Source organism: Lactuca sativa, chromosome 8 (assembly GCF_002870075.4).
Source record: "Lactuca sativa cultivar Salinas chromosome 8, Lsat_Salinas_v11, whole genome shotgun sequence".
NCBI classification, from domain to species: domain Eukaryota; kingdom Viridiplantae; phylum Streptophyta; class Magnoliopsida; order Asterales; family Asteraceae; genus Lactuca; species Lactuca sativa.
In genome coordinates, this window is record NC_056630.2 from 125778508 (window position 1) to 125850596 (window position 72089).

General features: G+C 37.9%; 4 protein-coding genes across 5 annotated transcripts; 3 read left to right on the top strand and 1 right to left on the bottom strand.

Moving 5' to 3' along the window:
- The first annotated feature begins 41435 nt into the window (after positions 1 to 41435).
- LOC111889230 (uncharacterized) lies at positions 41436 to 42122 on the top strand. The gene has a single exon (XM_023885365.2). It carries the CDS (start codon positions 41436 to 41438, stop codon positions 42120 to 42122), a length of 687 nt encoding a protein of 228 aa, XP_023741133.2.
- A 397-nt stretch (positions 42123 to 42519) lies between these two features.
- On the top strand, positions 42520 to 46023 carry LOC111889252 (triacylglycerol lipase SDP1). 2 transcript variants are annotated; one of them, XM_023885387.3, is made up of 4 exons: positions 42520 to 42987; positions 43082 to 44771; positions 44844 to 44987; positions 45171 to 46023. In XM_023885387.3, the coding sequence occupies exons 2-4, from the start codon at positions 43338 to 43340 to the stop codon at positions 45975 to 45977; spliced, it is 2385 nt and encodes a 794-aa protein (XP_023741155.1). In that variant the 5' UTR covers positions 42520 to 42987; positions 43082 to 43337; the 3' UTR covers positions 45978 to 46023. The 2 variants fall into 2 exon arrangements, with proteins under 2 accessions (XP_023741155.1, XP_023741156.1); XM_023885388.3 differs by having other exon boundaries at positions 42520 to 42936.
- A 3186-nt stretch (positions 46024 to 49209) lies between these two features.
- On the top strand, positions 49210 to 50898 carry LOC111889243 (protein EARLY RESPONSIVE TO DEHYDRATION 15). The gene is made up of 3 exons (XM_023885379.3): positions 49210 to 49366; positions 50072 to 50490; positions 50587 to 50898. Exons 2-3 carry the CDS (start codon positions 50133 to 50135, stop codon positions 50634 to 50636), a joined length of 408 nt encoding a protein of 135 aa, XP_023741147.1. The 5' UTR covers positions 49210 to 49366; positions 50072 to 50132; the 3' UTR covers positions 50637 to 50898.
- Positions 50899 to 56111: 5213 nt separating this feature from the next.
- Positions 56112 to 58621, bottom strand: LOC111889236 (GTP-binding protein BRASSINAZOLE INSENSITIVE PALE GREEN 2, chloroplastic). The gene is made up of 4 exons (XM_023885371.2): positions 58389 to 58621; positions 57015 to 58315; positions 56675 to 56842; positions 56112 to 56597 (listed from the first exon to the last, which is right to left on the bottom strand). The coding sequence occupies exons 1-4, from the start codon at positions 58507 to 58509 to the stop codon at positions 56280 to 56282; spliced, it is 1908 nt and encodes a 635-aa protein (XP_023741139.1). The 5' UTR covers positions 58510 to 58621; the 3' UTR covers positions 56112 to 56279.
- Between the last annotated feature and the right edge of the window lie 13468 nt (positions 58622 to 72089).

Here is a 72089-nt window from a genome sequence, read left to right on the forward strand (position 1 = left end):
ATAATAATAATAATAATAAATGAATATTTCCAAGTACCGCATTCATTTGAAACTCACGCTACAACTCAAAAGTTTTCTAATTTATGTATATTTATTAGTTACAACTCAAGAGTTTTTTAACTTATGATTATTAATTAGTAATCACAAATAATTTTTTATTTTTCTTTCTTTTATAAGTTGTAAAGTTTTGCTCTCTAAAAACATTAATGTATTTGAAGAGATTTGTGATTTAAATATGAAGAGTTAATATAAATATTATAATAGATGTTTTAGTGTTTTTATGTTATTAAAAATTATAGTGTTTATTTTTCATATTTTTTATTATTCGTTGTATATATATATTTTTTAATACAAATGTTATAATAAATGTTTATCTATTTTTATGTTACTAAAAGTTGCAGTTCATATTGTTGTTCATACGTTTTGTTACCCGTTATATTATCATTCATTTGATATATAATTTACACAATTTTAAACGGTTTATAAAATTATCAAATAATTGTATATATCACAACGACTTAAAAATAAAACTATAATGTGTAATAAAACTAATATGTTAATTATATGTTTGCTTTACTACTAACATTTTATTTCAAAGTAGAAATATTAAATAATAATTTGGTAAAAGTTATTATTTTAACTATATAATTTTATTCCCGCGCAACGCGCGGGAATTCGCCTAGTAATATATAATATTAATAAGGTGTTCTCATTGCATGACACTTGTCAATATGAGATTAAACCTATTCTTTTATTAGAATAGAGAGAGGAGATGAGTATATGGCTACCTATACGACCATATCTACTTTTATAGCTTTGAAATTAAAGGATAATATTTGTAGATGACGACAGCTCATTCGACCATCCGTTAATTTTAGTTTAAACGTGTTTGCTGCAAATTTAATGGAACATGTGTTTGGATATTTAATGCATGCTGTAAGCACGTTAAACCTTAGAGACGTATTTATTCTTCTATAAGCAAAGTAATATTTTATTAGATATATAATGTAAAAGAATAATAATAATCAATGATGTATCTAAATATATATTCATAAATACAAAATAAAAGACCTTTTCTGGAATAATTGATTATCTTATCTCACATTGTTTGTGAGTTTATATTAGTTTAAATTATCGAAAAAATGGTTATAAAAGATGTATCGGTAATGAGAAAACATAAATATGTTATAAACATAGGGAAAATGACACACACGCTCTATAAAGTTTTTAGGATTGACCATTTTAGTCATTTAAGTTTTTTCGTGGATTTATGAGGGAACCAAGTTGTGGGCTACCTGTCTTTTTAGTCCCCTTTACTTGTTTTAGCCGGTTTAAGGGACATATAGACAAAACTTGGGGCCCACCTCTCTCTCCCTCTCTCACACACACACATGCACAACAAACGATCCTTATACCCTTAAATCCCCAAATCCATTATGCATCTCATTATAACACATACATTATGAATCACATCCTCTATTCTTCTTAAAATCGATCGACAATCTCCATATTTTCTTCACAGTCAACCGACACCCACCTGATGTCTCCATCTGAATCAATTATAGGTCTCTCTCCCCTTTCATCTTCTTTGTTCTGAATACAGACATCAGGTCGGCTTTCATCTTCTTTGTTCTGAGTACAGACATCGGGTCCTTTAGTTTTCAACACAAACGGGTCAATCCGGACCCAAAGCAACGAGAAGATCGAAGCAAGAAGTATATACCATATAAGCACAATAGTCGGGGTCCTATTCTGCTTTCCCATAAGACCTTTAAGAAACGGATAAAGATGAACAATCACCCAAAACGCAAAGAACAACTTCCCAAATAGTGGGCCCCACGATTGGTACCCGATCACCCAAAATTGCTCGTTCCTCTACCACTCCTCAATGCTGACACCGCTCCACCGTAGCTCGAGGATTCCGGTGGTGAAAATGGAGAGAAAAAGAGAAATGAAGAAGAGACTTGCTAAGGTGCTAATCTCCGGCATGACGAACTTTCCGGTGAGGAGGAAGATGGCAAGGAGGGTGCAGTATGCGAGGAGGGGGAGGGAGGTGAAGGGGTAGAAGGTGGTGTTGACATAGGATAACCGCTCGAGCCATTTTAGGTTACCGCCTTTGTAGCCATACCAAACGGGGTTGTGCCGACTGAAAAAGATCTCGACTAAGCCCAGGGCCCACCGGAGGACTTGGTTTAGACGATCCGAGAGATTGATTGGAGTTGATCCTTTGAAAGCGGGTCATTTTGGCATACATTATATCGACCTCCATCCACGGCAACAACAGTGATAATGGGTGGGTGTGGGTTGTGTTGGCACTTGGCAGCCCAAGAGAACACGATGGTGGGTGCTGGTGGCGACTCTTGGTGGTTCCCAGTGGGAGTGGGTGGTCGAGGGTGACAATCCTTGACCGCTCTTGTTCCCCCTTCGTTCCTTAGCAGTAATTCAGTGGGAGGGAGGGAAAAGTTGACTTTCACAAAGTCAGAGAGAGAGAGAGAGAGTCCAAGAGTGGGGAAAATTCAAAGGCAATATAAGAAAATTGGTCAAAAAATGTCAATATGTCAAAGAAGTAACCAGGTGACTCCTTCATTTTGGCCAAAATGATGTAATCGACCCGAAAAACACAACTTCGTTCCCTTATAAGGCCACAAAAATTGTTTAGGGACTAAAAAGATAAACCCTAGAAAGTTCGTAGGGCATTTATGTAATTTTCACTATAAACATACTATAGACTGGGTAACATACTATTAAAACATAAATAAACAATCCCCTAAAAATTAATCATATATCTTAATAAATAAACTTTGATTATTAAGTATTATCACAATTGAATATTACTTTGTCATACCGAGAGTTACAAGGTATATATACATGATTACAATGAGGCCAACATATGGACTATATACAAACTATGTGGGCTACATACAAGATGGGTTGGATATACATACACTAACATCTCCATTATTTTTGTTGGAAGGTATAAAACGAACGTTTAAACTGGAACGAAAGTCAATAAACAGAGTAGACGGGAGTCCCTTGGTAAAAATATCTACATACTGAGTTGTCGAAGAGACATGTAGGACATGTATGTGTCCGAGAGCAACCTCGTCTCTAACAAAATGAATATCGATCTCTATATGCTTGGTCCGTTGGTATTGGACCGGGTTAGAAGACATGTATACCATACTAGCATTGTTACAATAGACTAAGGTTGCTTTTTTGGTGGGACATCTGAGCTCTAGGAGAAGATTGTGAAGCCAAGCCGTTTCGGCTACAACATTGGCCACACCACGATATTCCGCATCTGCACTGGATCGGGAAACGACACCTTGATGCTTGGAGGACCATAAACTGAGGTTGTATCCAAGGAATACACAATATCTTGAAGTGGAACGTCAGGAAGCAAGACACCCCCTAGTCTGCATCAGAGTAAGTTGTGAGGGACGTAGTAGTGGATACATGAATTTGTAGCTTATGATCGAGGGTACCTCGAATGTAGCGAAGAATACACTTCAGAGCATGGAGGTGCTGCTCTTTGGGGTCGTACATGTAAAGACATATCTACTGAACAACAAACACAATATTTGGTCTGGTATATGTCAGGTACTGAAGAGTGCCAGCTAGACTGTGATAGAGAGTCGAGTCCTGAATGGGAGGCCCGGAGGAGTACAGTTTGCGAATTGGTTCAGCAGGTGTGCGACAGGGATTGCAGTTCATCATATGAGCACGCTGGAGATTGTCACTGGTGTATTTCCGCTAAGAAAGAAATAAGCCAGTAGTAGATCGAACTGTAGATATACCCATAAAATAGTTCAGAACTCCGAGATCTGTCATGACAAACTCATTGCTCATTTTTGAAATAACCTGTTGAAACATAGCTATAGATGAAGTGGTGAGAATAATATCATCAACATAAAGTAATAGATATGCCATATCATCAGAAGTCTGAAGAATAAACAAAGATGGGTCAGTGCGACTATGCTAAAAACCAATAGTAGAGGCATGTTAAGCAAATCTATGAAACCAAGCTTTGGGTGCCTATTTGAGACCATATAAAGATTTTTGTAGGTGACATACATGATCTGGAAACTAAGGATCTCTAAATCTGGGAGGTTGGTGCATGTAAACTGTCTCTTAAAGATTGTCGTGAAGAAATGCATTTTTCACGTCCAACTGGTGAATCGGCCAATTGTGTGACACCGCAATGTTGAGAATAGTACGAATAGTTTTTGATTTGACAATCGGGTTGAAAGTCTCTTCATAATCTATACACTGTTGTTGGCTGCGACCATTAGGCATTAGCTACAAGTCGTGCCATGTAGCGAGATAGGGACCCATATTCATGAAACCTGTGGCGAAAGAGCCAGATAGAGCGAACAATATTGACCCCAGTAAGTCATGGGACAAGGGTCCAAGTTCCATTTTCAATAAGATCATTATATTCATCGTGCATAGATTTTTGCCAGTTAGGATCCTGAATAGCCTGTAAGTATGACCGTGTGACAGAGGAGATGGACGATGTGTGGATATTAAGGGGGTCAACGGATTTAAGTAAACTGTTGTGGGATCAAGTAGTCATGTGGTGAGTGGTTACACTTGAAGTGGGTTGTTATGGGATGGAAGGGAGGGGGTCTATGGTAGAGTTGGAGGTGGGAGAGGTTTCGGGAGAGACCGATGTGGTGGGAGTAGGGTCTTAAGATGGAGTTGATGGAGATATGGTAGCTTTGGTGTGGGAATGAAACCGAGATGAAGGAGTTGGATCATAATCATCATCAAGAAAGGTATAAGTGGGAGATTTAGTTGGGGTGACAGATCGGAAAGGGAATGTGTTCTCATCAAATATGAGATGATGAGAAATGATAATTTTGTGGGATGACAATTCAAGGCAACGGTACGCACGATGATGTGAGGGGTAGCCGATGAAGATGCAAGGTGCGGAGCGGGGAGAGAGTTTATGTGGGTATTGAATGTAAGGGAATCATTGGCATCTAAAAACATGAAGGTGAGTGTACGTTGGATGTTGTTTGAGAAGGCGAAAATGTGGAGTTTTGTTTTTGATGTAGGTTGATGGAATTATGTTAAGTAAATGGTAGCCATATGATAGGCTTGTACCCAAAAATGGGTGGGATATGGGCTTGAAAGAGAAGGGTATGAATGGTATTATTTATTGTACGAAGCATTCGTTCCGATTTAACATTTTGAGGTGATGTGTAAGGACATGAGAAGTGAAATTAAATACCGTGTGTGGAAAAATATTCATGAAATTGTGTGTTATTATATTCGCCCCCATTATCACATTGAGGGGATTTTGTAACATCCTCCTGTAGCACGTATCACAATATTGTCTGCTTTGGGCTCCCGACACGAAAACTTCACAGGAGGGCACCCATCCCTGAATTGCTCTCACACGGTCACGTTTAATTGTAGAGATCTTATGGAATCTGCTATCCTCACGGCTTTAAAATGCGTTGTGATAGGGAAGGTATCCACACCCCTTATAAGGAATGCTTAGTTCTCCTTCCCAATCGAAATGGTGATAATACAACCATCACTTCATCCAGTTCTTTGTATTCAACTAAAACTAGCACATGAAACACAAACTCTATATACATCAATCGATATGTTTCCATTATGAAATACGATGACACCTATGTATTGAAGTGTTGATATCTCAATTCCTTGAATACCGCCATAGCATGAGAATAAGGTATACCTGATGATTTTCATTTCTCACACGTGCAACAATGAGATTCTAGGTTTAATATACCATTTTTCATTTGGTTAGTCACCTCATATGCTTTGATCAATCTCGTATACACGGAAACCCGAGGATTTGTTGATCCTCTTATCGATAACCTTCTCAGCGTACTCAGTAATACCTTTTTTTTTGCTTTCAGCTATATTTTTTTTACGTATATCTTGTCATGCACAAAAAGTTATACAACAATTATTATGAAAGTATTATAATATAAATATTTACCTCCAACATTACGTCATTGACACGATTATTGTTGCATAGTTGCTCGAAAGAAATCAATCAACATTATTATTGGTAGTTTTGTACGTCTCTTGATAACGAATTGATTGAAACGACGTTATTTGATGTCATAATATTGTACCAAACCACATGGAAACATGACATTGACCATTTCTCGAAAACGATTTTATCTAGCCGTGTATGATAGTCTTCGTTCAATGCACGACGTAACCTACCTATGCTTTATTTGAAATCAGATTGCTGGTAAGCTTTTGCAGCCTCCCAAAACAAAAATTATGTTCTCTATTGTTTTTCGATATTTGTTCTCATATTCATCAACAAATGGTGACAACAGAGTCCGTGATATGTTTTCGGAAACACATCTTGAATAGTCATTTCAATTGAATTGGCTCTATCTAACATGATAACCAAAAATGGCATGTCCCCAATACATTCTTTGAGTCTTGATAAAAACCATATCCATGACTCCCCACTTTCAGTTTATCCAACACCAAATGCAATAGGAGGATTTGGTTATTACCATCATGCCTACTACTAGGAACATGATGCCTAATTATTTCCCTTTAATATGTGCTCCGTCAATGATAATAATAAGACACAAACTTGTTTGAAATTGTAACACCCATAAAACTCAAGACAATTTAAAACTTTTTAAAACATTTAAAGACCAATAAGTATTACACTTGTATTTCCAAAAATGGTTTATTATCAGAGTTTCCCAGAGACCATAAGTCCAAAACACGAGGATGTGTACGATTACGCCTTTGCCTTGTCAAGACATTTAAAGCACCGGAAATAGTAAACTAAAATCGTAAGCATAAAGCTTAGTGAGTTTCCCCAAAATACCAACACCATACAAATATAACCATATCATATAAAAAATACATAACAAAAAGCATGCATAATAAGCCGTCAGCCTGACTGGTCTGCCTCACATGCCTTCAGTCTATTTGGACCACTCTTCGAGCCTTCGGCATGTCTGGACCGCCTTGCAAGACCTACAGCCAATCCGGACCGCTCGCTGGGCCTTCGGACTGACTAAATTCCTTTACAGGGCATTTAGTTTATCCGGACCGTCCTGGGTATGTTGGCCTTCAGCACAAAGCAGGACCGCCTCAACCCAGCTCCAAATCAACAAACATATGTAATGTACATAAATATCATACACTTGCATATATATATATATATATATATATATATATATATATATAACAATCATACCAATCTAACAGATCATCAATCATAACAACATCCTATAACCAGGATACCGACCTAACCAGGTCACTAACATAGCATCATCCTATATACCAGGATACCGATCTAGCAGATCTGTAACACCGAAATTTTAAAACAATTTTTCGTTTTTAATTTAATAAAAATACTCCAATCATAATTCTCGAAAACATGTATCAATTGTTTTTACATAACATAAGTGCAAATCAAATTCCCAGAATCTCAAACATCTCCACCATAAGTGTGTACTGATCATGCCGACGCCTTTCCAAGATCATCACTGGTACCTGAAACACATAACATGAAAACGGTAAGCAATAATGCTTAGTGAGTTCCCCAAGATACCACGCACAGCACATACGCCCTTCCAGGCCATAGCTCTATGGGATCTTCCGATCCAAGTGTCTCAGGGGATTTCCATCCCATAACTCTGTTGACCTTCCGGTCCATATCGTCATACTCATATCATAACAAATAACATATACAACATACATCACATTGTCATCCTACACATAAGACCTTCCGGTCTTACATAATTACCCCGTCGGGTAAGGCATAGTGAGAAGACTCACCTCGAAGATGTCGAATAATCACTCGTGCTCAATCCTCCGACCTAGCTTCCTCCTATAGCATAAATACATCTCTAATTAATACCTTCCTGACTTAATTTGACTAATGCCCTTAAGCCAACACAAGTCAACTCTGGTCAACATTGGTCAATGGCCACTCCTTTGACCCAACTCGTCGAGTCAGGCACTGACTCGGCGAGTTCAAACGTGAATTTCCAGTCCCCTAAATCCCAACTGACTCACCGAGTCTTTCCCCCAACTCAGCGAGTCACCAACTGTGTGAGTCACGGGACAACTCGGTCCGACTCGTCGAGTCTGCTCATGCACTCGGCGAGTTCATTCCATGCTCAAACTCAAATGGCCTTCTGATGTCAGATCTGTTTCTCTAATCTGTAGATCTGACCTTCCCCATCATGATAATCACGAAAAGGTCACATCTTGGCACCCATGCAACGCCTACAAGGCTTCTTTTGGTGAAATAACCTCTAAAATGGTAACCTAAGTCCACAACTCAAGAGGAAAGGCATAAAGCAAATCATTTGGGACTCTTTGGACCTTCTAAGGTCCAGATCTAGGTACCAATTCTCCATGGGACCTCTCACTCTCCAAATACAAGCTAATCAAGGCATGAAGAAACCCTAGATTTGACTATATCAACAAGAACACGAGAATAAGCTCTGATTAATGCCTCAAATAGCTTCCTATGCCCAAATGAAAGTAGATCCAAGCTCTCCAACTCTCCTAGCTTGACCTTCTTCTTCCTTTCTTGCTAAAACACACAAGGATGATGAACAATGGCCTCTTTTCTCACTCACAAGGACTCTCAGGTGATCTGGTGCTCTCAAGGACGAAGGTAGCCGCAATGAAGGGCTATAAGGTCCTTTAAATAGGGCTCAGACCCATGAAATTAGGGTTTTAGTTGCCAACATGGACTCGTCGAGTCCACTCATTAATCCAATCATCACCACGCGACACTACTCGACGAGTCTAGGCATCAACTCGTCGAGTCTCTCTCTCTCTATCTCTCTCTTAGAATCCAAAATGAATGATAAAAATAATACCTGAAATCCCGGAATGTTACAATTCTCCTCCACTAGAATCAGACTTCGCCCTCGAAGTCTCGCTCTGCAAACAATTCCGGATACTACTCTCGCATCTCTAACTCCGGCTCCTAATTCAGCTCGGACCCCTTCTGATGTTGCCACTGGAACTGAACCAGGGTTACTTCCTTGTTCCTCAGAGCCTTGATCCTCCTATCTCGGATTGCGATCGGCCTCTCAACATAGTTCAGGCTCGCATCCACCTGAATGTCCTCTAATGGAACCACTGCTGACTCATCGACAATACACTTCCTCAACTGAGACACGTGGAAGGTATCATGAATCTGACTCAGCTCGGCAGGTAGCTCCAAACGATACGCTACCCTACCCACCCTCACTAACACCCTGAACGGACCGATATATCGAGGTCCCAACTTGCCTCTCTTCCTGAATCGAATCACACATTTCCAAGGTGATACCTTCAAGAGAACGAAATCAACAACCTGAAACTCGAGCTCTGAGCGACGCCTATCAGCGTAGCTCTTCTGGCGACTCTGGGCCGTCAGCAACCTCTGCTTGACCTGCTGAATCTGCTCAGTCGTCTGGAGTACTATCTCTATACTACCCATCACATGCTGTCCTACCTCTCCCCAACAAATGGGAATCTGACACCTCCTTCCAATCAATAGCTCGAAGGGAGGCATACCAATGCTCGAATGGTGGCTGTTGTTATAGAAAAACTCAGCCAAAGGCAGATACGTATCCCAACTTCCTCTGAAGTCTAATACACATGCCCGAAGCATGTCCTCGAGTGTCTGGATAGTCCGCTCACTCTGACCGTCGGTCTGAGGGTGATAAGCAGTGCTGAAATGCAACCTCGTACCCAACTCCTCATGAAAATTCTTCCAAAACCTGAAGTAAAATGTACATCTTGATCTGACACAATCGAATCGGCACCCCATGCCGAGACACCACCTCCCTCACATATATTTCTACCAACTTTTCGGCAGAAGAACTCTCACTGATAGCAAGAAAGTGAGCACTTTTTGTCAATCGATCCACAATCACCCAAATTGCATCGACACCCCTTGGGGTTCTTGGCAGTTTGGTGATGAAATCCATAGAAATCTGTTCCCACTTCCACTAGGGAACCTCAAGTGGCTGGAACTTGCCATGCGGCCGCTGGTGCTCGGCCTTAACCTGACGACAGGTCAAGCACCTCTCTACAACCCACGCAACATCTCTCTTCATACAAGGCCACCAATAGTCCTTCTTCAAGTCCAAATACATTTTAGTAGCCCCGGGATGGATCGAGAATCTCGATCTATGCGCCTCCTCCATCAAAACGCTGCGTGCCCCGCCAATAAACGGCACCCAGATCCGACCATGAAAAGTCATAAGCCCTTAGCTATTAGTCACAAACTCAGATACCTTCCCAATCACTCGCTCCTTCTTTCGGTTCTCCGGTCTCACAGCCTCTTCCTATACCTCACGAATGGTATCTAACACCAGAGTCATCACGGTTGTTCTCTTACACATACCTCGTATCGGAACACTCTCTGTCCTCCGACTCAGGGCATCGGCTACCACATTTGCCTTACCCGGGTGGTACAGAATCTCACAATCATAGTCCTTCACCACATCTAGCCATCTCCTCTGCCGCATATTCAGGTTGCGCTGATCCATCAAATACTTCAAACTCTTGTGGTCCATGTAAATGGTGCACCGAACCGCGTACAAATAGTGGCGCCAGATCTTGAGGGCGAACACTACCACTCCCAACTCTAGATCATGAGTGGGATACCTCGCCTCATGAGGCTTCATCTGTCTCGATGCATATGCTATCACATGCCCCCTCTGCATAAGCACTGCACCCAACCCTGATATCGATGCATCGCAGTATACCACAAAATCCATAACTCCCTTTGGAAGGGATAACACTGAGGCTTCGCACAACTTTCGGCGAAGAGTCTCAAACGAGGTATGTTACTCTGGACCCCATGAAAAAGCAACATCCTTTCGGGTCAACCTAGTGAGTGGCACTGCAATCTTGGAGAAATCCTGAATGAATCTCCGATAATACCCGGCCAACCCCAGAAAACTCCTGATCTCCGTGGTGGACTTCTGGACTTCCCAACTCATCACCGCCTCAATCTTGGCCGGGTCGACCAATATCCCATTTTGATTAACAACATGCTGTGACAATAGTCAAATTCGGGTCAAGTCTAAGCCGGAAAAGGTCAACGAGTCAAACCGGTCAACTCAATTAAACCTTGTATAATAGGGTTTGTATTATGTAATTTCTGTATAACTCACTATCTTAATGAGAAAACATCACTTGGAAAGTTCGTGTGTTTAAATTTCTTTAACCTTAGTGCTAAACAATGAACAAGAACAATAAAACAATGTTGCATACTCATAGGGAGTGTGTAAGATCCTAAAACATGGCATAATGGGGTTTACGGACCTTGCATTGCGAAGCCGGACACTCACATTCGTCACACACGAAACCGCTCTCAATCGTTTTCACTCTATCTCTTCTTATCGAGAATCTCTCCCAAATCTCTCTAAGTATGTGAAATCTCTCCCAAATATCTCTCTATATGTGAAATCTCTCCAATTATGTCAAATCTCTCTAAGTATGTGAAATCTCTCCTAAATATCTCTCTGTATGTGAAATCTCTCCAAGTATGTCAAATCTCTCCCAAATCTCTCTAAGAATATGAAATCTCTCCCAAATATCTCTTTGTATGTGAAATCTCTCCAAGAATGTCAAATCTCTCCCTAATCTCTCTAAGAAAGTGAAATCTCTCCCAAATATCTCTCTTATGTGAAATCTCTCCAAGTATGTCAAATCTCTCCCAAATCTCTCTAAGTATGTGGAATCTCTCTCAAAATCTCTCTCAACTTTCTATAATCACTCGGGGCATCCCGACCCTCGAATTTGGCGAAAACAGCCCAAAAACGGAAGTCTACGCGAAAAACGGACTTAAGGAGCCGAAACCCCTCTTAGGAACCGAAACCCCTCTTACGAACCGAACCCTCCTGATGAAGAAGAACCGAACCGAACCCTCCTGATGAAGAAGAACCGAACCGAACCTTCCCTTCTGACCACTTTCGCTTCTGACCCTCGCTTCTGAGCTTCGGACCGAACCCTTGGTCTAGGACCCTTCGCATCTCGCCTCTGGTTCGCAACCCACTTCCGACTCGGCACCAGCAAGGACCGAACCTCGGCCTAGGACCGAGATGTCTCGCTGGGAACGCTTTTTCTCCCGGTTTTCGACTAAATTCGCATTTTAGGCCCGTTTTTAATTGTTTTAACATGGGATTTTCACCCAAAACTTTATTTTAACATATAAGGACCCTTAACTATTAATTAATCACATTTTTAAGGATAAAACCTTATCCAAAAGAGAGTGGGTGAAGTACAAAGGTAGAGTGTTGACTTTACTTATTTCTATGACACAAGCAACCACTCACATACCCACTCCATGTCACTATTCACCACCAGCCAATCCTAGTCACTCTATAGGTTCTTTCTCACTATTTACAACTATTCCCACGTTCTTAGGGCTGGAACATCCATCCTCTCTCCTCACACTTTAATCATTCTCTCATTTTTACCAAGAATCACACTCCAAACTCTCTCATCTTTTACTCTCTAATTCAAGAATTTCAAGGCATACTCCAAGACTCTTCTCCTACAATTAGTAAGTATCATCATCTTTCTTATGATTATTACACATCCTCCTACTCAAAATCAAAGATTTGTTACACAAACATCATCACATTCTTGTTAGATCTTCGAATCTTCAAGTGATTCTTCAAGTGTTCTTGGGTTGAACACTTCTCTTCTTCAACACTTACCTACTGAAATCACTCAAGGTGAGTTCATACCCCTACATTTTTATGTTTTCTTAAGTTTTTAGGGGGGGAATACAAGTTAAAACACCAAGAACATAACTAAATTTTTCTAACAGCTTTCATCAGAAAAGTTGGACTCCATTCACGGACTGTTTTGGACAACTTAAACATTTTATTTTTCAAAACTGTTTTAGGTGCGTCTAGTTCCACTTCTTAGCTTTAAAATGACTACTTGCACATCTCCATACGATTTTTCTACAATTTATGGTGATTTTTACAAAACTAACTATCATTTTAAACATCAATCTGGACCAGTCTGCGATTATGGACTTTTTCACACAAGTAAGAGGTCATTAAAAATTATAATAAAAATTATGAACAAACTAGGCTCACTTTCCAAACTCTCAGAAGTTACAGAACTTGATTTGGACATTTTATGATTTTTCTACAAATTTTCTAATAACAGTTACAGAAAATGTTAGAATCAGAAAAGCACTAGCAATTTCATTTCACTTTGTAACATGTTGAGCAAGGTGTATATTATTATGTGTTTTTGTGTTATTGCAATATATGACATTCTTGTGTTAGTATCTAGATATACACCAGTTAACAAATGGATTTTTACTAAATAAAGCATAGATTAAACAAAGGGTTATTATTGAAGTATACCCATTACACACAAACATTTTATTAAAACTATGTTAAGTATAGTTTACGTACTTTGCTTTTACTACCCTTGTTTTGATAAACTATAATAGGTATAGTTTATGATACATTTCCAAATGCATACATTTCAGAAGAGTACATTTATACAAAAGGGAAACTTTCATTATGTTAAGTGTAAATTCGTTAATAACTTTGTGAGACATTCGTTTCGTATAAATCACAAGTCCTGTATTGTAACCAGAGTCTCCTGGAGGGAGAGTGTGATAGTTGTATATAGATCTATATTGGGCTTGACAAACCCACACCAGAGCTGCTTGCAAACAGCTAGACCGGCAGGTCTGTGGTGACAAGTGTCATTTCAGTTCTACGACGCCCGAAGAACGTCGTTTTCAGGCCACCTAGGTCATAGTATGGTTATAATAACTCACAGAAAGTATTAACAAACTTAAGAATTTACGAGAAATTCACTAATATCATACGCATTTATATTTAAATAAACTCACATTATTTCTGTAAATAAGGAAGATTACTCATCCGTTTCAGTCTTTGGATACAAGACTACAGTATTCATTTTAAGGAAAATATCGGATTTTTCTAGAACAACTATACAATTACGAGACAAGCTTTTTTTATAATTATATACAAAAACTTATGAACTCACCAACCATTGTGTTGACACTTTTTTCAAACTACTTGTATTCTCAGGAAATCGCTAAACAGGTAACAAAGTACTTTTGAGGATGGGGCGTTGAGGCGTCAAACTTATCATATTTTGACAACATATTGTAATTGATTTTGAAACATGTAATTCATACAATGATGTAACTCTTTCAATTATATATATGTTGGTTGTGTTTACTTTCATCACTATTGCCATTGTTGTTATGATACTACACATGAAGTCCTCCACCCCCGGACGTTTTCGCCATCCTTGGTTTGGGGGTGTGACACATGCCCCAAGAATTGGACCTCTCGTAACCAAAAATCACACTTGGAGAATTTGGCATAAAGCATCTCCGACCTCAATACCCCGAGGATCTCCCTCAAATTCTTCTCATGTTGCTCTCGGGATCTAGAATACACTAGAATATCATCAATACACACGATTACCAATCGACCCAACATCGGCCGACATACTCTGTTCATGAGATCCATGAACATTGTTGGTGCATTGGTGAGCCCAAACGGCATCACCACAAACTCATAGTGCCCATATAGCGTCTTGAACGCCGTCTTCTGGATATCCTCCTCACGTACCCTCATCCGGTGATATCCGGACCTCAAATCTATCTTCGTAAACCAAGATGCCCCTTGAAGCTGATCGAACAAATCATCCATCCTCGGCAGCGGATAATGGTTCTTGACCGTTAACTTGTTCAGCTCCCGATAGTCGATGCACATCCGACGTGAACCATCCTTTTTCTTGACAAAAAGGATCGACGCTCCCCAAGGCGAGCTACTCGGCCGAATAAACCCTTTCCCCAACAGCTCCTGAAGTTGTGAGGATAATTCCTGCATCTCTGGCGGTGCAAGGGGATAAGGCGCCTTAGCGATAGGCGCTACCCCCAGAACCAAATCAATGCGAAACTCCACCTGCCTCTCGGGAGGTACACCCTGCAACTCCTCGGGAAATACATCCGGGAACTCACGCATTATCGGAACATCATCAACTAAACTTGGCCTTCCTGCGGCCTCCCGAGTATCTATCACATAAGCTACGAACCCCTTCCAGCCCTGCTGCAAACTCTGCCTAGCTCTGGCAGCCGAACAGAATGCTGACCCACTTCGAGTTCCCTCGCCATAGACTGTCAGCACTCCCCTACTAGGATCTCGAATCGTCACCAATTGCTGCTCGCAGTCTATCACAGCCCCAATTCGGCTCAACCAATCCATGCCCACGATGACACATATGTCCCCCATCGCAATCGGGACCAGATCTATCGGAAACCCAACACCGAAAATTTCAAGCACACATCCTCGAATCAAGTCTGTGGCATACACTGCTCGCTCGTTAGCTATAGAAACTCGTAGAGGTCGACTCATCGCCTCTCGCTGGATACTGATGTGTATACTGAATGCTAATGAAACAAATGACCAACTCGCACCCGAGTCAAACAGCACCAAAGCAGGTACGGAATTCACAAGGAAAGTACATACGTATATCATAATATAAACACAAGATCTCATCATAAACAAATAGTAACAGAATACATACCAGCCACAACGTTGGGCGCTGCGCGGACCTCCTCCACTGTCAACTGGAAGGCTCTCCCGCGAGCCTTCGGTGCCTCGGCCTTCACTGGCCGAACCTCAGTAGCGCGCACGACGGTAGGGGCAGATCCCTGCTGTGCTCCTTGTGGTGTCCCCCGCAGCTGCGGACACTCGGCCTTCTGATGGCCCGTCAGGTTGCAATGAAAGCAAACCATGAATCCCATGGGGCAGTCCTTGGCTATATGCCCCTCCTTGACACATTTGTTGCAAGCACCAAATCGACAAACTCCATCATGTCCCTTGTCACACTTTCCGCAAGTGCGACCCTTCTAGCCTCCAGATCTTGAATCGGCGGGCTTTGCCCGCCTGGCTACCGGCTGAGCCTGTGTCGGCCGCCTATCCAAGCCCTAAGACTCGGCCTCCTCCCTAGCTTGAGTCTCCAACTCAATCTCCCTCTTCCAGGAATTTACCTGAAGCTCAGCAAATATCCGGTATGTCGAGCTCGATACGAACTCCCGAATGTCCCTCCTCAGAATGCTCAAGTACCGGCTCATACGCGCCACTTCATACGCCACGTGCTCAGGGCAGAACATCGCCCTCTCATGAAACTTCCTGGTGATCACAGTGACTGAATCAGTACCCTGCTTGAGGCTCAAGAACTCATGGGCCAACCGTTCCCTTTCCACCGGGGGAACGTACTCGTCTTTGAACATAGTGGTGAACCTCTCCCAGGTCACCGCTGAGATCTCTGTAGAAGTAAGATGATCCGTCACAAATTTCCACCAATCCTTCACTCCCAAGCGAAGCTGGTTTAATGCAAACTGAACCCTCAGATGCTCTGGATACGAACAGGTGTAGAAGCATCCCTCAATATCAGATATCCATCTCATCACAGCAATCAGATCCTGCATCCCATCAAACTCTGGTGGCTTCGTGTTGCTGAACTCCCGATACAGCAACGAGTCACCCCCCTGCGGCCTAGCAGCAACGACGGCTGCGGTGGCCGCTAGGGGTGCAAACGAGCCGAGCCAAGCCCGAGCCTGGTCAAGCTTGGCTCGGGCTCGTTTAAGTTATGTGAGGCTCGAGCTCGAGCTCGGCTCGATTCGAGCTTCTTGTACTTAGCTCGGCTCGAGCTCGTAAATAATTATACAAGCTCGACTTGGGCTCGGGCTCAACTCGTTTTTTGTCTGACGTGCCTAAATAAGCTTAAGCTCGACTCGAGCTCGTTAAGAAGCTCGTTTACTAATACCCTAAATCCCTAATACCAAAATATGTTTTTATTTTAATATATAACAATAATAATAAATTATTTTATATAAAGGCTCGTTTAGGCTCGTGAGCCTAATCGAGCTTAGTGACATAGGCTCGAGCTCGATCTCGGCTCGGGCTCGTTTAAAATCAGTTTCGAGTCGAGCTTTTATCGATCCAATCCCGAATAGCTCACGAGTAGCTTGGCTCGTTTGCACCCCTAGTGGTCATGGCAACAACAGCGTCAGTAAGAGCGGCGTACCGTTCATCAAAGGTCTCAATCAGTGTGGTCTTGATAGACCCGAACATCTCTGGTATCTCAGCTCGGATGGCCGCAGCCACCTCATCATGAATCATCTGGCAGAGCTCCTCATCGATCGCACCCCCTCGCTTGTCCCTGGTCTATGGCGTGTCTCAACCATGATGCCTCTAAAATATAACATAAAAAATATCAGGGACTCGCTCGAGTATACTCGCACTCGATAACTTAACCCTACTTGCTCCCTAGTACCCGAAGGATTCTTACTTGGACTGTGCACGGATCTGGTGTCTTCGGTAGTACGGGCCTAATACTACCGCCCACACCGCATCAACATTCACCCCAAGTCCTCCTCCTAGGATCCCAACTCACAAATACTCTACATCTCGCTAGCATAGGCTACCCTTCGATAAGCCTCTCATAAGCTCCTCACTACTACCTACTCGCTCTCAAGCATCTCTTAGTAGCAGAAATCCCCTAGGCTAAGGCATCATAAATTAGGCCACTCTAGTCCTACCATGAATACCTAGCCTACTCTAGCATGCGTAACATATCATATCATATCTCATAACACAGAATGTAAGGGTATTTTAGGAAATCACCTTTCGGGCGCTGCCTGATCGTACACACTGCTTCCTTCTGCTTTCCTCAAATTCTTTTACTTTTTTTTGGAAAAATTGTTTCTTTTATGAAAATGTTCCCCAAATCCTCAGTTTGAGTTCAAATACACCCGAAGGTGAATCCGATTCCCTCAAACCAAGGCTCTGATACCAACTTGTAACACCGAAATTTCAAAACAATTTTTCATTTTTAATTTAATAAAAATACTCCAATCATAATTCTCGAAAACATGTATCAATTGTTTTTACATAACATAAGTGCAAATCAAATTCCTAGAATCTCAAAACATCTCCACCATAATTGTGTATTGATCATGTCGGCGCCTTCCCACAATCATCACCGATAACTGAAACACATAACATGAAAACGGTAAGCAATAATGCTTAAAGAGTTCCCCAAGATACCACGTACAGCACATACGTCCTTCCAGGCCATAGCTCTATGGGATCTTCCGATCCAAGTGTCTCAGGGGATTTCCATCCCATAACTCTGTTGACCTTCCGGTCCATATCATCATACTCATATCATAACAAATAACATGTACAACATACATCACATTTTCATCCTACACATAAGACTATCCGGTCTCACATAATTACCCCGTCGGGTAAGGCATAGTAAGAAGACTCGCCTCGAAGATGTCAAATAATCACTCGCTGTTAGGTGCATTTCATGTACCCATTTTGTAGTTTTATTTCATAAAAGTACATTGCATATAGGCTTAAACTCATGCACTTTGCATGTTTTTCGGGATTTTTCATGAGGCAATTTCATTCAAATACTTTTGTGATATTTCATGGACTTTTGGAGGTAGGATATTGTTGGAGGAGGTAAATAAAAGTCGCGGACAAATTTTCAGGACTTGCGGAGCACCGACGAGCAAGATATCAAAGAAATGAAGATTTTGGCTTTACAGAGATTTACACGGCCGTGTAAATGCAAGCCTTGCGTTTACGCGGGCCGTGTAAACGTAGATTTCTGCGTAGTATATTTTTGTGTTTACGCGGGCCGTGTAAATGACAATGTTAATTTACGTGGGCCGTGTAAACGTAAACGTGGGTTTAAAGCAGTTTTTCACCATTCTTAAAGGGGGGAACCAACTTTTTACTTTGGGGGGTCGACTTTTGGAGTAGAGAAGACAAATTTCTTGAGGATTTTGAAGTTGATTAACACTTGGGAACATTTTATTTCGTTTTGTAAAAACTTTAATTTCATTTTCTAGACTTGTGATCTTGTTCTAGTCATGAGTGCCTAGAACCCTAGATTCTCCAACTTTATGTCTTGACTTCTAGTTGTGCTTTCAATCATACGACTTGATGTTTTCTTTCAATTTTCTATCTAGTGAATTTGATTTTGTTTTAATCGAATGTTTGATTCTAATTGTGATTCTTATTGGCCATTTGAATTAGGGTTAGATCATTCAACTTATCAAATTGCAAAATCCGTAATTGTTTTGTAAATTGGACTAGGTAACAAGCACTAAACTGATTTCTATTGAATGAATTTAGTGTAAATCTTATTCACACATTCTTATGCTCCCGAGCTTATGAGGAGTATTGAGTGTTGTTGGGAACATTCACATAAAGTTTAATGCAATCTTTCAACCTAATTTTAAGAGCTTGTTTAGATTAGATTGGTAAGGTTAGGATTAATCAAAGAGCTTATTTTGGTTAATCAATGTGGTGAATGGGAGGTGCTAGATCTTGTTAGCATTTCCATGTACCAATTTAGATAGAATTGAACAAATATCATTTCATCCTTGGAATCACATTGCTAATTTGTCTTGCATGGAGTTGGAGTCATTACAAATCCTTAATCTACTTCATTAAATCAATCATTTACTTATTGCTTTATTCTATAGTTTAAATCATTGCTTATAAATCCCCCCCCCCCCATTCTGTGACCATTTTTGTACCTTATGCAAAAAGGTATAAACACTTGTCCAGTGTCTCTGTGGATCGACCATACTTACCTTGTATTACATTATTAGCACATAGTAGTAGTGTTTAAGGAGTCATTTGTACCCTTTATTTGTTGGGTTTGACACGCCTAACACTCGCGCTCAATCCTCCGACCTAACTTCCTCCTATAGCATAAATACATCTCTAATTAATACCTACCTAACTTAATTTGACTAATGCCCTTAAGCCAACACAAGTCAACTATGGTCAACATTGGTCAATGGCCACCCCTTTGACCCAACTTGTCGAGTCAAGCACTGACTCGGCGAGTTCAGACGTGAATTTCCAGTCCACTAAATCCCAACTGACTCACCGAGTCTTTCCCCTAACTCAGCGAGTCACCAACTGTGTGAGTCACGGGATAACCCACTCGTCGAGTCTGCTCATGCACTCGGTGAATTCATTCCATGCTCAAACTCAAATGGCCTTCTGAGGTCAGATCTGTTTCTCTAATCTATAGATCTGACCTTCCCCGTCATGATAATCACGAAAAGGTCACATCTTGGCACCCATGCAACGCCTATAAGGCTTCTTTTGGTGAAATAACCTCTAAAATGGTAACCTAAGTCCACAACTCAAGAGGAAAGGCATAAAGTAGAGCATTTGGGACTCTCTGGAACTTCTAAGGTCCAGATCTTGGTACCAATTCCCCATGGGACCTCTCACTCTCCAAATACAAGCTAATCAAGGCATGAAGAAACCCTAGATTTGACTATATCAACAAGAACACGAGAATAAGCTCTGATTAATGCCTCAAATAGCTTCCTCTGCCCAAATGAAAGTAGATCCAAGCTCTCCAACTCTCTTAGCTTGACCTTCTTCTTCCCTTCTTGCTAAAACACACAAGGATGATGAACAATGGCCTCTTTTCTCACTCACAAGGACTCTTAGGTGATCTGGTGCTCTCGAGGACGAAGGTAGCCCCAATGAAGGGCTATAAGGTTTTTAAAATATGGCTCAAACTCAGGAAATTAGGGTTTTAGTCGCAAGCACGGACTCGTCGAGTCCCCTCACCGACTCATCGAGTCCACTCATTAATCCAGTCATCACCACGCGACCCTACTCGACGAGTCTAGGCATCAACTCGTCGAGTATCTCTCTCTTAGACTCCAAAATGAATGATAAAAATAATACCTGAAATCCCGGATGTTACAAGATCATAATAGCATAACAATATCCTGTCTACCAGGATACCACTTAACAGACCATAACAACATACAAGCATACTATAACCAGAATAACAATCTAAAGGGGCAGCAATGGTGTCTTAGACCCTGTTGATATAGTGAGGATAACTCACCTGGTACTTCTGTAGTCCCACAGACAAAACTCCAGCTACTGGTTGACAGATTCACAAGCTGTCAACATCAAACAACACCCAATTAATAATTGGGTTCCAATCCTAAGGTCCAACTCACACTCCAAAGGCCCAATAGTCAACCAATGGGCAAAAGCCCAACACATGGCCCAATTTTCCAAATTGGGCCCAGACCTCTACATCGTCTTTCCTTAAGGCCCATCCAATTATTCTGGTCCAAACTCCTGATATTCCTATGACCCAATAACATATAATCATAAAGACCCAAACTTTAGGCCATCTATGGCCCAATTTTCCAAATTGGTCCTAACCCCTTATATGGGCCTTACCCTAAAGTCCATCAACATATTTTAGTTCATATGATCATTCTTGGATGGTCCATTAATAATCCAATTACCAAAGCCAAATGGAAAGGCCCCACCCAAAGCCCAAGTGAAATTAGGGTTTTACATAAAATGACAATTAGGGTTATGTGTTCCTACTTAACCCATTCAGGACTTAATTCATTAAGTCAACTATTACCTTAAATTAATTTGCCAACGATAATAATTCAATATTTTAAGTTTAATAATTAATTAATATCTTAGATTTATTAAATAATTCTCGTGTGGTCCCAATCAATCCCAAAATTAGGGTTTCATTGGCATTAGGATTTTCCAAACCCTAATTAGGGTTTCCAACCCAATACTAGCCCATTAATCAAATGGTTGGGCTTTTAGATCAATTAGGGCTTTATTGAGCCTATAAGGCCCACTGGAATATCATTAAGCCCATTAGGTTTTTATTGGGCCCATTTGACCATGCAATTCCAAACTAGCCAAAACACAACAAGGCACACCGCCACCCAACACGGTGGCAGGAGGCGGCAGCCACCACCGCAAGGTGGTGGTTTTGAGTTTCACTCCATTATCCCATTTACAATTTTTACAATGAACTTCCAAAAATAAACACACGCACTACACTAAAACAAACATACATGCACCCACCCTTGTGGTGGTCGGCGGTGGCACGTGGCGGCAGCCACCACCTCACTGTGGTGGCGGTGGCTTTTCCGAGAACCCCGATTAAACAAAACACCCAAATCCACACTACAAAAATAGAACACACTCTAGCCACCCACCTGGTGGCTCACGGTGGCGACAACAGCGGATTTGGGATGGCATACACCACCTCACAGTGGTGGCAGCATGGTTTTCTTCTTATCTCCGGCCAAAAGACTCTCCTGCAGCCCCATAACATCACAACACACTAACCCGCACACCACAACACGCCCACAGCCACCTTTCACGGTGGCTAATGGCGACAGAAAGGGGGTAGCACGACGGCAACAACGTTTCGCGATGAAAGCCACCACCTCAAGGTGGTGGCGGCGGTTGTTTCTTGATTCATTACCCGGAAATACTTCACACACGTGAGAGACGACATGATTCTACAGCTCTCAACCACCAACTGTGGCAGCGCTACGATGACGAGATGGAGGAGCAAGGCAGCGGTCTCCAACATCGTTTGAAGGTTTGGTCTCGGCGGTCCAAAACCTCCAACAACAGCACTGTGGCGGCGTCTTGTGACTTACGACCTCGACGGAGGTGGTTGTGGCTTGAACGGAAAAAGGGAAGTGGCACCGGAGATCGGATGAGAGGAGGGTGGCAGCTGGATGGAAGTAGAGGGGTGACGGCTGCATCATAACCAGTTTAGGGTTAGGGTTTGGGAGGGTAGCGGGTTTTATATCCCGACTCCCTTATAACATTTTCCCATAACGATGAAAATAGCCCTTCCATCATATTTTCCCTTCAATTTAGATCCAATTGTTACCAAATGGCCCTTCTTATAAAAAACCCTTTTCAAGTTAGGTCCAGAACTTACCATTTAGTCCCTGCCCCCAAGAATCTTTTCAGTATAAGTCCAAATGATACCAAAACACCCCTGAATTCTAGAATCCTTTGCAAAATAAATCCCAAGATTACACTTTTAACCTCTGGAAGTTCAAATCTTACCATTTGACTTCCCGAAACCAATCCCAGGTAATTATTATTCGATTTTGGGCTATAATAATATAATAAATTAATAAAATTACTTCTCGGGGTCTCGAGTTTATTATTTTAATTATTTCGTTTAAACGGGATGTTATGGAAATGCTCGAACCCAAAAAGTATTTAATATTACTCATTAAAGTGAACACACGTCAAACAATATTAAATATAAAGAAGTCGTGTTATATAAGAATATTATTGCACAACCGATAGCCATGAAAAAGTATTCAAATTTGTTGTCATAACTCGTCTTTATATGTGTATCCGTCCCTGGATTCTTCTGCTCCAAGTTGTAACAATATAAAGGTAGTTTTACGAAAGTTTTCTTCAGGGGTCCCTCTCAACAGATTTAGAGCATATATTTTAACACTTCATGCTTGCCAGTATGAAATACGTACACTAAGATGGTCATTTAAAGCTTGTTTTATCTGTTTCCCCCCGCAACATATTACATGTACTATCAGCTAATATGCCCTTCAATAAGTGACCCAATACCTTTTTGTTGGCTTGTCGGTGATGTGGATGTAGTTGTGTCTTTGAGCAGGTGTGTTTCTCCGATAGTTTGACCACTTGAAATGTATAAGTAGTATTATGTTTTGTTGCCTGTATCTGTCAATCACAGTTATCCATAAAGCAAACAACTTCAAACATGTTTGTTGTGAATTTTTTCACTTTATATTGGAAGCCTTCAGTAACACTTTTGAATCCTAAATCCAACTTAAATTCTTTGCTTTTGAAGAGTTGGTATAACTTCACATAGCATGTATAATTGTGGGCTATGACATATTTACATTTTTGTTGAGCTAATTCGGGCAATGGTAAAGGTTCGGGCATACCTTAATGGGTGGTTTATGTTTCTTCAGAATCAGGAAAATAAAAGGAAACTTTCCATCTTGTGGTTTTTGGGGTTGTAAGGGATTAGCTTCTTCCTATTCACCTTCAGTATCTTCTTCATCAAATTCATTGTAACTCTGAAAAGGTTTAGTTGGCTCTCCATATGCAATTATATTACCATCATCAACTGACATCATTAGTTTTGCCTCATAATTTGCTAACTCATCAACATCAACTGTATGAGAAATGCCAGCAACAACCTTACATTTATACCTAAAATAACCCCCATCTGTAGATCCATTGTAAGAAAGAACATGGTTGGTTTTCATAAGTAATAAATTACAAATTTGGTTACTGCCAGCACCAAAAACCCATTTCCACCAGAATGATTTTCCCCGATAAATTGATGAATACGTTCCAAAACATTATTAACAACAAACTTGTGTCCTTTGGTTCTGTGGCTCCTGTTGCCATTGATGTTCGGTCTGTTGTGTCTATTGGTTGTCTGGTTGTTGTTGCCATTAATGTTCGTTCTGTTGTGTCCATTGGTTGTCTGGCTGCTGTTGCCATTGATGTTCTGTCTGTTGTGTCCATTGGTTGTGTTGTTGTTGCTGCCATTGTTGTTCGGTATGTTGCTTCCATTGGTTCTCTGGCTCATATTGCCATTGGTTTTCAGTCGCTTGTGTCGGTTCCTCTTTTGTCGTTTTTGTCCCACTTCCTAACGCCCCAATATATTTTTTACTTTTACTTTGGTTCTTTGGAACGATTTCCTTACACATCCTTTCATTATGGGTTGTGCTATGGCATCTACTACACCTTCTTATTTTTGGTTCCTCACCTTGAGAGGGAATACGATTGGTGTTTTTTGGTCTACCGGCTTGACGTATTTCTATCACAGGAGGGTTAACAACCATAAGGTCATCCGGAACCTCCCAATCACTAAGTTCTGAAAGAGGGTATACAACATGTTCATACGTTCTTCGATATGTTTCAATTTTATAAGCATCTATAGTCATATGCCCACAGTGATCATTTTTCAGGTGCGTTAAAACCATTATCACATGACCACATGGCGAACCAGTTAGTTGCCAATATTTGCAAGAACAAGTCTTTTCCCTCAAATTCACTATGCCGCCACTTTTGAAGTCATGCACTTGATATGTTGTATTGTCAACCCCGAATACCGGCCATCCTTGAATCCCCTATTTTATTTTTTTTAACCATATCTTCAGCCTACTTCGTAAGTATTGTTGTACTTTTTTCTGTTAAAACAAACATATATTATTATATATGACATTTTTCATATAATTTAAAATTAAACATAATTATACCTGCAGCCATCCGCCGTTTGTAAAACCATTTCTGCATAAGTTCATGAAAGAACTCAAGAAGTGGTAATATAGGAAACTTCCTTGCTTTATTTGATACAACATTCATGGACTCCGCACTATTTGAGGTCATATAATCATACCTCGTAGTAGGGCAATACATTATGGTCCATTTATCACGTGGAATTTAACTGAGATATGTCGCTACATCATCTCTTATATTACGAAGTCTCCCCCAATAGAATTCAAACTCAGTAGTTTTGTAAGCTCTTACCAGCTTCCAAAACAAAATTGTTGTTTTTTTTCCAAAGGTGTGGACTATGTTTCCTATTAGATAAAAACCACACAATCCATGTTGAGGATTTGGAAAAACATTTTGACTACTTACAGCAATTGCGGGTGCTCGATATGTGACCATTGTTAGACCTTCCACATCACCAATGCATTCATGTAGTTTTTCAAGAAACCATGTCCAAGAATCCGTAGTCTCTTTTGGGCAAATTCCATACCCAATAGGCAAAATTTGATTGTTCTCATCCATGACTACTACATGCAAGATGATGCATTTGTACTTTCCCTTCAAATGAGCACCATCCATAATAATAACTTTTCTACAACACTCTCTGAAAGCACCTATCTGCAACAAAAATATAAAAACCATTAATATATCAACAATATATTTTGTTTATAAACATTTAAGAAAATAACAAATATATTTAAAAATATATTACCGCACATCCAATAGCGAAAAAGCAATACTCAAAACGATGCTCCGAATCAGTTTTTATGTATGTCACAGTACCAAGATTATGTTTCTTCAGATTGTGAAAATAAACTGGAAGTTTGGAGAAACTTTCTTTGGGGTCCCCAACACCAATCACAAAGCAAATTCTCTAGCATGTCACGCTTGTGAATAACTCATATTTATGTGTAGCAAAGCATTCATATCTCTAATTATATTATTAGGTTTCCAAACTCTCAAACTTCCTTGACCCATAATGTCATGTATTATGGTTCCCACAACCTCGCTATTTGTTTGCCTATGATTTGGGTGTATAAGTAATGAAGAACATGTATGCTCGTTATTAAACATCTTAATTTCAAACATTTCTGTTCGCCAATGATAGTTTTCTTGCATACAAACAACCTGGTACCAAGATTTTGAAGATCTTTCAACCTTTATCGGAAACTTTTCTCTAACAGCTTTGAATTTAACAGCAAATGCTAGCTCCTTTTTGGGGTTATAGGTTTTATTGACAAATAATTTATCATTCAGACCTAAACTGTGAAATGGCCAAGGTTCAAGAATAGGTTTTAGACAATCAGGAATAGAAGGAATACAATACCATTGATTAAAATCAGTTTTCATTGCGTGTACTCATTATCCGACCACCCTTCATTTGATTTTCTCCTCACATCTTCGATAATCAATTTCAGGAACTTCTCCAAACTCGAACAAATTTTGACGTTGTAATTCATTCATGACCACTTTTGCTTCTTTATCATTATCTGATACAAAATATCATTATTAGACACGTACAATTTATCAGTAACCGAAACTTTTTTTTTCATAACCCACTGGCGCTTCATTTCCTCTTCCCCTTGAATGGTTTCCATCACATTGGTTTTCTCTACGACCTCTATTAGTTTTTGCTGGATTAAACTGGTTGTTAACTGCTTGTTCTTCAACTTCTTCACCTACCACCGTTAAATACAAATGCACCGTCTTCTTTGATTCATACATTACATGTCTTAATTGAAATACATCAGTTTCATCTCCAAGCTCCATGACATACCCTAACTTCGGGTATTTAAAAGACAAACATATATGACTATTTAACACACTTGCCTCACTTCTAACCATTTGTAATAACATTTCATGGTCAATGTTAGGAGGAAGATTTAAACCATAGTTCTTCTCATTATTTCTAACGTAAACCTCATCTCTATTAACTAACTGTCACGATCCTCCCGTGCACAAAATAATAAAACTCATTTTACAAATCACTCTTCACAAACACAACGAAAAAACAACTTCTACTGGTAATTGAAACTCACGAACTCACAAAAAAACCACTTAAATACGTCTATAACTTCTATAACTGATCTGCAGAGGTGTTGTGACATCCCCAAAATCTCGGCCAGAAAAGACCGATTTTCATTTATGCTTTTAAATATTTTCAGAGTAAATCCTTTTGATTTGAAAGAGTTGCGGAATTTGTTCCCAAAAACAAAACATGATAAAACATTGTTTACCGAAGCATTTCATAAAAGAAATGTATTTTCATTATAATCAAAACTCGGGGTGTCATGTTCCGATACAGACCAATAAGCATAAACGAATACATTACAAGTCATATAACAAATATAAACATATGCATACTTGTAAACAAAACAACTTGATGGTTCATCCATCTCATGCCCTTCCGCCACTACCTGTAATACAATTTAAAACTGAGTGGGTCAGGCTTGGGAGCCTGGTGAGCATATAGGGTTTTCAACCCACAATAAATATCATATTTAATTTTCACCAACCAACAATAACCCAATTACCCATTCCCGTTATTCTCACTTAAATGTCCCTAAAACAACTAACATAAGGGACCTAGTCTAAGAATATTTCATCGGGGCGACAACACATGCTTCGGGGGTACCTCAGCAATATAAGTCAAATAAGGCAACCATGAGGGGGATGGAGTACAGCGAATGAACACCCAAGTTCATTAACACCTACAGGTGGCGAACCTGCTAATGTTTCCACAAGACTGTCTAGAATAGCCAGTGGTCGTCATCTAAACTCCGCTAGATGACTCAATCAAACAACAACGAGGCCTCTCATCTGTTTATTACACACCAACTGTCTACCCATGTTCTACCCAACATATTAGTAGATAAAAATATGCATTTGTATACATAGTTTAAAGAAAACCTGTATAGCATGCTTTAATCAACACATATATCACATAACAGATGAGGCACACACACACATAACACGTATCTCATAAAGAAATAAGCAGATCTATAAGATAGAAGAGAGTAAATACTCATTCACACATAACACAACCAAATATATACACATAGCACGTATTTTTATATAAAATACTTCGTATTATTGTATTAGAAGAAATAACTACACACTCACTTGATCAGAAGACGATCGGACAGCACTACGGCTTATAGAAGTAGTATTCCTCAGCAGATCTGGAAGATCTCCTCGAAAATTGAACTTCTCGCGGGCAGAGCTTCGACTCGGGAACCACACTTTTCGGGATCTTCGGGATCTCGGGACTTGCCTCGGGGCTAGAGTATGATACCGGGACTTCGGGATAGCTTCGGCACGAAAAACGATGCAAAAGACTAGAGAGAAGAGAAGAAAATGAACAACAAAGAAGGCTGTCTTCGGATCCTTTATATAGAGGCTGGAGCCTCAGAGTACGCGGGGCGTACAGGCGTACGCAGCGCGTACGCGTCCGAAATCGTCATTGCATGCGTCATCCGAAGTGTCGACACTATGCTGAGTACGCGGTAGCGTAACCTCGTACGCGGGGCGTACTCCGGATCACACCGGTGACTCGGCTTCGGATAATGCTTCCGATTTTGAATTAAAAATAAATATAAAATGATTAATAAACTTCGGAAATTCATAACTTCTTCATACGAACTCCGTTTTCAACGTTCTTTATATCCACGCGAAGGTGAGACCATGCTCTACGACTTTCGTTTAGACTCCGTCGGCTAATTTTGACTTTATTTTTATTAATTATTTTTAATAGGCCGGGACAGAAACTTTCGTTATAAATTCATAACTTCTTCGTTTGACGTCCGTTCTCGCCTAACTTTTTTATCGTTTCAATACCAACAATGAGATCTTCGATTCTCATTTAGATTGCTTCGGCTAACAACCGCTCGATCTCAAATCGAGTAAAACAGGCTGTATATCGCTAAGCCGGAACTTCGATAAATCATAACTTCCTCATACGAAGTCAGATTTGGGCGTTCTATATATATTCGGAAACCTCGTTTCAATTACTACAACATTAACCAAAGATATTAAGTTTATTTTACACTTAAATTTTGACGCTTATTTTTATTCTTAATTAATCAAACCACATAATTAAGCAATTAAGCACAAAACACATAATACTCAAATAATACACTTTTATTATTTCAAAACGGGTTACAAAGGTTAACCTAGACTATTATATTGCTAGAAGTGGCAAGCCCGAAACACAGGCGTTACAATTCTCCCCACCTTAGAATGATTCCGTCCCCGGAATCACACATCAACAAACAAATGCGGATAGCGACTCAACATGTCACTCTCCGTCTCCCAGGTGAGATTCGGCCCATTCGTGTGTTTCCATCGGACAAGCACTAATCCAACCATTTTGCGTCGCAACTTCTTAGTCTTTCGGTCAACAATTGCCTCTGGTTCTTCAATCAACCTTTTGTTCTCATCAATTCTCAATTCAGAAATTGGAATTATATCGGGAACTTCTCCCGTGAACTTCCTCAAATAACACACATGAAAGGTGTTGTGAATTCCATTCAGTTCTTCGGGTAATTCGAGCTTGTAAGCTTGATTTCCAATCCTCTGAAGGACTTTAAACGGTCCAATAAACCTTGGACTCAACTTTCCCCTTTTACCAAATCTTATAAGTCCCTTCCACGGCGAGACCTTAAGCAAAACCGAATCTCCAACCTCAAAAGTCATCGGTCTTCGCTTCTTGTCAGCATAGCTCTTTTGACGATCCTGAGCTGCTAACATTCTTTCCCTAATTATTTTCAACTTTTCAGCAGTTTGATGAACCATCTCCGGTCCCATAAACTGCTTTTCCCCAGCCTCAAGCCAACAAGACGGCGTACGACACTTCTGTCCATACAAAGCTTGATAAGGTGCCATCTTAATGCTCGAGTGAAAACTATTATTATAGGAAAATTCTACCAACGGTAAATGTTCATCCCAATTACCTAGGAATTCCAAGGTACATGCTCTCAGCATATCTTCAAGTGTTTGTATTGTTCTTTCACTCTGACCATCAGTCTGCGGATGGTAAGCTGTGCTTAAACATAACTTGGTACCCATTTCCTCTTGTAGACTTTTCCAAAACCTTGAGGTGAAACGGCTATCACGATCCGATACGATCGTTAACGGAACACCGTGAAGTCTCACAATTTCCTTTACGTAAGAATTCGCAAGCTTCTCCATAGACCATTTCTCCCTGGCCGCTATGAAATGCGCACTCTTAGTGAATCGATCAGCGACCACCCAAATCATGTCGTGACCATTCTTTGTTCTGGGCAGTTTAGTGACAAAATCCATAGCAATGTCTTCCCACTTACCCATAGGCACAGGCAAAGGTTCTAAACTCCCGTACGGTTTCTGATGTTGTGTCTTGACTCTCGCACAAGTCACACACTCGGCCACATACTTTGCAACATCAAGCTTCATCGTCGGCCACCAGTAGTAGGGTTTCAGGTCCCTATACATTTTAGTGCTACCCGGATGAATCGAGTACATGGTCTTGTGAGCTTCTTCCATCAGAAGATCCCTAATTCCTCCTGACTTAGGTACCCAAATACGATCTTGGAATACCTTCAGTCCATGACCGTTAGTACCAAACACCAACGTTTTACCCAAACGTTCCTCCTTTCGGTCATTTTTCTCAGAAGCTTCCTCTTGAGCTTTCCTTATACTTTCCACAATAGTCGAGACAACTTCAATTCTCAACGCTCTTGGCCACTTCCTTTCAAGATTGACTTTCCGACTGAGAGCATCAGCAACAACATTAGCTTTACCGGGGTGGTAAAGTATCTCGCAGTCGTAGTCTTTAAGTAATTCTAGCCAGCGTCGTTGCCTCATATTCAATTCTTTCTGATTAAAGAGGTATTGGAGACTCTTATGATCAGTGAAAAGTTTGCACTTCGTGCCATAGAGGTAATGCCTCCATATTTTCAGAGCGAAAACTATCGCTGCCAACTCCAAATCATGAGTCGGGTAATTCTTTTCATGCTCTTTCAACTGTCGAGACGCATATGCTATCACCTTTTCTCTTTGGGTCAAAACACAACCCAATCCAACACCAGACGCATCGCTATAAACAGCGAAGTCTTCGACTCCATCGGGTAGAGAAAGTATCGGTGCCTCACATAGCTTCTTCTTTAACTTCTCGAATGCTTCTTTATGCTTCTCACTCCAAGCATAAGTAGCTCCTTTGTGGGTCAAAGCTGTTAATGGAATAGCAATCGAAGAAAAGCCTTGGATAAACCTTCGGTAATATCCGGCTAATCCTAAAAAGCTTCGAATCTCCGTGGGACTTTTCGGTTGTTCCCACTTCGTCACAGCTTCAATCTTCGCTGGATCAACCATTATCCCTTCTTGGTTGACCACGTGACCCAAGAATTGGACCTCACGAATCCAAAAATCACACTTGGAGAACTTCGCATAAAGCTTCTCCTTCTTCAAAACTTCTAACACTTCTCGCAAGTGTCTGCCATGCTCCTCCTGGCTTTTCGAGTAGATCAGAATGTCGTCTATGAACACTATCACGGATTTATCAAGGAAAGGATTACAAACCCTATTCATCAAATCCATGAACGCTGCTGGAGCATTGGTTAGTCCAAACGACATAACCAAGAACTCGTAGTGTCCATATCTAGTTCTGAATGCAGTCTTCTCGATATCTTGCTCTCTTACTTTCAGCTGATGATATCCTGACCTAAGATCGATCTTCGAGAAATAGCTCGAACCTTGCAATTGATCAAACAGGTCATCAATCCTCGGCAACGGATATCTATTCTTTATTGTTGCGTTGTTCAGCTCTCTGTAATCTATGCACATTCTCATACTTCCATCTTTCTTCTTTACAAATAACACCGGAGCTCCCCAGGGCGATGAACTAGGTCTAATGAAACCTTTGTCCAATAACTCCTGAAGTTGCATCATCAGCTCCTTCATCTCCGTCGGTGCTAATCGATAAGGTGCTTTTGCTATTGGCGTGGTTCCTGGTAACAAGTCTATTCTGAACTCCACTTGTCTATCAGGTGGTAATCCAGGAAGATCCTCGGGAAATACTTCCGGATAATCACACACCACTGGAATGCTCTGCATCACCTTCTTTTCCTTCTTAGCATCAATCACGAATGCTAAATATGATTTACATCCCTTGGTCAAACACTTTCTGGCTTTCATTAGAGAAATGATTCCATAATTCACTCTGCGTTTGTCCCCATACACCATAAACGAATCTTTCCCAGGCGGGTTTACTTTAACTATCTTCTTCTTGCACAAAATTTCGGCATCATTGGCGCTAAGCCAATCCATTCCCAAGACGATGTCGAAACCATTTAGTTCGATAGGCAATAATTCCTCGAGAAACTTATTCCCATTAAGGTCGATCAAGACGTTTTTCATACGATGGCTAACAGGTACAAACTTGCCACTAGCTACTTCGACTAATAAAGCATTATTTAGTCTATCAACAGGCAAAGCTAGCTTTCTACCAAACTCATGCGAAATAAAGGAGTAGTTGGCTCCAGAATCAAACAATATATGAGCAGGTAATTCGTTTACGAGAAAGGTACCTGAAGCGACATCAGCTTCATCTTTCGCAGCCTCAAGTGTCATCTGGAAGGCCCTCGCCTTCGGCTTTGGTGGAATGTTGGGCTTTGCTGCCTCCTTCTTCTTCGGACAGTCTTTCAAAATGTGCCCCTCTTCATTACACCCAAAACACATCCTTTTGTTGTTTGGACATTCATTGGCAAAATGTCCAACCTTTCCACACTTGTAGCAGGTCACATCCTCGCTACATTTCCCAAAGTGCTTTTTCCTACACTTATCACACCACTTTGCTTCGCCTCCTTTTCCTCCAAACTTTTTCGAATCAAATTTCGAAAATTTACTCTTCTTACTGGAACCAGATGTTCCTTCAAACTTCCTTTTCTCACCAACCTCAACCTTGACGGTGGTTCTCCCTTTGATCATGTTCTCCACAGACTTGGCAGCCCAGATAGCTGCCTCTAGAGTAAGTGCCTGACGTACCGGCACCTCGTACTCCCATGGAAGTCCCTTCGCATACCGATCCACCTTTGTCAGCTCGTCTGGAACGATACGCAAGGCAAACTCCATCTTATCGGTGAAGTTATCGGTGTACTCATCCACTGACATGCTACCCTTCGTCAATGTCAAAAACTTATTCTCCAACTCCAACAGATTTTGAGTCGAGCAGAACTTGCGCTTGAACTGCACCAAGAACTCTGCCCATGACAATTGCAGTGGCTCATTAGGGCTTAAGGTCTTCCCTAGAGTGTTCCACCAACGAACAGCTCCACCTCGGAATTGACGCACGGCATAGATAGTTTGCAACTTACCTCTGCAGCCACACGTCATGAAGGCTAGCTCCATTTCGGAGATCCAATCCATAACCCCAATCGGATCCTCCTTTCCATTGAAGGTCGATGGTTTACAAGTCAAAAAGTCCTTGTACTTACATCCCATTCCATCATTCCTTCCATCATGGTTATCTTGCCTAACTATCGGTGGGTTAGCTGGACCAACAGACCCACTGAAGTTTCCACCTTCCGAGTGCCCTTCATTCAGTTCAGGCTCTTCCACACGAATCGACAGTTCTTCATGATTTTGTTGAAGCAACCGTCTAGTTTCATCCATCTGACGATCCAACATCGTCTGAATCATCAATTGCACACCAGCCATGGTTATTGGCTCAGGTGCTGCTGCTACGACAGGTATTGGCTCAATCACTGGTGGTTGATTCCTGTTTTCGTCAGCATTTCCAACTCCACTTCTTGTTCTCACCATTTTGATCTACACCGAATAAGGTGAAATTAGATCCTCAATCATGATAGATATTCAAATCATCCTTATCACTCCGAAACGTTTACATGCTAGTTCTAATATCGTAGACGTACGCTTAGAATCCTACACACATAAGGTTTCTAGATCCGGTCGGCAACAGACCATAGATCCGAACAAATAATATCATATATGGCAACATATAACATTTAGCACATAAAGCATTTTAGGCAACTTTCCTAAAATAAACTAGTGCTCGTGTCTAAATCACAACAGACACACATCTCAAAACTTCACTTAGCATTCTAAGTTTAAGTCTAGAAATCCTACAAATTCCTAGTTCGCTTAAACTAATGCTCTGATACCAACTGCGACATCCCCAAAATCTCGGCCAGAAAAGACCGATTTTCATTTATGCTTTTAAATATTTTCAGAGTAAATCCTTTTGATTTGAAAGAGTTGCGGAATTTGTTCCCAAAAACAAAACATGATAAAACATTGTTTACCGAAGCATTTCATAAAAGAAATGTATTTTCATTATAATCAAAACTCGGGGTGTCATGTTCCGATACAGACCAATAAGCATAAACGAATACATTACAAGTCATATAACAAATATAAACATATGCATACTTGTAAACAAAACAACTTGATGGTTCATCCATCTCATGCCCTTCCGCCACTACCTGTAATACAATTTAAAACTGAGTGGGTCAGGCTTGGGAGCCTGGTGAGCATATAGGGTTTTCAACCCACAATAAATATCATATTTAATTTTCACCAACCAACAATAACCCAATTACCCATTCCCGTTATTCTCACTTTAATGTCCCTAAAACAACTAACATAAGGGACCTAGTCTAAGAATATTTCATCGGGGCGACAACACATGCTTCGGGGGTACCTCAGCAATATAAGTCAAATAAGGCAACCATGAGGGGGATGGAGTACAGCGAATGAACACCCAAGTTCATTAACACCTACAGGTGGCGAACCTACTAATGTTTCCACAAGACTGTCTAGAATAGCCAGTGGTCGTCATCTAAACTCCGCTAGATGACTCAATCAAACAACAACGAGGCCTCTCATCTGTTTATTACACACCAACTGTCTACCCATGTTCTACCCAACATATTAGTAGATAAAAATATGCATTTGTATACATAGTTTAAAGAAAACCTGTATAGCATGCTTTAATCAACACATATATCACATAACAGATGAGGCACACACACACATAACACGTATCTCATAAAGAAATAAGCAGATCTATAAGATAGAAGAGAGTGAATACTCATTCACACATAACACAACCAAATATATACACATAGCACGTATTTTTATATAAAATACTTCGTATTATTGTATTAGAAGAAATAACTACACACTCACTTGATCAGAAGACGATCGGACAGCACTACGGCTTATAGAAGTAGTATTCCTCAGCAGATCTGGAAGATCTCCTCGAAAATCGAACTTCTCGCGGGCAGAGCTTCGACTCGGGAACCGCACTTTTCGGGATCTTCGGGATCTCGGGACTTGCCTCGGGGCTAGAGTATGATACCGGGACTTCGGGATAGCTTCGGCACGAAAAACGATGCAAAAGACTAGAGAGAAGAGAAGAAAATGAACAACAAAGAAGGCTGTCTTCGGATCCTTTATATAGAGGCTGGAGCCTCGGAGTACGCGGGGCGTACAGGCGTACGCAGCGCGTACGCGTCCGAAATCGTCATTGCATGCGTCATCCGAAGTGTCGACACTATGCTGAGTACGCGGTAGCGTAACCTCGTACGCGGGGCGTACTCCGGATCACACCGGTGACTCGGCTTCGGATAATGCTTCCGATTTTGAATTAAAAATAAATATAAAATGATTAATAAACTTCGGAAATTCATAACTTCTTCATACGAACTCCGTTTTCAACGTTCTTTATATCCACGCGAAGGTGAGACCATGCTCTACGACTTTCGTTTAGACTCCGTCGGCTAATTTTGACTTTATTTTTATTAATTATTTTTAATAGGCCGGGACAGAAACTTTCGTTATAAATTCATAACTTCTTCGTTTGACGTCCGTTCTCGCCTAACTTTTTTATCGTTTCAATACCAACAATGAGATCTTCGATTCTCATTTAGATTGCTTCGGCTAACAACCGCTCGATCTCAAATCGAGTAAAACAGGCTGTATATCGCTAAGCCGGAACTTCGATAAATCATAACTTCCTCATACGAAGTCAGATTTGGCGTTCTATATATATTCGGAAACCTCGTTTCAATTACTACAACATTAACCAAAGATATTAAGTTTATTTTACACTTAAATTTTGACGCTTATTTTTATTCTTAATTAATCAAACCACATAATTAAGCAATTAAGCACAAAACACATAATACTCAAATAATACACTTTTATTATTTCAAAACGGGTTACAAAGGTTAACCTAGACTATTATATTGCTAGAAGTGGCAAGCCCGAAACACAGGCGTTACAGGTGTACACTGATCCGCAGAAAACAATTATGTGTATTCCCTAACAGTTATGCAGAGGTGTACACTGATCCGCAGAAAACCGTTTTGCGTATTTCCTAACAGTTGTATAAAGGTGTACATTAATCCGCAGAAAACAATTCTATAACTGATCTGCAAATCCGCATAAAATCGTTCTTACGTGGCTAAGTGATGTGTCAAAAACTCCATACCTGGACTTCTGCAGATCAAAGTTTCCGTGGTTTGATTTGAATGAATAAAGTTTATTTCAAAGTATGTTTATTATGAAGGTTGTAACAAATCAAAGTTTCAATGGTTCGATTTGAATGAGTGAAGTTTATTTCAAAGTACGTTTATTATGAAGGTTGTATGTTTATATTTTCTAAAGTATGTTTTGTAACCTACTTAAAGTATGTTTATTATTCAGAATATCGGTGTGTGTTATTTTATAAAAAAACATGGAATATTTGTATAATTTTTATTAAACACACAACTTTTTTAAATGGGTAATTAAATAAGGAAAACGAAAAACGAAAACAATTTTTTTTACATAATAATCACATAATACCAATGTTTTAAAAACCGATTTTTTAGTTGAACCGGTATGATGACCGGTTTAACCGGTTCGACCGTCGGGTGAACCGGTTTCTATATTTTTCATGTTTTTTTTTCTATTTTCCTACATATACATACAATCATACATATATAAATTATGAATTTGATGTTTACAAGTTCAAACATAAAAAATACACATAAAAATAAGTTTTATATGAATCCAAATACATTAAAATAATACATAACAATAATTTTTAGTGTTTTACATCAATCCATATAATTTTTAGTGTTTTACAAACGCATCAAAAAAAATTATAACATTTACCAAATGTTTTTATTTAGAGAAAACTAAATAGATTTGAAAAAAATTACCAAAGTTTATTATGTAAATGGTTTTTTTTTTTTTGTTTAACCGGTTTATTTTGACTGGTTCAACCGGATTTTTTTTAAAAACTCGGTCGGTTCAATCCGATTCAGAAATCAATGTAAAACCGATGATAGTTGAACCGTTCCCTCTCCCGGTACCTGGTCCGACCAACCGGTTCAAACCGGTTTTTAAAACATTGCATAATACCTTATGTGATTAAAAAAAAATATTAATAAACGAAAACAAAGATTAAAAAAATGGAAAAACGAAAAAAAAAAAAAAAAAGATCCGCAGAGGTGTTCATGGTTCCTTAGAACCCCTCTGCGGAACCTGTGGTCTTTTTCCGAATTCCTTATTTTTGTGATCATTTTTTCCAAAGTAACCCTAAATTCTTATCATTTGTCGAAAAGTTCTGATCATTTGTCGAATAAACTCAAATAAATGAGATACTTTGCTTTCATTTTCGGTCCTAGCTTCCAAAACACCAGTGTTTTAAAAACCAGTTTGAACCGGCCGGTCGAACCAGGAACCGGAGAAGAGAGCGGTTCAACTATCACTGGTTTTATATCAATTTCTGAACCGAATTGAACCGGCCGGTTTTTATAAAAAACCGGTTGAACCGGTCAAAATAAACCGGTTGAACCGGTTAAACAAAATAAAAATACATGGAAGAAAACATATTCAATAATAATGTGGACTTTTTTACATCTATTTAGATTTTTCTAAATAAAAACATATGGTAAATGGTATGATGTTTTTTGATGCATTTGTATTCATTCAAACTGTATTTTGTTTCGGTATTATACTTTATTTTCTTTTTGACGTATGTGAATTGATGTAAAACTTATAGTTATGTGTTGTTTTAATGTATTTATACTGATCTACAACTTATTTTTATGTGTATTTTAATGTTTGAACTTGTAGACGACAAATTCATGACTTATGTAATAATATATGTGTAGATAAATAAAAAAAAATGAAATTATAGAAACCGGTTGAACCGGCGGTCGAACCGGTTAAACCGGGAACCGATCGCCATACCGGTTCAACTAAAAAACCGGTTTTTAAAACATTGCAAAACACATGAGGACAACTTGATCTTAACATACTTAATCAACGTCTAATAAAATTGACATTTCATTTAGCAATACCTCTTTCTTTGTCTCCCACTTAGATGTCATTTATCTTTTGAGACATTATCTTTAGATTAACAAAATTAGGATAAGAAATCTTGAAATTAATCCTGAGATTAACTTCTAATAAAAATTGATTAAAATATATTAATCAAATGTGGACACTATCTATTAAATATATATTTAACTTTCAATAACCTCAAAAATAGTAAATTTCTTATGTTTAACATTTTTATCATACTTTTTCTTCAATTTTGATATTTTTAGTCTCTAAGATCAATTATGAGTACTAAATTTTTATTTTTTTGTTTTTTTGCCCAATGGTCTTAAAAATAATAAATTTCTTATGTTTCATATTTTTGTTATATTTTTTTGCTCACTTTGACACTTTTAGTCCCTAAGACCAATTAGACAACGTTAGGTACATGGAACTGGTCAGGACTGAACGGAACAAAAATGTTGAAGATAGTGTTTGACATAGATGGGACAAGGACTAGATGGAACAAAGACTTGGTCAAATGGGACTAAAATTCAAAATTAGGAATGGCAACGGGGCGGGGCATGGTTTCCCAAACCCGCCCCGATATCTTTCGGGTTTCTTATCGGGGCGCCCCAATGGGTTCGGGTTTTCCAGTCGGGTTTCGGGTTTCTTATCGGGTTTACAACAATTCATAACGAAAACTTTATTCCGTTTTAGGGTACCCCGATGTCTTATAAAAAATATGTGTTCTAGTCTCCCTTTTAAATTAAAAATATGATGAATCACTTTAATAAAATTAAATCGACGTTATATTAAAAATTATTTTATTTAATTTTAATGTAATACGTCAAAACATAAAAAATGATCGTTCACACCGGATTGTTAATAACTAAAAAGATTTTCCACAGTAAGTATTTTATCTTTGATGCATGCCATTAACATATATATATATATATATATATATATATATATATATATATATATATATATATAATCGAGGCGGGTCGAGTCGGGGCGAGGATAACCCGATAACGACCTGTTACCCGACCCGAAATAATCGGGTTTCGGGTTTCCCCATCGGGTTCGGGTTTTTTTGCCATCCCTATTCAAAATTTCCGTCCCACCTAAAAGGGTGGAACAAGTTTGGACGGCTAAAACAAAGACTAAAATACCCCTAAAATCTATTTCTTCCTATTATTTTCTCCTAGTCTCCTTCACCGTTACACCCATTTTTTCTGTATCTTTCTACTCTTTGACTCAATTTATCTTTTTTTAATGTATTTTTTTAATTAGTTGTTCTTATTGTTAATATCAAAATAACAATGGGAATGAACCCATTTCTCTGTATCTTTATAGTCTTTGAATCAATTATAATTTTTAATGTATTTTTTTAGTTAATTGTTCTTGTCGTTAATATCAAAGTAACAATGCGAATGAACTTAAATTATATCTTTCTGACATTAATGGTTTTAGCGCCTCACATGAAAAAAAAAAGTATTTCATTTACAACCTTACATCCCCAATGTGGAGTATATCAATGTTTTTTTTAATCTTTTTATGGATAATTTTTAAGTGGTCATTATAATTTATTACAATGAAATTTGATTATCTTGAATATGTTACAAGCATTGTTTCTAATAGAAATTTTGATGATTCGGTCTGTCCAGTTCAGTTCCATCCTTCCCAAACGCCAAACGAATACTTTGTTTAGTTCTGTTTCATCCGATCCTATCTTGTACTAGCACCAAACGCTATCTTATAAATACTAAATTTTCCTTTTTTACCTTTTTTTTGCCTATTGATAACTGGCTGGCTGAATCATTTGCCTCTTTTTTTTTTCTCGAGGTTATTGTTTGTAGAAGAGAAAATTAGAAAACAACAAATAATTAACAAAAAAAAAATACAAATATCAATCATAAAATATGGATATTATAATTTTCTTACACTAAACTATTTCAAACCTGATTGATTCGTAAGGGTTTCAACTTTTCACTAGTTTAATTATTGATGTTAGATATCAAAAATTGTTATAATTATATTCTTATAAGAGCATCCGGTATACATTGCACGAATCGGTCCGTGGTCTACTTGGCCACGAACCACGGCCGTGCACACCACCCCGGTGGTTCGTGGTGGCTCGTGGTCGTGGCCATCCGTGGCCCGGACAACGAACCCAAACGCCCAATGAATTCGTTTCTTTCTTGTAGCCGTTGATTTGTATCCGTTTTAGTAGCCGTTGTTAAACGGCTAAATTGTAAAAAAAAAAATAAATAAATAAATAAATAATTTATTTACCTATAAATACCATATTTTAACTCCTTATTTTTTACACTATTCTTTTCTTTCTCTATACACAAACTACACACTACATCTTCACAACCAAAAATTATGGATCCCAACCAAAATACCCCTCCAAACTACCGAAATCGCAAACCCGATAACGCTTTTGCGTTAGACACAACACCTCGACAATTCCCGACGATGGAGTCACCTCAAGGCGGTTTTATCAATCTACTTCAAAGTGGTTCCCTTATCCAACAAACACCACTTTTCCAACAACAATATCAACCTTTTCCGGCTTTCCAACAACAACAAATGCAACAACAATACCAACAATTTCAACAATTCCAACAACTACAACAACTACAACAACAATCGTCACAACAACAACCACCAAGCTCACAACCACCACTTTCGCCGGATTTTGTTCCGGAAACGCAACCTTCACCACCACCTCAACCAAAAAAGAAAAAAGGAAAAAAACCGGCCCGACCCACTACCAACCAAGAAAGGGTCCCATGGACAAAAGAAGAAGAAGAAAAGTTAGCCGAGGCATGGGTGGCGGCTTCCGAAGATCCAATTGTAGGAGATAGCCAGACGTACGGAAGTTTTTGGGAAAAAGTCCGAGCTATTTTTTACGAGTTAATGGAAAGTGAAGCTCGAAATGCCGATCAAATTACGTCGAAATGGCGAGATATTCGATTAAAATGCACCGATTTTGGAGGAATCTACAACAATCTCCTAAACATATGCAAAAGCGGCTCGAACGATTTTGATGTTTTAAAGGCGGCCATGGACCAATATGAAAAAACAACGCCTACACGCAAAGCTTTTTCGTATATGAAGCCGTGGCTAAAATTGAAAGACTCCCCAAAATGGAAAGAGCAAACGGAAGGAAGTTCCCAATCTTCCGGTTCAAAGCGTTCGAGAAACCCCGATGGAGCTTCTCAACAATCGGACGGCCGAACACACATCGACATCAACGACGATCCGATAGATCTTGAAACCGACCAACCTCTTCCTCGGCCCGTTGGAAGAAATAAAGCAAAAAAAGCGGCGTCAACATCTTCGAATTCTAGTGTTATGGATATGTTCGGCGATAAATTTGATCGATATGTGCAGCTTCAGGAAACGAAGGCCGAGGTGATGACTCGGATGGAACAAAAAATGATCGAAGCACAAACATCATTTCAAGAGGCACAAGAGACACTTCAAACAAAAACCGACATGGAAATCTTGAAAATGAAAGCGGACGACCTTGAGGGCGAAGACTTGGAACTTTTTCTAGCAATGAAAGAGTCGGTTCGAGCCCGACGTAGGCGTAGGGGGTAGTTTATTTTATGTATGGTTGGAATTTTTAGTTTTTTAATGGTTTTTTTTTTTTTTTTTTTTTTAAATTAACTAATGTAATTTTTATTTTGATTGTTATTTTTATTTTAGTTTTTAATTTCCATTAATTTAGTTTTTATTTAATGTAATTTGGTAATTTAATTTAATGGAAAAATAGTATTAAAAAATGTTTTTAATGTATTTTTGAATTAAATTTAAATAAAAAAATGAGGTGGAGTGGTGTGTTTAGTGGTAAGTACCCAATGTATGTGGTAGTGAAATGTGGTGATGATGTGGCACCCACCACATATGTGGTATGTGGTGGGTATAACGGATGGCCTAAGTTAAAAGTTAAAACAACGGTGGGTCTCTATCTTAGAACAGGATAAGATTCAAACAGCCGAGCACACAAGTGGCGCCAATAATCCTTCCCTTTTCCCCAAATCCGTCAGAGGAGTCCCGTTCAGAACCCTAATTTCAACTTCAACCGCCACAGCCACAAGTTCAAAACCCATCCCCTTCCTTTACCAACACTTCGTTATCTGATACTACTACAAGTCAAGTCATGTTGATTGTTGATGCATATCTTCATCTTATCCGCAATTAAAATCTCTTCTTTATATCTTCTGCAATCACCTTCCCAATATAGAATTGAATAATATGAATACACACTTGAATCAACAGATGACACGTTATACCTCGTCGTGACCGCTACTCTACTCTTATCTTCATCATCCTATCGTCCTCTTACCAACGTTTATGGCCGCGTACAGTCGATTCCATTCAATTTAATCCGCCATCAGTCTCCTACCAGCTTGTGTGCTTTCACACTTCTCAACTTTTTTTGAATTTGAATTTGAATTTTCGCGTAGGACTTCTGAAAGCTGCTTAGAGAGTCATTTTTCATTCCAGGAGTCCGGAGATCTCATCAAAATTTCATCTCTTTTTTGTGTATATTGCAGGTTTTCTATATTGGATTTTTCGTGGACCATGGTTTCATTTTTCTGACGATCTGGGGAGTAATTTACTTCACCAGTCGCCACGAGATGAGATTCTAGAAAATCGTGGTGGTTCTAGGTCAGCTATCCATGATTAATTGCTGTGCATTCGATATCATTTCTGTCAGTTGCGACAGACTTCGATTTAGAAAAGATTCAAATCTGGATTATTTGGGCTGTTAATAGAACACGTATCGCTATAAAGTATTGTGCTCAGAGGATGGATCATATAAGTAATGAGGCCAATGTTGATGCGTTCTCAATCGGACCTTCAACAACCCTTGGCCGGACTATTGCTTTCAAAGTTCTATTCTTCAAGTCAATCTCACACTTGAGGCATCATCTCTCTCATCTGCTGCTTCATTACTTTCGTTGCATCAGGGCATATGTTTCTTCCACCGTTATCCCTGTGATCTCATGGTTCCATCCACGCAACCCGCAAGGGATACTACTGATGGTAACACTAATGGCATTCTTACTTAAACGGTGCACTAATGTCAAAACAAGGGCTGAGATTGCATACAGGAGGAAATTCTGGAGGAACATGATGAGGGCTGCAGTAACATATGAAGAATGGGCTCATGCTGCTAAGATGCTGGATAAAGAAACTCCTAGAACAAACGAATGCAATCTTTATGATGAAGAACTTGTGAGGAACAAACTTCAAGAACTCAAGCACCGCCGTGAAGAGGGTTGTCTTAGAGATATTGTATTTTATATGCGAGCTGACCTTGTCAGAAACCTTGGTAACATGTGCAATCCAGAGCTTCACAAGTGTAGACATCAAGTTCCAAAGCTTATAAAAGAATACATCGATGAAGTCTCGACACAATTGAGAATGGTTTGTGATTCTGATTGTGAGGAGATTCTTTTGGAGGAGAAACTTGCTTTCATGCATGAAACACGTCATGCTTTTGGAAGAACAGCTTTGCTTCTGAGTGGAGGTGCTTCTCTCGGAGCTTTTCATGTTGGTGTAGTGAAAACATTAGTAGAACACAAGCTTTTACCCAGAATAATTGCAGGGTCTAGTGTTGGATCCCTTATATGTGCTGTTGTCGCCACCAGATCCTGGCCAGAGCTTCAGAGTTTCTTTGAAGATTCACTGCATTCGTTGCAGTTTTTGGACCAAATGGGTGGAATTTTTAATATTTTTAAAAGGGTTATGACAATGGGAGCAGTTCATGACATTAGACGATTACAAGTTCTATTAAGAAACTTGACAAATAATCTTACATTTCAAGAAGCTTATGACATGACAGGTCGTGTTCTTGGAATAACAGTATGTTCTCCAAGAAAACATGAACCTCCAAGATGTCTTAACTACCTGACTTCACCTCATGTAGTTATATGGAGTGCAGTTACTGCGTCTTGTGCTTTTCCTGGTCTCTTTGAAGCTCAAGAACTCATGGCAAAAGATAGAAGTGGAGAAATTGTTCCTTATCACCCCCCATTTCATTGGGGCCCTGAAGAAGCTAATGCCAGTACTACTCGCAGATGGAGAGATGGTAGCTTGGAGATGGATTTACCCATGATCCAGTTAAAAGAACTCTTCAATGTAAATCATTTCATTGTTAGTCAAGCGAATCCTCATATTTCTCCCCTGTTGAGACTGAAAGAATGTGTGCGAGCTTATGGAGGCAACTTTGCTGCAAAGGTATGTCCATGTCATCAATCTGTCACTTCAAATACAGTTTACAGTTCTAACAGTTTAATCAACCCCCTGTAGCTTGCTCATCTAGTCGAAATGGAGGTGAAATACAGATGCAACCAAGTCTTGGAACTTGGTTTTCCCTTAGGAGGACTTGCAAAGCTATTTGCTCAAGAATGGGAGGGTGACGTCACCATTGTTATGCCTGCCACCTTAGCTCAGGTACATATTTGATATCTATAATAAGTTTACATTTTGATACCTTAGACTTATGGGCTTTTTCCGTTTGATACCTTACATTGTTTCTCTTTTACTTGAACCGGACAAAATACCACTTTACCTATTTGTCCTTAACCCATTAAGTCAAAAAAGAAAAGAAATAACCGACTTAATTGTGTCATCCAGTACTCAAAGATCATACAAAACCTTTCTCACTTGGAGCTTCAGAAAGCTGCAAACCAAGGAAGAAGATGCACATGGGAGAAGCTTTCAGCCATTAAAGCCAATTGTGGTATCGAGCTTGTTCTTGATGAATGTGTTGCCATTCTAAACCACATGCGTAGACTTAAAAGAAGTGCAGAAAGAGCAGCTTCAGCTTCTCATCCCCGGTTTAATGCATCAAAAAGAATCCCTTCATGGAGTTGCATGGCACGTGAGAACTCAACAGGATCACTAGAAGACCTTGCAGACATTGTTTCCCCTCTCCCCCATGGCGGCAGGAACTGGCGGCACCATGACGGAAGTGACAGCGAATCAGAGACTGCAGAGTTGAATACTTGGACAAGATCCGGTGGACCCTTGATGAGGACAGCTTCAGCTGATCAGTTTGTTGATTTTGTCCAGAACTTGGATTTTGATTCCAGAGTGAAGAACTTGAGGGTGATTCCGCCGGAATTGGAATCGGATCAGAGGGATATGAATAGCAGAGTTCATAGAAGCATCATGGTGGCTGAAGGTGATCTTTTGCAGCCGGAGATGATGTGTAATGGGATTGTGTTTAATGTTGTGAAGAAAGGGGAGTTGACACCATCGAATAGGAGTCATCAGGATTCTGAAAATAACAACTTGCTTTCTGACTCGGTTGCTGAGTGTGTGCAAATGCAACCTGATTCTCCAGAGAAGGAGATGATGGACGATAGCTCTGCTTCTGAATGTGGTGATACTGAATCTGATATCTGTAATGATGCTATTAAAGACTGTCAACACGTGTAGTTTTTTATTAAATTTAGTGGGGATATGCTATTGCTAATTTGGTTAATTTCTACATCACTTTTAACTCTTTCCATCTGCCTTAATTTTTTTAAGTAGAAATGAATCTGACATTGATTTGTCATAAGAGTGACCACCTGATTTGTCTGGTTTTGCAATTTGATTTGACACCCTGATCTAGATGGCCTCATTTAGTTCATACAACTTAATTCTCTTTAATTTATAACATATAAGAGCACAAAATGTACAATCAATATGAGGATTTGCATCCATATTGAACCTTAATTTGCACTCAAACTCGCACAATGGAACACCGTTTCAACATTCGAATTGGGTTAGTTAATATGGACCATAATTTGCACTTGAACTTGCACAATGGAACCCCTTTTCAACATTCAAATTGGGTAATTAATGTGAGGATTTTGCTTCTACTCTCAAAGACAGAAGCATAAAGGGTGGTTAATCGTGCGAAAGAAGTGGATAATTCACAATATTGTCGTCCCAATTTCATAAAAACAAGGGTGATGTCTAAAGTTGTGGCAACTATATAAGTATCATTGCATTAAGTTATACCATAAAACTATGAGAGCGTACTTTAGAGGTCAAGGATGGGGGCAATCCATTTTTCTCTCTTAGATGCCTAATAGAAAAAGATACATGGTTAACCATACGGTGTTTATTGAGCATCAGAATACATATTATAGTGCACACCATAATTCGATTTGGAGGACCTTGGAATCTATAGAAGTCAGGGGAGATTTGTCATGGCTATTTGTGGTATGTACAGTTTGTGTTGACATGTGTCCGGACTTTAGCTCAGGTGAAGCATAGTTGTTCTCGGTAGAGAGACTGGGTTATATCAGGGTTTGACTTTAAACCCATGTATCTTTGCATTGATCTCGGACGAAATGTCTTGCCAGATACAAGATGGGGTGCATTGGCGTATGTTTTTTTGCCGGTCTAGGACAATATGCTAGTCGGATTTTTTGAAAACTCGTGAGTTGATTAGACCACCAATGCCGATGGGGATGCAAGACTGCCTTGGTGGACGCTTACATATCGGACCTAGTGTATATTTGTCTATAAATTTTGATTTTTTTTGTTTGATTATGCAAGTATATTTCTCTATAAATATATTGTTTTTTTATTGGTCGATAAGGGAATATTCATGGATACTCACATTATACGATAGTGTTGAAACCTATGAATGAATAGATTGACAAAAGAATTTAAGGATTCTAAGTGGCTCTACAAATTCCTAGGAATGATAGATTATTAGGTTAATAAGATAATTTACCTAATCCCCACTAACATATTCAAGCTCGTGGTTAAGAAGGTTGTTAGTGTATCTCAGTAGCCTGCTCCTTAGGAGATAATAAGAGGTTTTGTACATGCTTATGTTTTTGGTTAGTAATAATAAAGGGATAATGACTTAAAATGGTAATATATTTTTCGATTTGTACACATTTGGTCATTGAGATTTTTTTTCGTCCACATTACCCTTCAACTTGTTAAATTATGCGCATTCAGTCCTTATTACCGGTTGCTTCAGGTTAGTCGGTAAAAATAACTTACTAGGGTAATATATTTCTCACTTTGCACACATTTAGTTCTTAATATTTTTGTACACATTTAGTCATTCATATTTTTTTGTTGCAAAATAAGTCATTTCTGTTTTTGTACTCATTCGGTACTTATGAGTGATTTCTTTAGGTATTTCTCACGACATCCTATATGAGACAATCATTAATGAGGTGTTTTAAGACTTTTGATGTTTATGTCCATTACGATCTCGACTACTTGGTTTTGTTTAAATTACTCTCGTTAAAAAGTAATATATTTTTACTTACGATCTTTATATCCATACGTTTTTTATGAATGCATGTATGGATGTTCTTTTATAAAATCATAAGTAAAAAATATATTACATTTTAACAGGAGTAATCTTGATGCAAATTGTAGTAGACTCATAAAAATTAACATATGGATATAAAGATCGTTAAAATCTGATATCGTATGAAGAAGTTACGATGTTCATAACACAAGACTTATGCAACCAATCAGTCGATATCGCGATGGACATAAGCATCAACAGCTCCAAACACCTCATCACTGATTGTCCCGCGTAGGATGTCATGAGAAAAAGTTTAAAAAATCATTCATAAGTACTGAATTTGTACAAAAATAAAAATGATTTATTTTAAAACAAAAAATATTAAGGACTAAATGTGTAGAAATATATTAAAGACTAAATGTTTACAAATATATTAAAGACTAAATGTGTACAAAAATATTAAGGACTAAATGTGTACTCATCACTGATTGTCTCGCGTAACATGTCATGAGAAAAACTTATAGAAATCATTCATAAGTATTGAATGGGTACAAAAATAAAAATGACTTTTTATGAAATAAAAAATATTAAGGACTAAATGTGTACAAAAATATTATGAACTAAATGTGTACAAATAAGAAATATATTATTGTATTAAGTCATTTTTTCCAACTAACCTGGACTAACTAGTCATAATGATTAAATGTGTACAATATAATAAGTTGAAGAGGTGAATATGGATTAAAAAAAAAAAAAAAAAAAAAAAACTCATTGACCAAATATGTAAAAATCGAAAAATATATTATCTTTTTAAGTTATTATCTCAATAATAGATTATAGTGCCAAGATAGTCGGTAGGATGTTTTGTAAATAATGAAAACAATTTATTGGGGGCTCTTATAAGAATAAGACATAAACATTTTGTTTTTGAAATTTATTTGTGGAATATTTAGTGAAAAAATTCAAATGATAGTTAACAAATAACAACTGTTTGTTTGTCATTTATTTTAAAAATAGTATTATATGGTTTTACTAATTTTTAATCAAAGAGTAGAGTAGTCATTTATAAAAAAATTAAAAATAATACATAAAGTGATAAGTTTCCAAAATATCCATCATTTTCAACAATAATCAGTCGGAACCATGTGCAGAACGCGGATTATGAGAGAGGCCACATCGAGCGCCTAACTGTGGACCCCACAAGCCAACTCACATCTCATCATTTAACAAATCTTAACCGTCAGATCAAACCAAGTCACGTCATCCCATCCGTCCCTTTCCTCATTATCATCAATCGAGTGGGTACCGCGCACCATGCCATCACTTCCATGAATTTAATTTAGATTTTAGAGACTCGACACACGGTAAATTATGAGACGCGTTTGCCTGTTTGATTGTTGAACCTTGACTATTGGTTAGGTTCGAACCTTAGGCTCGGATGTACCCGAACCTCCGGATGCATTTGCTATAAATACCACCACGCTTCGATCAGACTGCTACGAAATTCTCTGGATCGTAGAGTTTTACTTTCAGATATTTTTGCTCCAAATCTTAAAAGGTATAATCGCTGTTACTTTGACTCGCTCGAATTTGAATCTTTCATCATATATTTGAGTCTATTCAAATTAAAACTAATTTCGAAATTGTTCCAAGGTTCCATAGTATGTGTTTATGTTTGGAACTGATTGAGTTGGAGAATCAACGGACTTTGATCTTCGATCATCATCGTGGCCTTAATTCTATATGCTCGACTTTTAAGTAGAATCATGGATTATGACCTAAAATTTTGATCAGAGAATGTGAGATCTACTTTGACTTCACAGTTTTTGCCACGAAAATGATTTTAAAGTTGATTTAGACTATTTGGTTGACGGTTGACCAATTGACTTGGAAAATTATCGGATTTTGATCTTCGTTCATAAAGTTTATTCAAATGTTTTCTGTTTCGTTCATAAAGTTTATTCAAATGTCTTCTGTTTCATATCAAGCATGACATATCTTTGTAATGATCGATTGATCAATTCCTGAGATTATTTATTTACTTTTTTTTTGTCTCGAAACCCATCATTAAATGATTTGGACTATTTGGTTGACTGATTGACATGGAAAATCGTCGGATTTTGGTCTTCGATTGTTGAAATTTGTACTTGTAATGATGTTACGTTAAGTGATTTGTTACAACTTTACTGTGTATGAAATCTAATTTCGTTTCGGTTGACTGATTGACCCGGTTTATTCAACTTATGCGTTTTTCATTTACCAGGTAACTTCCTATATATTCGTGAAATCGTTGTGGGTGAAAAAAACTTCATTGGAAAGTAGAAATGGCATTGGTTTCACAACGACGATCTACACTTAACCCAGATGCGCCATTGTTCGTCCCTGCTGCTGTTCGTCAGGTGGAGGATTTCTCCCCAGAGTGGTGGCAACTGGTGACGACTTCAACTTGGTTTCATGACTACTGGCTCAGCCAACAGCAGGGTGAAGATGGTTTCTTTGGAAACACATACACACCAGATGCTTACGATAGCAGTGACATTGCTGATATGCTTCCTGATTCCATTGACACCGATGAAGACATATTATCCATGGAAGCACAGTACGAACAGTTCCTCCTTTCTTCTGAAATGGAAACAGCAAACGCATTTTCCCCAAATGCTTACAAGCAAATGCCCATGAATAGTAAGTATGGATGCACACACTTAGACAATTATCATGCAGATAATGTCACTACTTTTGGTTCTAACTGAGTAACTTCTAACCTGTGTTTATAATTAGGTTTGGAAGCAGAAGCCAAGTATCCAAGAAAAGGCAGTGAAGTCGCTTAGGCCAACAATCACAGTGAATGTAATTAGTTTTCCAGGTTTCTCTGGCCTTGCTTAATTAATTAGCTTTTTCAGTTCTGCATGTATACATATATAATTCACAAAAACTGTAGTAGGTAGTTGTTGTCTTGTATGTTTATTGTAAGTTTCTGTATAGAGCAAGGTTTTAATTCTCTTTGTATCTCTACCACCTAGCCTTGTTCATACTCATATATGCTGTTTCAACCAGCCAGGGAAACTAAATGGAGAAGAAGTAATTCAAGAATCTGTTTTCTCCCTTTTTTTTTTGTCATGTAAGTGGTTTGGTTTCAGTTGGTTTAATTTCTATGCATACAAAGATTCCTAAGTCATAAGTTTTTCTTCAAATTACTAAAATTATAAAAATTAACTAAAGTGGAAATTTGTCAACACTTGTCCAAGGTGTATTCGAGATTCATAAAACCTCCTAAATCGGTTTATTTGAAAATGTTAACCTACAATTCTAACTATATGATTAATGGATAAAAAAAATTGGGAGGATTTGATATATGTCTTTCTTAAACATTAAAATATTATATTTATCTAACTTAATTTTTTAATATCATATTTATCCTTTATAAACCTTCAAAATATCATACTATTTGTCTAAATCTTTTTTTTACAATGTTTTTGATAGTTTATAATCATTTTTATATCTTAGATCTATTATAATAATTAAAAAATTATCATATTTCTATAATAATGGAACGTCTACGAATATTGTTTTTTTGACAAACAAAATGCTTATCTTCAGCCTTCTCCACTTAATGTATGTATTGTTTTGTTTTTGTTGTTGAATACTTCATTTTGTACATAGAGAATATTTTAGATATTAACATTGATATTTTGATGCTTAAGAGGAGTATATATGATATTTTGATATTTAAGGACATATATGATATTTTGATGTTTAAGAAGAATATATATGATATTTTAAAATTTTATGAATGTTACAGATAAAGACATTATAGCAATAACTATTTATAATTTTGAAAATATATCAAATAAATGTGAAAATTTTATTCTTGAATGGTGAATTAGATGAATAAATTTAAATATGAAAAGGCTCCAAAACAATGAAATTAGAAGTTTGATAATACATTTTCATAAAATGAATTTAGAATAAATAAGTGTGATAAATGTGTTTATGCCAAGTTGTACAAGAATGTCTATGTTATCATATGCTTATATATGAACAACATGTTTATTATGAGAATTTCGTTAGATACCATCAACCAAACCAAGAAAATGTTACAAGCCTCTTTTAATATTAATAGTATCAGAGTTATATATGCTTATATATGAACGATATGCTTATTATGGGAATTTTGTTAGATCTCATCAACCAAACCAAGAAAATGTTACAGTCGTCTTTTGATATGGATATCAAAGTAGTCGATGTAAATTTTAGTAGAACCTCTAAGGTTATACTCTTACATAATCCCATCATATATGAAAGGTCCTTAGAAAGTTTGGACAAGACAAACTTGTTGCTACCCCCATTTGATCATTCTTGTCATCTTAAGAAAAAATTAGGTGATAGTGTAGCTCAGCTAGAGTATACTCAAGTTATTGGAAGTTTGATGCATATAAAGAATTGCATAATACCATATTTGGCATATAGTGTGAGTAAATTGAGTCGGTACTCTCACAATCTCGGGAAAGATCATTGGTATGCTTTAGTTAGGGTTCTTAAACACTTGAAACATACAATGAACTATGGGTTGCATTGCCATTACACAAAATATCCTCGTGTGATAGAAGGAGTTTGTTATACAAACTGGATTTCAAACACTTCTGAAAGTAAGTCCATTAGTGGCTATTTATTCATACTTAATGGAGTTATTGTTTCTTGGAAATCATTTACGCAAGTTATGAATACCCATTTTACTATGGAAGCAAAATTTGTAGCTATAAACAAAGTTGTTGAAGAAATCTAGTAGCTTAAAAGCTTTTTATAAGGTATTCCTATATGGCCTAAGCTTGTCACTCCCATTTGGATTCATAGTGATTGTGTGACTACTATAACAAGAGCACAAATCACAATAACAAGTCTAAAGATATCAAGGGTAAACATAAAACAACAAGAGACTTACTAAAAATGGAATTATTTATATAGAGTCGGAAGAAAATATAGTTTATCTTTTGACAAAATCCCTCTATAAAGAGAAAGTTATCTTCACAACATAGAAAAATAAGCTTAAAGTCAACACAACAATCACCATGCGGTGGAAACCAAGCAATAACGTCGATCCATGGTCTAGGTTCACTAGGCAAATTAGTTTTTGAAGAATCGAAGCAACACAAACACACATGTATTAGGCAAATTAGTTTTTGAAGAATCGAAGCAACACAAACACATATGTATGCTTACTCATAGCCTCATAGGATATTTAATAGTGTGTTTTATGTTGATGATTAAGGGATAAATGTTTATTCTTAATAATGTAAATAGTTTTTGTAGTGGAATACTACTAAATATTCTTTATTGACATTATCTGTGTGTGCGGTCACATTTTTAGAGTTGATATAGCTAAGTTCTCTAACACAATGGTAATAATGGACCTATATTTAGATATGATATGTGGTAGTTTATACATCTTTTCAAATACATGTCATATTTCGCCTAACTGGTTTAAATATCAAAATTCTCTTAATTTTTTTCTTGTTTCACTTTCGGGTATTATTTTGTTTGAATAGAACATATCGGTTATTGTGGTAACTTTGTCCCATATCGGAAGGAAATAGAACTTTTAGTGGCTTATAAGCTCGTGAATAAACTATATAAAAATTGATTAAGTAAGAGACAAAAGCATTTAAGTTGAGACGGTGGTGTTAGGTTAGCCAATGAGGCATGGATTAGGCTTGGGTTAATACACATTTAATGGACAATGATAGAACCTTGAGCCTTAGGCTCTTCTTAAATCTCAAATTAATTTTGTTAATTAATTGAACATATGTTAATTAGGCTAGTGGATGTGGTGTCACAGTTGTCACGGTCCATGTAGGTGTCACGTTACACTTGCCACCCTTTAGCAAAAAATTGTCATTTGCTAGGTACAGGTTGTCACACTTGTCGTGTTGCATTTTTTTAATATACAAAATAAATATTTCAAACATAACATTATAAAAAAAATAAAAATAAAAAAAATAAAAAAAACTAACAATTCAGTAAACTTAAAATAAAAACATAGAAATTCAAAAATACAACAAACACACCCAAAAAAATAGAATTTAAATAAAAAACATAGAAACTAAAACCAAACCTAGATAGACCTAAAGGACATCTTCATCGGAAAATTGACATTCCAAATCATCGACTAGTTCCGCGTTAAGATTGATGTGGTCGACGTTTCAAATATGTTTTGTCAAGTCCCTACGAAGAACATGATGCGTCTCAATATCATGAACTATTTCCCTCATCGACATGTACTTCACGCTTCCAACTTCAAAAGTTTGTGTCAGTGGAACAATCTTATTTTCGTTATACCCACATATTGCATTTCCTTTTCTTTGAGATTCATCATTCTCTTCGAGATTCATATTATGCAATATGATATAAGTATACATCATCTCACTCATTTTCTTCTCATCCATATAAGGCACAGGATATTTAAGAATATGCCAACGTTTTTTCATAGCTCCAAATGCTCGTTCAACATCCTTTCTCGATTTCTCTTGAACTCTCTTAAACTTCAATCTTTTGTGATCATTTGGACAAGACATGACTTCACAAAACAAGCACGCTCCGGATAGATCTCACCCAAAAGATAATACACGTTCATGTACGACGTTCCAGCTTGAAAGGATGAGTCGGGTGCAGTCCCGTTATACATGTCATCAAGTAACGGTGACATGTTAAGAACATTAATGTCATTGAGGGAGTCAGATGAGCCAAAAAATGCATGTCATATCCACATATCATGTTAGGCCACTGCTTTAAGTATAACGGTTAGATAACCATGATCGCCTCAGGTGTATTGCCCTTTATGGGCATTCGGACAATAACCCCATGCCCGGTGGAGGCAATCTAGGTTTCCCAACATTCCAAGAAAGTCGTGCACATTTGAGTGATGAGCATACAATTGTTGGATGTCACTACAAGTAGGTTTGCATAGATATCGTGGACCATATAATCTCATGACATACTTGCAAAAATTGTGAAGGCTAGTTCGCGTAGTACGTTCGGACATCCTAAGGTTCTCCTCTAGTGCATCGGGGCAAGTGGCATACGTTAATTGATGAAGTGCAACGGTGCATTTTTGTATAGGAGTAAAACCAATTGTACCTCTAGCATCTCGACGTTGTTGAAAAAATGGATACGTTGTCGTGACGTCGTTGACAATACGCAAAAACGGAGATTGATGCACACGGAACCATCGATGAAAATAATATCCTTTAAACATGGCGTCATCCACAAAGTAATCTTGCATGAGTCGCTCATTAGCCATCTCTTGAAATCTTTGTATGTATCTTCTCTTCCTCCGGCATGCATTCTCTATATTTTCTTGTTGTAGTTGATCGATCGTCTGTTCCAACTCCGCCTCCTAAATGACCTCTATGGTCGTTTCGAGCAAGGCATCAAACATGCCCGATGAAGATGACGAAGACGGCGTTTTGCGAAAATGTATATGAGTTGTAAATTGATTTTGATGAGTTAAAATGGTTAAGGGTTGTAGTATTATAGGAGGTTTTTAAAAAAATTAAATGGAAGTAGCCGTTGCCAACCACCCCATTGGTCCACTCAACATAGTCAAACTCATCATTTACTCACCGAGATACCGAGCCGAGCTCGGCAAGCCGAGGGGCCGGCCCGGTGTGCGCCAAACTCACCAAGCCCATACTGTCCAGCCTTGGGATTTTAACTGATTGGCAGTTAATTTTGGTTTTGAAAGTTATCGTTAGTTTGACCATTTATAACTGTTATATTGAAAGCCTATGTAAACCCGATCAATTAATAGATTTGGGGGTTGTAATTTGACAACTAGTAACTATCATATTGAAGCCTATATAAAGTCGACCAATTGATAGATTTGAAGATTTGAATGTTGTTCATGAGACACTGCATTTTCTTTTCTTTCGTTTTTGCAATCATGAGAGCATAGACCATTGACAAATTTAAGATTCACTTGAATTCAGTTGTTATACTTATATCCTCTGGAAAGATTTCCCAGACAATTTCTATATTAAGACACTACTACGGCAGGACTAAATCTATATATTTTCTTGTTTGTAGCTCTCAAGACTCAAATACGTTTACTGATATATACATTCAATTCTGTAAATATATTTTGTTGTTTGTTTCTGTTTTTTTTTTTTTTTTCATTAATTGTGCACATTCCATCTAACAAGAATATCATCAATCGAGTCTACGAGAACAAATCAGATGTACAACAACTATGAATGATCCAAAAAAGAAACAACAACAACAACAACATCAAAGCTATTCAGCACTAAAGATATCGAACAATCAATTTCATTAGTAACATATGCTAAATCTGCTCCTATATGGATAGAGACAACTCACATACTTGTCCAGAAAATTGCAAGGCAACAATGAACACTATCAATGTTAACCTAAAGAACAAGCATTTACATAAGCATTAAGCACAAAACAAAGATGAAAGATCACAGTAGCACATCTTCATTTTGAGGTTCGACTTTATTTTGGTTGGCAACAGCCTCCGATATAGCCTTTGGCAGCAAAAAACCAGGCCTTTCAAGAAACCGTGCACGATCAAGTACCAAAGGATCACGAGTCGTTATCTCAATCCCATCAAAAGTCCACAAACTCAAACTTGCTTCCCCTTTCAACCCCAATGACAACCAACCAATCCCTGCAGCTGCTAAATCAACACTGTTCACATCCCAACTTGTCCCCGACACCTTCACTTCCCTCGCTTCCCACTTCCCTAATTCACACACACGATCTGCACCTATAGGCGGCTGCAAATAACAAAAATCAGGAACCTAAAATGTATTTTACTCAAAAATCTAAATATGCAATCCTATTCATGTTTTACCTGCAATCTAACACCAGCATGCTTGTTCCAAGTCTCGTCGGCATTTTCAATCTTACCAAGATGTAGCGAAACATTTGGCGACGCCCAAACCGTCACATAAATCGTCTGCACCGATGCATGATTTAGGTCTAGTCTCATCAAACCACCAACATGTATTGCCTGACCTTGCTGCAAAAAAAAAAAAAAAAAAAAAAAAAAATCTTTCGTCAGAAACCATCACATTCTATGCACCGGTTGGACCAGATCCAACTAGTGCATAGACAGTCGTCCGATCTGATTCTAGGGTTATATAGAACCAGATCGGACGACGACAAGTGCATAAGACAATATGCGTACTTGCCTTAATTCTATATGTTCGTGGACGTAATTCCTTTCGTATCTCAACCATTTTTTGCTCCTCTCGATTCAATCTCATGGACATCAAATACGGATGCAAGAGACCCGGTGTGTCGTACATTTTCGCTTTTGCTGATAATATCCCTCCGATCCTTAAAATCCCAAGCGTGGTCCCGGGAACTGCGGCTTCGGTAAGTTTTGAAACTTTTACGCCTCCTTTCTTAGCAAGTGCATTGATCAAAGTCGATTTACCCGCATTTTGAGCTCCAATCACCCATACATGTCCCCGAGGTCCAGCCAAATCCTTAACAAAAGTTAATAAATTTCTAACACCTAAATCTTTTCTTGAACTAACCAAATAAACCCCGTTTAACCTCGGTGCACCTTGAGCCTTGGCACGGTGTCGAACCCAACGGTCCAATCTAGTTGGAGAAATTTGAGATGGTAAAAGATCGACCTTTGTTGCTACAAGCACCAGTTTCGGTAACTTTTTACTACTCTTGAAACCTTCTTGACCTTGTAATGAGTCAAACAAAGATTTAGCAGCTCGTTTTGGGAACGAGCCATCGAAATCGACACAGTCCACTACCATGATTACAACTGTGGAATCGGCGTTTCCGGTGGGTTTCATCAATCGGGTGGAAATCAATTTGTCGAAATCGAAATCCGGAATCAGATTCTCCACGTTTTGATTCTTGACCTGTCCGTAGTTCCTTAAGGAATGGCATCTTGCACAAACTGTTACCTCTTCTTTTTCCACCTGAGCTTCACGAGCTATCTTTTTTCTTTCCGATTTTGACACCCGTTTCTTCTTCCCCTTTTCGAGTACTTCCTCTGTGATGTTCCCGTATCCCACTCCCGGAGCTGTAAACCCATCAAGCTCTTTACTCAAATCGTCCTCATCATCTTCGAAATCAGGTTCCCAATCGGAATCCCAATCGAGTTCATCTTCAATTTCCAATTCATCATCTAAATCGTCGTCATTTTCACTCTCTAATTCACCTTCCCCTTCATCACCTTCATCACTGTCGTCTAATTCACGTTCAATGTCATCGAGCACATCTGTAACTTCGGCCTTCTTTTTCTGATAATACCCAGGTAAAGTTGGGTCGTTATCTTGCATAAAAACTCCACAGCCAGGACAAACAATCCCTAAACTATCGTCATCGTCTCTTCCCTCGCTTAAAAGGGGCGGTGGTTTTTTATGTTTTTTTCTCGAATTGGTTGTATGTGTTGTTGATAGATTGCCGTTTACTGATAAGGCAACGTATGAATCTTTGTTCTTGATGCTTTTGCTATGTAGACCTATAAGGGGAATTGAAGAAATGAACAAGGAAGGAATTGGGAATGGAAAAGGGTAAAGAGTAATGGAGTTTACCTGTAGACAAGAGAAAACGAATTGATGGGTTCACTTCAGAACTGAAATGATTGTGTAGCTTCAGGATTAGGGTTGGAGTTCTTGACGAAAGCAGAGGTGAAGAAGATAACATAATTGACATTCTCCTTTTCTTACCCTACAGTGACGACGGGGGGTTTTGCTGAACCCTGTCCTAGTAGTAGAAGAACCAATTGCAACAGAAAATTAACAAGTGATGAAACCAAATATGGAAATATGGAATGAGGGGTTATCGGTTTTAACTTTTTATTAAAAACTAGAACACAAAATAGTTGGTTATACCCAAAGGACAAATTTATGTTCATTAATGCCTAACATTTGAGCAAATTTTATCACTTATGGCTTTTTATCAGGTTAACACCAGGTAACCAGGTAGCCGGTCATCTATTCACTTGATCCTTCTTAACAAAAACTTGGTGGCTGCTCACCACCACCAACGCCAGGCATCATCACCACCACCACCACCACATTCATGCTTGTCTCCGACAACATCCCCTCCCATCTCTCACGGTGTCTTCAACACCCTCTACCACTTCACCATTACAATCACCCAAAAATCACAACTTTATTCTCTTGTGTAACCCTAGCTACATGCCTTCATGACCTCCGATGGTCATCATCTCCAACACCCTATCTGCCTTCACCACCAACCCCCCAGATGAAACCCTAGCATCCTCCATCAGATGAACCCATATCCGCCTCCAACAGACGAAATCCTAGCTGCCTCCATCGGAAGAACTCTGATTCGTGTTCGTGTTTCTTTCTCCCTCACGCAGGTATGTAACAACAATAGATTTCAATCGCACCCTTATCCCTTTCTCTTTCTGATTTGAATCGCACCATACCCTCTTCGATTTAACTAGAAGGGGCTATGGCGATGACTGGAAGTCTTTGTGTCCATGAACAGGGTAGGGAGAAGACAATGGTAGCTGAAATGTCGATTATTGAAGGTTGGTGGAGGTTGGTGAAAAGTGGTTGTAATGGAGGTTAATGGTGTTGTTAAGGTGTTTGTGTGGTGGCTTATGGTATTGGGTTATCGATTTTAGGCATGTGTATATGGTAATGGATAAGCAACGGCCGGAGAAGACGATGAAAAAAAGAAGGGGTTTAGGGTTTGCTTTGATCCAAAGTCTCGTTTCCAAAATATTGTTTGATTTCTGAATTGTGTTTGAATTCTTCTTGTTTTAGTTCTGAATTGTGTTTGAGTTCTAAATTGTCTTTAGTTCTGAAAATCATTTCCTTGTTTGAGTTGTTTTGAAATCTTCTTTGAGTTCTGAATTCTTACTTGAATGTGTGTATGTTTGTGTTTCAGTATGTGTGTTTGAGTGGAGAAGATGATGGTGGTGTGATGATGGGTTTCTGTGATGGAGGGATAAGGGTGGCGTTGGGTGGTGGTGGATGATGGATGGTAGTGGTGGTGATGGTGGATGATGGACAATAGTGGTGGTGGTGGTTTGTGTGTGGTTGATGGTGGTGTTGGTGGCAAAAGGCGATGGTGGTGGAAAAGTGTGGTGATGGAGGTGATAAGTAAATATAAGAGTTTCTATAACAAAGGTGACTGACCCAAGAAGGTAAATTTTGGCTAAGGGGCAAAAGTGAACCAATTTTTCGGTAGTAGAGACATCTGTGGCAAAAAAAACGACTTTGAGCATAACCGTTTTTTTTTTTTTTTTTTTGTAAAATTAGGAGCTTTTATGACAAAAACCCTAACTAGAATAATGAAACATATTTTTATATCATCTAGTCTTTTTAGAATAATTTTGTTAAATCACTTGCTTTTTCTATCTTTTGTCGGACAAAAAAAAAACACACAAAACCAATCGATTTTTACATCCGTTCCCGAGTCAACTTAACAAGAGAAAAGAAAAAAAAATGTGGAAATGAGAAAAAAGTAAAAGAAACTGATATTCTTGAGTTTCATTAAACGAAGGAAGTGTAGGAAAATGGAAGAATCACTTTCACTTCTAACTTTCCTTCCGATTTGGAAGATTTGGAAAAAAAGAATAAAATGATTAATTTTAATTATACTTCTATTTTTTTCTCTCCTTATTTTCTTTTCTCTTTTTTACTTTTCTTTTTTTTTCCTTTTTTTCCTTACTTTTTTTCTTTTTTTTTTGTTCAGTTTAATAAAAAATAAAGAAAAGTCAAACCATGATGACGTGAATATGGTAAATTATCGAAGAATATAAAGCTAGTAGAACTAAAACACAATATAATAAATATTATAATTACCATATTGTTCCTCTTACAAAACAAATCACTAGGAAGTCTGTAAGCAACAACATCAAACCAAGTAACTAAATTTGATTGTGTCATTCACCAAAATATTTGTTGCTTGATTCATGAAGCTCTGGTCCAAATAATATTCATGTTTGATTGAGAAGAGTAGATACAAGAGGGAATAGACACGGGTACCTATGAATCGTCAGATGTTACAAAAGGTGAAGACATAATTAGCTTATAGATAGATACATGATAATTGATATCTAGTTATTTGCTAAAATGATCATGATTCCATAAATGTGATAAATAACCTCGGGTCATCATCTATCACAAATAATCATCAAAAGCACTTGTCTTAAACATGTGGATTCACAATGATAATATTTCTTACAAACCTCATTAAATTAGCACGACTTCACAAATATACTCAAATTCGTGAATTTTTGATTTTTTTTTTTTTTTTTTTACAATAATAATGCATTTTTGCGAAGTTGAATAATCTCAAAATCAACTCAAACAAATATTTTTAAATAATATAAACAAACAAATGTTAAATTTAAAATGGTTAAAGTGTATGGTTTGTAAAGCTTACAGTGTAAGATCCTTTTTTCACAAATGGATATTGAAAATTATAAAGAATAAAGATATATTGTTTTTGTTTTTTAATATATGACCTATGTCTTAGATTCCATGCGCATTAGGCTATAGGTCTTAGATTTCGAGCACATTAGGCCATCGAGTACACTTTTTACCAAGCTTCTGTAAGAATGGTGAATCACCTTGGTTCATGCGTGAACACCACCCCAACGAGCCATAATCATGGTGTGGAGTGAGTTTGCTCCCTCCTTTTCCTCTCTCTCTCTCTCTCTCTCTCTCTCTCTATATATATATATATATATATATATATATATATATATATATATATATGTGTGTGTGTGTGTGTGTGTGTGTAGCTGTAACATTCGAGAATTTGGTTTGTTTCCTCTAACCCCCTTAATGCAAAATTCATCTCATTATAGTCCCTAGCTAGTACATGGGGTGTACTATATGAGTACGCTTAGCTTACTATCCCGTTTCTGGATCGAGCATGAACCCACATACGATGGGCATACGTGGGAGTACGCAAGGCATGGGCAAACCCTAATTTGTAAGGTTTGCACCATATTTAAGCAACTTGTATCACCTTTGGATATTCTATTGATCAACCACCATCACTCTCCACCCTAAAACAAAACCTTAAGTATCATTTTTGAGCTTTTAGCTTGAAAGTGAGTTTTGGTGGTGTTTTTGGTGAATTAGAAGAAGAATAACACTTGGAGGCTGCTTGGGAGTAGCTTGAGCTTGTAGTTCTAGAGTCATTTTCATATTAGCAAGTCATTTGAGGTAAAAAGTTCCCATCTTAATGATTACTTATGCTAGATCCAACTTAAGATGTTATTTATGCATTTTTGGGTCTTTTAAGCTAAAGTTGAGTTTATGGTCTACTCTAGAAGCCATGGGAGTTAGATCTTAACTCAAATGAGGCCCCCTGTCCATATAAATGCAGCATTTATGAGTTATTTTGGTCCATGCAAGTGTTAGGTTGTTTGTTATGGTTCTTTTTGAGTTTTGGGCCTTATTAAGTCATGCAGGGGTGTAAAGTTGCCAACTTTACGTGTTAAGTCACCTTTTAGAATCAGATCTGAGAGTTTGGCATGATAGCTTAACCAAATAAGTGCTTAATGACTTGGGTTGGTTGTCTGTGGAGTACACAGGGCATACCCAGCTTGTACACTGAGCGTACTGTCCCGGGATGGAGTATGCCAAGCGTAAGTCTAAGTACGCCCAATGTACCCAGCTGTTTGACTTTTGGGTTGACTTCAACGGGTTTGGGCCATATTTTGGGATTTTAGGGTTTGGGCCTTGTTGGGCCATTGGACTTCTGAGTTTGGGACATAAAAAGACTATTTACTTTCTTGGGATTAGGTTCATGATGATTTTTGGGCCCAATTTGGCAATTAGGCCTTATTGGGCCTTAGGATGTCATTTAGGAATTTGGGCCTTTTGAGCAAATGGGTTGGGCCTTGGTTATGGGCTAAGTAAGAAAAATGGTAAAATGGTCTTTTACCCTGGATATTGGACAAGTAACTTAGATTCTTGATTATAGGTCGAGGTTCGATTATTAACTGGATATTATTTGATGATTTTAGCGCGGGGATTTTCCGGACCAGCAGAATGAGATTTTATCTGAGAGATTCTGCAGCTGGAGGTGAGTTTCCCAAACCCAGAACGGCGGAACGTTCTGGGGTGGAGGACGTCATGTACAGTATCATAACAATGCAAAGTAGTAAACAAGCAACAACATCATCCATTACATTAATAGTATAATTTCATACAAGTGTGTTTTGTAATAGTAGTAAGACACCAAAAATGAATAATCAAAAATAAAAGATGAGTCTTGAACGTGCTACGTCTTCTCAAAACCTGGTCATTGGTACCTGTCTACCGGTGACCTGAGAATACAAGTTATTTTGAAAGAGTTTATCAGCGTTAAAGTTGGTGAGTTCATAAGCATTTTGGTTTCAATGTTTGTATATGTTTGAAAACTCATAGAAAATCATATATTTTCTACTAGTATAAAAAGCAGTCTTCTACCAAGACCCGACTGTTTTGTATGTTTGTTTCTCTGTAAAAGTGGATGCTTTTCCCAAATATGACTATCATTATCAAAATATATTTTTATATTACCCTTTATGTGAGAAGATCACAATTTGAATATAATGGGAAAATGTATGTGTACTGCAGTATTATTTGTATTAACTACTTAAGTAATAACTACCTTAAAACTAATGGTTTAATTTAGGCAAAATGTGATAAGATTGTTACCATACTAAACCGACTATAACACGACGATAAAAAGACGTCGGAAGAAATGAAATTTGGCACCCGTAGATTTGCAAGTCCCACTATAACGAACAGCAAGGTGTAGGATAGTCAATCCAGTATAAATCTATACACAAACTCACGCTCTCCCTCCATGAGATTCTGGTTACAAAACGTGACACAATGAAATGATCGTTGTGTCATGAAATAGTATCTCACATTATGTTATTTCTGAACCTTGTTATAGTATACTTGTTATAGTAATAGTATTATATGTATAGTATTCTCTGTATAGTGTCATTTGTATAGTATTCTCTATCTAGTATTCTCTGTTATAGTATTCTATGTATAGTATTCTTTGTTATAGTATTCTTTGTCTAGTATTCTATGTTGTAGTATTCTCTGTCTAGTATTCTTTGTTATAGTATTTGTATATGATAGTAGTCTCCTAAACTATACCTATTATAGTTTACTAGTGATTTCTGTAATTGAATAGATGACTGAATGTATACCCTTGCTACCCAAAGGTACTGAACTAATTGATAGTACTTTTATACCTACATATGTATACATAATATATATCTAATATTTAGACGACATTCGGACAAATAACCGATACCCGAAGTCCACATCCAAACAAGGAAAAGAAAATAAGGCGAATTAGTAGTCCTAATTCTTTTAAACATTATTTATATAACTATACATAAATAGACATGCTTTTGACAATATATAAGTTTAAAAGAGGTTTTGTAATACATTTAAAGAGTTTTTAACAATAAATAATAATGACTTGTTGTCAGTTTAAAAAACGATTTAAAAGTAGTCTGTTTGAAGTATATGAAATCCATTTGTTTGATAGTTATTAATCACGTGTGATTGATATAATAACTATGATGTTTCAAATTGTATCCCCCCCCCCATAAAAGCATTTAAAATCATTTAAAAGGTAGATTAAGGGTTATGAACTCACATGTAGTGAGTGATGCGAATGAAAGATCGGTATAGGATACTAAGTGTCAAGTGAAGACTTGAGCATACACGGATCCTATTTAACATATAATGACACAAATATGCATATAATTAGTGTTTATAACAACTAATTATGCAAGTAAAGACACCATAGGACATGGAAAACGCTTCAATTCAAGTGCTATAAGTACAAAGGGTTGCATCTAAGGGGTGTAGGGCCTCACATAGGAGTTTACGACCCAATGGTAAAACCCTCATGGGTTTACGGCCCAATGAGTTTACGATCGTAAACTCATGGTATATTGTACCATTTTGTGTGTTAAGGTCCTATGGTCTTCATTGAAGTGTTCTAGACTTAGTTCCAAGGCTTAGGAAGGAGTAGTGGCACTATTGCACCACTAATTAGGGATTACGGCCAAAGGAGATTGCCTTGGCCATAAACACCTCATGTTCTTGGGGAATTGCTTGATTCAAAGGATTAATATAGTGGTTCTAACAAGATAGTAAGTATATAAGAGGATACTCACAATGTAGAAGCTAGAAGGAGTAATTTGCAGCCCAAAGAACAAGAGTGTTCTTGATGTTCTTGAGGATCTTGAAGATCTATACTCAAAAGATGAAATTCATGGATGAATTCAAAGGGTTATCAAGGATAAAGTTGTATTAACACATAGATGGAAGGAGTTACATTTTTTGAATATTGGAAGCAAAAATCTTATGATCCTTGAGAGAGAATCCGATTTCTAATCTTGGAAATTTGAAAAGTGATTGAAAATGACTAGGGACTATATATAGCATGGAGTTTACGACCACCATGAGTTTACGACCATAAACTCATGGTCCCTGGCCGTAAACTCCTCATTTGAGAGTTTATGGCATGTTTGATAGGTTACAACTTTAATTGGCACTTCCTTTCACTCATTCGCTTGGTGTACTAAGCTCAGAATGCTCAAACAGACTATAAACAGTGCTAAAAGTTAGCATAAACAAGTATGACTTTGATTGAAGTGAATGGTTTGTACAAGATAGAAATTATGGGTTGTCACACACGCGGGACCCGATGATTATATTATATGCTATTTTATCTTTGTGATTTTTATGCATGTGTTTATATGTTGTATGTATATTGATATGTGTGGAATGTACTAGCTTTAATCCTACGAACTTAAACACAAAGACAAACACACGAAAGGCAGTGTACCTATCGATTAACAGTTTAGTTCGGGTAAGTAAGGTATCGAACACATGGAACGGTAAACAATTAAAATAAATACTAGTATTACCTAAATAAAACAAGTAATAAAAATGGTGTTTTCTCTAGTTTTACTATTGGATAAGGTGTCTAAGTCCATAACTTATTTGGTATATACTTGACCCGACCCGGCATGGTCCATTTGGGTTGCATCTCACCCGAACTATTTATGGATAATTTTATGAGAGTTATACACATATGTTTATTAATATATTATAAGTTATAATATATTAATATGAAGTTATGTTATTTAATTAGTATTAGTCTTAAATTAATTATGAATTAATTTAGAGATTAAAAGGAAGACTAATTAGATTATGGGCTATTGGTTTTATATGGTGTGGGCTAACACTCATTTGTTAATGGGCTAGGCTTATATGGAAGTTCATAGAGGGTCGTTAGCCGAACGGGTAGGACAATGACTTTAAATTCTCATTAAATGTATAATGATTATTATAAAGTAACTAAATATTTTTTTTTATTTGATTCCCAATCTTAGTTACTTTAGGAAAAATGTGAATTTGGTGCTAGCCCATGGAATTCACACTTTGTAACTTACCAAGTCGTTGGTGGAGTGTGTGTGGTTAACCGGCACACTAACTTGGACTAGTAAGGATCACGAAGGGTGACTTAATGTTTGTCATAGATCAATGGAGCGTGTGTGGTTAACCGGCACATTGATTAGGTGATAATATTAAGGGTACCAAGTGAGTTGGTATGGTTATTCACACCTTGTTTTGTGATCCTCGGCATCCCAGTCACAAAATTTGAGAGGGCACACTCGAGATTGAAACATGCCATTGAAAAGTTCAATGAATCTCAAAAGATCTAGGAATTTCAAATCCAATTAAAACCTAATAAATTATTTCGTTTTTCATGGTGGAAATTGGTGAATCGTCATTTGCCTACCTTCAAATATTTTATAGTTTGGATTACGGCATCCCTCTTCCAAATTGTAAAATATTGTGTTGGGTCTTAGCCTTAATATTTCATATTGGGTGTTATATTAAGGACTTTGAATCAACTAACTTGATTTTCTCCCATTATATATGTCTGGTTCAGACAACTATGATCTTCCCAAATCTCTTGAAGATGGTGTCCCTCAACATCATGCTTCACTTTCTCCACCACCTCCAATTATTCTCCCTCACCCACAAGTTCTTGAAAAGTTTAAAGTCACTCAATCCCTACTGGAAAGCATAGTCTATGTGTGCTCACATCTTGGAGATAAAGTCACATATTGACAAGCCGTGAGAGTTGGTGTCAAAGTCCCGTGAAAGTTGGATGTTCAATCACTTTCTTAGTAACATAGTGAGTCTCTTTGAGACTACTATGAGACAGACTATGACATGACGCTTAATGATGTTATCTATTTGCTTGGTGTTGTGGAATCAGCAATGATTTGGAACACCAGTAAAGCAAATTTGATTAAAAGAACAACTTCCCAAGTCTACATGGACATTGACAATGGTAGCATTGGATATCTAGAAAAGCATTTCTCTTCCCAATGGAAAGGGATTGGCCATAGTCAACTCGGTTGACCAAATGGTAAAGAGAAAGGCTAAGTCTGAGATAGTCTCATGTTCCATTACCAAAGGGTCCATGTGTTTTGTTGCCAAAGGAATGGGCATTGGTTGCGAAGCTGCCCTATTCACCTGAAAGGTCATAAGGTTTATCAAGTCAAGAGGTTTGACTCTACTTTGGGTAAAGTCTACTGTCTAAATCTATTAAGTTTCTATTTGGAGATTCTTATTACATAATGTGAATGGGTCACATGCTGATGTTTTTAAGAATCAAAGAAAAGATAGGAAGCTTAAAGTAAGTATATGTTGATTCTGATTGTGAAGGTGGGTTTCGATTGCATGGTTCGATAATCAGAATTTTGAGTTGTTGCTTAAGAGTTATAATATATTGCTTATGAATAGATAACAACAAAGTTTTCATGTGGATTGTAAGGATAAGTTTTTCCGCAAAGTTTTAAAATAAAAGAAAAAAGGGTTTTAATTTTATTTATTTTAAAAATATCCTTACAATGGCATCTGTTGAAAATTGTTGCTTATATGTTTCCAGTAATAGCAATATTGGAAAGTGGATTTGATTCTTTCATTTATGGTAGTGTCTGAATTTACCAAATGAAGAAAGTTTTTCATCACCCAAGTTTCAATTGGATAGAAACTTGGAATCATACAAGTTGTATTGTATGATGAATGAGAATTTTCATCTTTGAAAATTAAGACTAATTCTTTGATCACATGTATATGTGAGTCAGTTGAAGGACTAAGGAATTAGGTACACTGGGTGTGTGCTGGTCAAGGTCCACCACAAAGATTGATTTGTCATGATTTACTAAAGATTAGTAAATATGATTATACTTATGAGGTTAAGTATAATTATGTAACATTGGAAAGGTTACAATGTATGACAGAACAAATGAGAAGAATCAAATTAGGCAGAAAGATAAAAGTTTCTCAAATCTAAAAGGATGGGAGAGTACTTTAGTATCATATTTCATGATCATCTTAATGATTATGAAACCATATCACAAATTCGTACTCTAAGGACGTCTTAGTGCATTGTTATGGCTAAGAAGAGAGGTCCTGAATTGTTGGATTGGTTAAAATCAAGAAGATGAGTCATACTTCGTTCCAAAACAATTCTTAGAGTCATACTCCAAGATTGTAACTTTGAGTGACATAAAGGAAGATTTAAAACACTTATCAAATGTAAGAGTAAAATGTTTTCTACTCTTGTACATTTGAGATCGGTAAGTTGTGATGTCTTAGATGAGACAAAGACCAACTAAGACCAATTGTGTGAAGTGTTAGTCTTGATAAGAATCCGCATTGTCCCTTGAATATTTGTTTTGTCAAGGAATGGTTCTTGACTGGGGAAACTTATATGTCAAGGGGACAGTGGGAGCCTTAAAGATCCTGAAAGAGTTTCAAGATTTAATCAAGAGTAAAACCTGTAATTTATCACTAGCACACGACTTAAGGTTTGCAACCTATCGTGTTGACATAATTCTTATTTTTGTACCTACTTCAAATAAGTTGAATTTGCATGTGAGTTATCAGAGTTCAACTTGGAAGCATTGGTGGGCCTTGTGCTACCAAGGTGACAAGAAACTAAGATTGAACAAGTTTAATCCAGGTAAGGCTGAATTTGTCACTAACCTTATCTTGTGATTATGGTTTTGACAAATTCACATGGATAGGAACTCATACGCTATAAAATCTAAGTGTCATAAGGTTTCTCTCCGATTCATGAAAATGATGGTGAGGAAACGCTTTCACTAAGTAGATTTTACGTAGATATCAGTTGTGTTATTTGCATTTTCAAAAGTCGTTAGTGGAGCGTGTGTGGTTAACCGGCACACTAACATGGACTTGTGAGAAATGGCAAATGCCCAAGCAATTGAGACTATGATTACGGCATCCCTTTTCATAGTTCTTGAAATTGCTTAGACACACATGTGAGCTATCTAAGAAAGGGTGTATGAATCTAAATTTCAGAAGTCCAGCAGATTTCTGGAAATATGTCAGAGCTAGTGGGAGCATAAGTGTTATGCTGATAATCATCATGTTAGTGGGAGCATGATTATTACGTTTAGTGTTTCAAGTTAGCAATGTTAATTATAGAAAACAAAGTTTTAATTCGTGAAGTTGCAGGGGTTGAAAAATTGTTTTGCTATAATTAAGGGAGAGGAAATTATACTTCATTTTCAATTCTAAAGCTTCGATTGAGATTTTAATCATCTTTAGTCAAGAATATATATATATATATATATATATATATATATATATATATATATATATATATATATATATATATATATATATGAATTTTATGTTGGAATGGTTCAACTTGAAGAAATTCTATATATATTGCGTTTTTCAAAATTCGATTATGATTACGGCATCCCTCTTCATAGTTAAATTTTAAAAACATGGAAAATAAAAAATATTGTAGCAAAAGACTTGTCTAGGATCATGTCTTTATGTCAAACATCATGAATCGTGTCCCATATGCTTCGGATATAGGATCGATTGCATGTGCTATAATATTCATCTTTTCTAAATTTTCCAAATGCTTAAGGCATTAAGAAAGGAAAAGTCTAGAACTGGATATGACTAAAGTGATTAAGCAATTGTCGAGGACAATGAGGTTCGCCAAAGATTAGTTGCTCAGGGAAAGTTGGAAGTATGATGTAAGTTGTCGGAAAGGACCATATTGACATATTCTGAAAAGAAGTAACTCTTGTTCGGAAGTGATAGTCAAAATGGGACTATGGAAATGTCTCCATAGGTGGAAGTTATTCAATCTATGTAAGATTAGAAAACCTTAATGCAAGAAGGATGTTCAAAGCAATGTACTTTGAATATGAGACTTCCGTTCCATAGAAGTTGACCTTCTTTGGAATACTCTATAATGACTGGTGACAAGGTTTTGGTGATTTTGTGCATAATCATTATAAGAGGAACATTGCATAAAAGTTTAAAATCTAACAGATTTTTTGGTAAATGATAGGAATCGGGGATTCTCACATTTACAATAAGGATTTGGGATTGTGAAACGAGTATCAATGGAATCATGTTCAATTGATCTACATCACAATGTAAGGATCATAGACAAACATAGTGTGCATACTTGGAGTATGGCATAACTATTGTTTAGAAAAACAAAGTGTACATGCTAGGAGCATGGGACGACTGTTGTTTTTATTCAAGTCTTAAGTTGATTGTTTGAAACATTATACAATGAATAATGTGTAATCAATATGGTGATAAATAACAGGTGGTTCTATTTATATTCAAAAGGGTTCTGAGACCATATTGGATTCGATTATTATTGTGTTTCACTTTGCATGTTTTGACTTCCTAAATATCTAGGCTATTCTTTCCGAATGACTAAGTTATTTAAACACTCCATAGTCGTTCATATGTTGGAAGTAGGTATGAATCAAGAGTTCAAGACTGTCATGAATCGGGTTTGTAGATGGCTAAATGGGTTTAGTCATAGCAATGGTTGCTACAACATTCATGAGTGCTCATAAGTTATGAGTATTGGAATAAACCCACGCTCACTTGTATCACTTCATGGAATTTATCTCGAGTGATCGTGAGACGGTAATATCATATAAATCTTCAAACCTAGAGATATGAGTTGTTACCTATGAGTTGGTTGTGCATTGATTGCATGTAAACGCATCAGTAACTTGATGTTATAAAAGTGCCTTTGTGTACAATTCAACAAGTAGTAGAACAAGCATTTGAGTCGAAGTTTATCTGTTCCTTCTAGAAATAGAAGCAATATCTGGGCCCCTCGATGATTTTGTTGTGACCTATGTACCGGCCGGTCAGAACTAAATTGATGTGTTCGATTAAGTTCTTTGTCAAACAAATCAGAAATCGGGAAACAAACTGTTGGACAATAAGTACGACGTTGTTCCATGTATTTGTCCGGCTGATATCATGAGAACAGAGGAGTATATGATCACTTATCTAAAATGGCGCTTCATAGTTCAACGGAGTTTTCGAGAGCTACGATTGCTGGTTGGTTCCTGAAGTAACATACGCAAATATAGTTATTAGACTTATCCAAGTGGGAGTCTGTTGGATAAGGTGTCTAAGTCCATAACTTATTTGGTATATACTTGACCCGACCCGGCATGGTCCATTTGGGTTGCATCTCACCCGAACTATTTATGGATAATTTTATGAGAGTTATACACATATGTTTATTAATATATTATAAGTTATAATATATTAATATGAAGTTATGTTATTTAATTAGTATTAGTCTTAAATTAATTATGAATTAATTTAGAGATTAAAAGGAAGACTAATTAGATTATGGGCTATTGGTTTTATATGGTGTGGGCTAACACTCATTTGTTAATAGGCTAGGCTTATATGGAAGTCCATGGATGATCCATGGAGCTTTTAACCCATGGATCCTTGGAAAGGAAAGGTCATGGGTTATTAGGGTTTCACCCTAACCATGCACACTATATAAGCATGCTTATGGAGCATGCAATGGCAACTAGTGAACTAGTGTGTGTGAGCTTGTGTGTGGCCGAAAAATACAAGTGTGTATACTCTCTCAAAGTTTTCCAAGAGTTTGCGGTGTTTTGTGATTCCATTTGAGGCATTCACACTATTGGTGCTTGGCCCTCAAACTCCTCAGGAACCAAACTCATCAAAAAGGTATGTAATCTCTTCTAACTCTTTTATGTTGAAATGTTCCCCATGCCATGTTAGATAGGTTATGAACCTTGGAAAATTATTATTTTGCATGTATTTAGACAAACATAGATCCACGGTTTATTAGGGTTGCATGCACACTTAGGAAGTGTTAGATTGCTCAAAACCCAACAT

Coding starts and splice junctions, on each gene's coding strand:
- LOC111889252 (XM_023885387.3), top strand. CDS start 43,338: ATGGATCATATAAGTAATGAGGCCAATGTTGATGCGTTCTCAATCGGA. Junction 44,772..44,843: donor GAGGCAACTTTGCTGCAAAG/GTATGTCCATGT, acceptor AACCCCCTGTAG/CTTGCTCATCTAGTCGAAAT. Junction 44,988..45,170: donor TGCCTGCCACCTTAGCTCAG/GTACATATTTGA, acceptor TGTGTCATCCAG/TACTCAAAGATCATACAAAA.
- LOC111889236 (XM_023885371.2), bottom strand. CDS start 58,509: ATGTCAATTATGTTATCTTCTTCACCTCTGCTTTCGTCAAGAACTCCA. Junction 58,316..58,388: donor TCGTTTTCTCTTGTCTACAG/GTAAACTCCATT, acceptor TTCCCCTTATAG/GTCTACATAGCAAAAGCATC. Junction 56,843..57,014: donor CACGAACATATAGAATTAAG/GCAAGTACGCAT, acceptor TTTTTTTTGCAG/CAAGGTCAGGCAATACATGT.
- LOC111889230 (XM_023885365.2), top strand. CDS start 41,436: ATGGAAAGTGAAGCTCGAAATGCCGATCAAATTACGTCGAAATGGCGA.
- LOC111889243 (XM_023885379.3), top strand. CDS start 50,133: ATGGCATTGGTTTCACAACGACGATCTACACTTAACCCAGATGCGCCA. Junction 50,491..50,586: donor CAAGCAAATGCCCATGAATA/GTAAGTATGGAT, acceptor GTTTATAATTAG/GTTTGGAAGCAGAAGCCAAG.